Source organism: Dufourea novaeangliae, unplaced genomic scaffold, assembly GCF_001272555.1.
Source record: "Dufourea novaeangliae isolate 0120121106 unplaced genomic scaffold, ASM127255v1 scaffold146, whole genome shotgun sequence".
NCBI classification, from domain to species: Eukaryota; Metazoa; Arthropoda; class Insecta; order Hymenoptera; family Halictidae; genus Dufourea; species Dufourea novaeangliae.
The window spans coordinates 1,458,990-1,526,452 of NW_015374023.1; the positions used below are offsets into that span (position 1 = coordinate 1,458,990).

Consider the following 67,463-nt stretch of genomic DNA (forward strand, 5'->3'; position numbering starts at 1 on the left):
ACCGCTCTCGCTCTCTCCCGTTCGCCCGCTCCGACCATCTTCGGCATCGTTCGGTACGCGTCGACACCGACGGAGAACACCGATACCGCAGCTCTCTCTCCCGCTCTCGCTCTCTCCCGTTCGCCCGCTCCGACCATCTTCGGCATCGTTCGGTACGCGTCGACACCGACGGAGAACACCGATACCGCAGCTCTCTCTCCCGCTCTCGCTTGCTCCCATTCGACCGCTCCGGCCATCTCCGGCACCGTTCGGCACGCGTCGGCACCGACGATAGAGCACCGATACCGCGGCTCGCTCTACCATTCTCGTTTATTTATGATGTTCATATTCCCCAAATAAATATCATTTTTAACTAATTTGTTTAAACGACATGTTTCTTTTAAAGATTTAACTCTCCAGTACAAATTCCTAAGACCGTTATTTATTATTCATTTCATATCGTTAAATACGATTTTTCTCACAGGATACCGATTTCTATTACAGTATCACAAAATAATTGCAAACATGAAACTTCTTTACCTCTTCTTGAACATTCTAATTTCATAGCCCTAAACTGGGCACCTGAAAGTATTTCATTGAATTTGTGTAAAAGATTTTACTACTTCCTAAAAGACTCCGTGTGATATTTGATAGTCTAAAGAACAATGTGCCGATACAGGGTTTCGATTTATTTATGAAACTAATCTGACCAGTTGCTGCATTCTTTGACACTAATTTTCAAGAAAATAAAACTTCTGTATTTCACTTAATTTGAGAGACACGTAGTTGAATATTAACATACGTTCATTATTTAATTACTCGCAATAAATAAAATTTTTGTGAGTAAATAACGTGTAAGTAAATTCATATGTAAAAAATTACCAATTAATTATTAATATATCCAGTTAGTAATCAGCCCAATAAACAGTGTGGGACAGAAAAAGCATTGGATGATAGGTCTATTCTATACCTAATCGGTGGTTATACATTTGTTGAGTGCGCTCGAACTAGTGTGATTTTTGTGGGACACCAACCTCATAAAATGTTAGGTCTATTGTTATATCTCGTCTGTGATTTAATATAAATATATACCTGTAATTATGATTATAATATATTTATTACAATAAACGATCCGTTAAGTAAATATCTTTTACATAAACGCGAAAGAAGAATCGAAAAAAATACGAAACAAGAGAAACGCAATAATGTCGATAATGTATTTCACTTTTCCCGGTCTTTTACGAAGAAGAATACGCGTTGGAACCTCTATAAGTTTGGATATGTTTCATGGTATATTCGGCTGCATCCGTGTTCTCATTGCTGTGATAAATTGAGGCAGCAGCATCGTGTTTCGCTGCATTATAGTTGTGTTAGATGTCAAGATAAAAAGTATCGTATTTTACTCGCACGACAAATGTGCGAATCGAAATGTAATTAGTGTACATATATTGTTATCGTTGATTCTCAATGAGAATGACAATGGCATGGACGCAGGTTAAAGAGCATTCAAGAGTGGGTAAGAAATAATTCGCAGAATATTATTAATTTGGCCTTTGTAAGGTCTAACATCCTGGGAGGTGCCCCAGCCAGATAAAATTTTAGCTCTTGTTTAATGCACAAACATTCAATATGCAATTATTTTCTCGTAACTCTGTTGCGTTGTTTGCGCCAAAATAAATGCACTCAATTTATTCTCATCATCGGAAAATATTTAATTGACTTGCGGATATCATTGAAGTCATTTATAACGTCAGTGACACTATCGTTTGCATAATAATTACATGACATGTATGTTGCCTGTGTTACTCTTTTATTTTCTCGGGAAATGTTTCATTCTTGTTCACAAACACATCGAAACTTAATTTCTTTTTTATTTATATACTATGATCCGTGGGTAGTAATTCATACCACTTTACCTATTATCAATGGTTGATAATGGAAACTTTATTCTCTATCACATTTCTCTTGAATGTCTAATACCACTGACATTATCTTTGTCATTCAAGCCAATTAAGAGATTGATAGATAACACATAGTGAAAGTGAGACTTAAGTGTAGCTAATTATTTATTATTACATAGCCATTCATAACTTTGTACATGGAACCCCCTATGCACTACGATTAACAGTTGGGGAAGTAGTATATATATTGGAGGAGTGTGGTGACTGGTACTATGGACGGAGCAAATTTAAAGGAACATGTGGAATCTTTCCAAAATCTTATGTACATATTTTGCAACAGTCAATGAGTATGGATTGTTTGATACATGAGATTACAAATGTTTTGAGAGAATGGGGTCATCACTGGAAGCATTTATATGTCGTATGTATATTATATATACTCTGCCTAATGAAAGACAACTAACTTAATCATTTCCTTTCATACTTGTAATAGACTCATTCAGAGCACTTCAAAACCATGCAACAACAAATTCTGGAATTAATCGGATACAGAAGCAAAATTTTGAGTGGCACATTGACAGTGGATGAACTGAAAGATATGAAAAGATTAGCAACAGCTAGGATTGACACTGGCAATCAATTGCTAGGTATGGATATGGTTGTTCGGGATGATCAGGGGAATGTCCTTAACCCTGAAGAGACAAGTACAATCCAGTTATATTATCATCACGAGACTGCTGCGGAAAGAATAAGAAAGGCAGCTAACGATATGAAAAAGAAACCTTCAAAACCTCAAGCACCTGTTTATTCACATATCTTCTTTGTTAGTGTAAGGAATTTTGTATGTAAAATGACTGAGGATGTAGAGTTACTATTGACATTATACGATGGTCGTGAAATGAAAGCAATCACTGAAAACTATGTGGTCTCGTGGAGCAAGGAAGGACTAGCCAGAGACATAGATCAGCTTCACAATCTTAGAGTTTTATTCACCGACCTTGGCTCTCGTGATTTAGCCAGAGATAAAGTTTACTTAGCTTGTTACGTAATTAGGGTAGGAGGTATGGAAGCTAAAGATATTGATCATCGCCGTTCCAGCGTTGCACAAGCCAATCAAAAAGTCAAAAATACAGAATGTATGAGAAGACCTTTTGGCGTGGCAGCAATGGATATCACTTTGTACATTACAGGCAAGCTTGAAGGTGACTCGGATCACCATCATTTCATACCATTTGTGCAGTAAGCATGAGATTCTATTTTAATACAAACTCTGAATGTATTCATAAAGACTTCCTTACGAATACAGCCTAGATAGATCGGCTTTGTTGGTTTTGCTTGTTTCTTTCAGATGCTGTGAGAAGGAAAGTTTAGATGGTACATTACGGAGAATTCTTTCTCAAAAGGAAGCAAACATTCAGAAAAGTGGTAATGGAAGCAGTAGCAGCTTGACCGGGGGTCAGGGGTTGTGGGCTAGTTTGAAGTTACTTAGAGGAGATCCAAAACAAGTGAGTTTGAGTTTAAAACTCGATGATTCAAATACATATTTTATAAAGGTACTGATAAAAATTTAATATAACGTAGGTACGAGATGAAAATCCTCACTTGGTACTTGGCAATGTTGCTATTGCAAGGAAAATGGGATTTCCAGAAGTTATTTTGCCAGGTGATGTGAGGAACGATCTGTATCTTACATTGATCAGCGGTGAATTCAATAAAGGATCAAAGTCTACAGATAAGAATGTCGAAGTTACGGTTGGTATTGTTTGACGGCAATTACTTTCTCCGATTACTAATTTGTAAACTACAGTTACTAATTCTGATAGGTCAAAGTATGCAATGAGTCGGGTATCGCAATACCAGGTGTTATGACACTGGGTGGTGGAGTTTCACCGATCGACGAATATCGTAGTGTTATTTATTACCATGAGGATAAGCCACGATGGTGTGAAACTTTCAAAATTGCTATACCCATCGAAGAATTTAAACAGACCCATTTGAAATTCACATTTAAGCATCGCAGCTCGAACGAGGCAAAAGATAAAACTGAGAAACCGTTTGCCTTGAGTTACGTAAAATTGATGCAACGTAACGGGACAACGTTGCAAGATATACAGCATGAGCTATTGGTGTATAAATTAGACCAAAAGAAATATGAAGAAACCGATATTTCATATTTGAAATTGCCATCAACAAGGAGTGAACTGGTAAGATAGATTAGAATTTCAGAAAATTCTTTTAAGTATTAATTTACGTAATTACATACAACTTAAGTATTTCTTCTTCAAGGTCGAATTAAATGTTGAGAAAAAGCCAACATTGGGAGCACTTACTTTAAGTAGTAAGGATAGCTTTCTGATAGCAACCAATATTTGCTCAACAAAACTAACGCAAAATGTGGATTTGTTAGGCTTATTAAACTGGGCGTCGCATAATACAGATTTAAAAGAATCTTTGGCTGCCTTAATGAAAGTTGACGGCGAAGAAGTTGTTAAGTTTTTACAAGTATGCAAACTTTATATATTATGTATAACAATTTTAAGAATACAATTAAGTGACATTACACTTTTTTCAGGATGTTTTGGATGCTTTGTTTAATATATTAATGAGTAACTCTGATAGTGATGCTTACGACGATATGGTATTCGAGTGTCTGTTGTACATTATCGGTCTAGTGTCTGATAGAAAGTATCAACACTTTCAACCAGTATTAGACTTGTATATTTCAGAGAGCTTTTCCGCAACACTCGCTTATAAAAAGTTAATAGTAGTATTACGGAAACGTATAGATAACGCCACTAATAATGACGGACAAGAGCGTGACATACTTCTTAAAACAATGAAAAGTCTCCAATATTGTATGAGATTTGTTGTTGAATCGCGTCTTCTATATACTGAGTATGTTTCTTTTTTTTTATTGTTGGTACCATTAAGTTTCTCAATAGTTACCATTTGTTTATTTAAACATTAATGTTATAATAGGCTAAATCAAGACGAAGAAGAATTTTCTCAAACTTTAACGGAGTTATTAAAATCTATAGTTGAACTCATGAGACATGAAACAGACAGCACCTTATTAGTTCAAGGAGCATGCCTTAAATATTTACCAACCACTATACCACATTTATTGCGAGTATATAGTGGCAAACAGTTGAGCACAATCTTGACCGACTTATTAGTTACTGTGCCAGCAGGAAGATTGACCAAACAAAAAATGATGACTGTAAATGATATCGTTCACAGCCCCCTTTTTCTAAACGCAGATTGTAGAGCAATTCTGTTGCCTAGAATTACTATTTTGGTTCGAGATTTACTGGAAGCGAAAGAAGAGGTAAGATATATATGTATAGTTGTTAGATTCTACATTATGTACGTTACTTTTTACGTTTTAATATGAAGGAAACAAAATATTCGTGTTACTCATTAAAGTATACATAAGATCACTAAAAGATGTTATTAATATTGTATGCGTATTTAATCTTTCTTTAAGTATGAAGTACTTTTTCGAGTAACCCGATATGTCATTATTCAAGCTTCGTTCATATTAATACCAGTGTGATGTGAGAACGCTTCAAAATAGATATATATATAATATATATACATACATGTCTTGCGTTTGAGGCGATTGCAATTTCTTCGTGTCACCTGTATGTCGATTGTCATAATTAAAATGTGAGCGGAGCTGTTCATCTGCATTTTTAAAACTCTCCTACTCGACTTTCGAATAGTGCCATTATTCGTGCTTTCCGTGCAGCCTGACATCTTCCCGCCACGCATCTTTCTGCGATTTTTGGTGATTGTTACACTCAAAGACCTCTCATCTAGAAAGTTTGAGTAGAGCATGGACGACAAAGCACACATCTCTAATCCTGACGTAGCATGAACTCATACAGCGATATGACGTGGGATTGACGCTTACTGAAAAGAAAAAACACTTGCAAAATATCATATCTCATATGTGTCTTGTCTTTCCATTTTGTTCTGATCAAATTTCATAGAAACAATATGTTATCGAAATCAGATCTCGACCGAGTCGTCGGAGAAGATTGAATAGAGACAACCATTGTATTATTTCTTACGTTCAGTGTAGTGCATCTTCCGGCTTAAAACTGTTCTATATTGCTTTGGGGGACACTGCATCCATCCTGCATGCAGTTCTACGATACACGATCTCTCTTTAGGTGATGGACAGATATTAAGGATATAATTGTAATGTTTATTTTTTTCTCTCCGCGTAAAACTGACATTATATTCTGACTAACATAGGGCTGTTTCATTTTTTTGTGTTTGGTTTGGTTTTGGTTATTGGCCTAAAAAAAAGGGGCTGACAAGTACGCCTGGAAAAAGCGTGGCGAAGGTAGCCAGGCTGCTCGGCGAGAATCGACATCGACTCAACCAGCACCGCGGCTACTCTGAAGAGGTAATTGCTGAGATATACGTGGCGAGTTAAAGAGTGCATCGTTTATTTTGGATTATTGGCACGATGATTGCTAATGACATGAGAACTGTACTGATATCTACTTAGGATAAGTATTTTATGTTAGACTTCCAGGAATGCTGATTATTGTTATGTTTAATTTTAGTTTTTAATTTTAGTTAACTATGTTTTCCCAAGGTTTTTTTCTCTTTTTTACGTACGATCGACAACAATGTTAAGGGACACCTTTCTGTCTTATGTTTATATAGGTTGAATTGTGTGTCAAGATTTTGTCTGACATCTTGGAATTAACATTTAGGAAAGATATAGGAAGCACGATACAGGACGTGAAAGAAATCATGCTCACAGCCTTGCGGACTATTATACAAACTGTTATATCTATGGACAGAGAAAATCCATTGGTTGGGAATCTCGTTTCAGTTATGCTAGCAATATTCAGGTAAATGTAAATGAATACGATACCTTGTAAACTGGATAATCTATTATATCGTGCGGAATGTTTCAGGCAAATGACGCAACATCATTATGAGATTTATATAAATCACTTTGGAACGAAGTTTGATTTGCTTGATTTTCTCATGGAAATATTGTTGGTGTTCAAAGATTTAGTTTCGAAGAGCGTGTTCGCAGGTGACTGGTGTGATATGATTATGCTTCAGAACAGCATAATTTTGAAGTCGTTACGTTATTTCTCTGGTACTATCAGGGATTATTTCTTCACTGATTTCGAACAGCAGGCTTGGTCAAATTTTTTTCATTGTGCAATTGCATTCCTGACCCAGCCTGCTTTGCAGTTGGAAACATTCACGTCATCGAAACGCAATCGAATTGTCCTACGTTACAATGATATGCGCAGGTACATTTTCACGTTATAATTATTTCAACGAAACTATTAAATTGTTACATTATTATGGAAGACATTCAGAATGTTCTTTCGTTACAGAGAAACAGCTTTCGAGATACGCTCAATGTGGTTCAATCTGGGACAACATAAAATATTGTTCGTCCCTGCTCTGGTAGGGGCTATATTAGAAATGGCGTTAATTCCGGAAAGCGAATTGAGAAAGGCAACCATACCTATATTTTTTGATATGATGCAATGTGAATTTTATAGTTCACGAATTGTTGAAGGATATGGCGACACGAAAAGGGACCCTGCTCATATAAAAGCTAATTTCACAGAATACGAAAATGAAATGATTGCAAAATTGGATATTTTGGTAGGATGCGATAAAAATATTGTGATTTTTTTTCTATGGATTGACTATGTAACATATATGTACATAATATTCTACTTAGGTCGAGGGCGGTAGAGGAGATGAACAGTTTCGTTCTCTCTGGATTCAAGTAATGGGTAATCTTTGCGAAAAACACTCGACTATGCGAGAACAAGGATTACGATTCGTTGATACAATAGCTAAACTCATGGAACGTTTATTACAGTACCGCGATATTATTCACGCAGAGTCACAGGAACATAGGATGTTGTGTATCGTAAACTTATTAGAATTTTATTCCGAGATAAATAGAAAGGAAATGTATATCAGGTATGAGTGTTATCAATATTCTGCAGAATTTTAAGAATATTTTTACTGACATTACATTTTAATCTTATAGATATGTAAATAAGCTTTGCGAGTTGCATCTGGAGTGTGATAATTATACCGAAGCAGCATACTCTCTGAAACTACATAGTCAATTATTAGCATGGAGTGATCAACCATTACCGCCTCTATTAAAATCACACAGGTAATAATATAGAAATAGACAATTTAACAATTTAATTTACAATTCTCTTCTTTTAAAATAGATACCTATTGTGTCAAACGCATCGTGAATTGAAAGAAGCATTGTACAATGACATGATCGACTATTTTGATAAGGGTAAAATGTGGGAATGCGCGCTTGCCGAGTGTAAAGAATTAGTCGCGCAGTATGAAGAGGAGACGTTTGATTATCTACAACTATCTGTGCTGTTACAACGTATGGCCAAGTTTTATGATTCTATAGTGAAACAATTACGACCAGAGCCAGAATATTTTAGAGTGGCGTACTACGGCCGAGGACATCCCGCGTTTTTACAAAACAAGGTATTTTAACGGACTGTTTATCGTTGAAAAACAGTTAACGTAGGGATCTACTTGTCGCAGGTATTCATTTACCGTGGAAAAGAGTATGAGCGGCTTAGCGATTTCTGTTCGCGGACATTAAATCAACTACCAGACGCCGAACAAATGAACAAGTTATCACCTCCCACTCCGGAGATACTAGAGTCTAATCATCAGTATGTACAGATTAACAAAGTAGATCCTTTAATGGATGAGAAAAGGAACCGATTCAGTGGAAAGCCCATAACAGCGGAAGCAGTTCTAAGGTAGAAATAAGATCCTAACCACGGGTGAAATATAGGGACTTAATATGTTATGAGAATTTGTGTTGTACACAACAGGAGAGGGATTTTAGTGTCACAAGTTACCTGCGGTTTAATAATATACCATAATTTCGCAACATTATAAATTTTCTACATCGTAGTTTTTATTCGGTACTTACGTTTAAGGTATCATCGAGTGAATGATGTCCAACGTTTTCGGTTTTCGAGACCAGCACCGAAGAAGGATGTAATTTCAGCTATAGGAATTTCTGGTGACAAAGAAAAGGAGACAGGCACCGTTAGCAATAATGAATTCGCCTCGCTATGGTTAGAAAGGACAGTACTAGTTACAAGTCATCCCTTACCAGGCATTCTCAGATGCTTCCCCGTTACATCCAGTGAAACCTACTTAGTCAGTCCTCTTCGTAATGCAATAGAAACGATGGAGGCTACGAATACCGCGCTAAGAGATTTGATTATAGCTCATAAAGCTGATCACAATCTTCCGTTGAATCCTCTTAGTATGAAACTGAATGGCATACTGGACCCAGCGGTAATGGGTGGCATAGATAATTACGAGAAAGCTTTCCTTAACGCCGAGTACCGCAATTCTCGCCCGGAAGAGAGTTCGGATCTTCTCAAGTTAGAGGGATTAATTGCTGAACAAATACCGTTATTGGGCGTTGGTTTACAATTACATAAAGCACGTGCTCCTTCTGAATTGTCGCCATTCCATCAGCGTTTGGAGCAGTGTTTTGCATCCATGCGAAGCCAAGTCGAAGCAAAATACGGCAAGAGGGTAAGTCACGGAAGTTATTACTGTTCGTTTCAAGAAAAGTATCATATTTTAAACTCAAATTCACTATTGCCGCAGACATGCGATTTGCAAATCGAAAGTTTCACTCACACTGTTACCATGAGAAGACCGCAGACATCGAGAGGGGACAGTCACCGTTTATCTGAATCAAACATAATGAACTCAGAGTGAGTAATATTTATATTCGATACTCGTAACTATTGTCTGCTGTTAAATATTGCAATTATTCACACTAACATTAGTTCCGTTTAATTCGTACCACTGTGATCATTAAATTAAGTTGGCTTTGGTATGGGATTATAATCATACGTGTTTTAAAATAATCTTTATGTTATATTGTGAATACTGAACTGCATGTAAATACAAAGATTATCATAAAGTTAGAGTATGTACATACGTACATCATGCACAATTAAAGGAAAGACATAAGACCGTGCCACGAGATAGAGAACGGATGGATATTTTCGATGGGCTTGAAAGTAAAACAAAATGCATAAGTCTTATATACTTAATGTTAACTGCGTACCATAATATAATCTTAAATTTAGAAATTTACTTCTTATATGTGCATTTTTCTGTTTTCACATCCAACGTTGATATTGTTGTGAAGATCTAACTTCTCGTGATTCTCTCTGTATTAGTTTTTCCTTGTCTGTTGTTATAAAGTTATGTGGTTACTTTGTAATTATCTCGTTCAGCTGTGGAACTCACTCCAGGGTATCCTCTCTCACAAGATCCCAAGTTGCAACGTTTAAGTCGCTCGCATCATTCAATTTTAACAACAATACACCCGCAACCAGTGTTCAAAACGTCAGTTTATCAAGGTAAAGACGTCACAGTGACGCGTAAGAATAGCTTTAGTAATACTTAACCGTTCGATGGCGGAGCTGGGTCAATTTTGACCCGTACTACATGTTATCATTTGCCTGACTGTCAGTCATTCCGCCGTCCGACGGTTAATGTACATTTCTTCACTTTCATCTTTTATTACTCCTTAAACAGTTCTGACTATTCCATTATCTACCGACAACGCATACCGTCTGTTACTTATCTTATTAACATCATTCAAAGTTTGATCTGTTCCAAGAATGGGTATTAGAACAATTTATATATGATTTCAGGAATTTCGCTGTTGGACCTGATAAGCACAGTATCCTATTATCCTTTCTTCGCACCTAGCATTTTTTGTATATGTACACATGTGAATATGCATGTCCGAATAATTTTTTATGGTGTTTTGCTTAATTGTTTTAACATACTGTGGCGAATATATTGGTTATATGTATATATTATTTTTAGTTTACTCGTTGATCGTAATTAATTTTTTTCTTTTTATCAATGTACATTATTACTTTTATGCTATAAACAAGAAGTGAAGTATTAACGCCGCATATGTACATATATGTTGATTTTACTTATATTTTTCTTCTCATATATTCTCTATTTGCATGATACTTTTTTATATCATTTGTTATGTCATCATGTTTGTCCCTGGATTAAACATCTTCCATAACAACTGGTTATTCTACTAAATAGGTAAATAGTACATTATTAGTATAACACTAGCGTTAACGACACTAGACATTTAAACTTTCTATTGATAAACATGTGAAATACGAAATTTACATCTTATATGTAGCTCATATCATTATCACACAGAAACGCATCGATACGTTCACACATCTTATCGACGGCCTCCCTTCAGAAGGCATTAGGAAGTCCAAGTCCAGGGACGAATAAAAAAAAGGATTCAAAGCGAAGGAGTTCACGGAAAAGTGATTCAGTTGCGTCGACAAAGAACGATCAACCAACTAGCCAATGGTATACCACGACGGAAGTGTCGCAAAGTACATCAACTCCTATCACCCCACTGATATCCAGTTTTCCTACTACGCCAATATTCGAACTTCGTCAAGAGGTAATTTACGTGTTCTGTCATTTGTTCTACTACACAGCGACACTGTACAATAAATCAATAAGTGTATTTGGTATTTTTATGTACAGCTAACACCTAAACGCCCGTTGAGGTCAGAGGTAGAAAAGGAGAGAAGAATAAGCAATCGGTTATCTGGACAATCACAACATTATTTAAGGAATCTAAATAACGGAATGGATTCGAATAGTTTAGGAAAAGGAAACAGAGATAGTATTGGTACGACGGACAGCACAGCGTCTGAGGACGATCCCCCGCCGCCATTGCCTGTGAAAACGCGCGAAGCCGATTACTGTAATCTTCCGGAAGAATTACCCGCTTCCCATTGTGGGACAGGTAGTTTAAATAATTCGAATAGACCTCTAGGGCATTGGTCGAAAAACAAGCTACCAACACCAACAGACGATCTTGACGTTCAGACGAGGCCACCTACGCCTCCACCGAAACCAAAAAGACCCCCTTACAGTTTGAACAAGCTGATGCTTCCTACTGGTGATGTAGATAACTTTAGTCAAGATCCGTCCGTAACTTGACACAGAGTTTTTCATGATCGCTTATCTTGCCAGTATACTGAAAGAATTGCGTGTAATAATATTTATAGAAACGTTTTACCCCCAAAACAACGCGTAGAATAGACCTGAAATTCAACGTACTTTTTGGTCACACGGTTACAGGGACTCTATAGCTACCTTCTGTTATGGATACAGAATGGACTAAGATTTACAACGCTATTAACGGTAAGAAATCGAATGAAATTTAGTAAAAGATATATTTTTATTTTATCAGAAAGAACCGATACAACACGTTTATATTTCAATATATAGTATATTTGAAATATTTTTCACCAAATTCAGTGGCTGAGGTTAATGTAGGTTCCAGCGCCACTGTTCTTAATGGAGAGTACGTGGCAGGACTACAATTTTTTTTTAACCATTATCAGTACAGCAGAATACGTAACACAAATCCCCAGTGTTAGGTCTGTCCTATACCTCCTCTGTAGTTTCATAATACGAAGGTAGAAAGTTACCATTTACATTTTTTCTATATCATTGTTTCATGTACAAGCAAAAAAAGTGTCCACTAATACTACTAGTAATCAGTGAATTATGTAGGATTACATGTCCTTCTCTATACACAAATATTAATTTACCAACACTCTACGGTAATATATTGTATACTTTTGCTTTTATTCCATCCAATTGTAGTGCTTCTGAACAAACTATACATATACATCACTAATGGACTGGTGATAAAGATATGATTGTTCTTGGAAGCACATCTTCATATCTTATCTTCATATATTTTATAAATATATTAACAAAACATAGGCTTTCAATTTCCCCCTATACTTAAATATTCAATTACGTTATTGCACGTATTTAAAAAACTAATGCCATTGAAATGAAAGTCTTTCATCTATAAAAGACTTTCTATTTGTCACGAGATACAAATATAATCTATGCATAATATAATAATTAGAAGCGGATATTACCATTTTTACTGCGTATTTCTATAAATTTTGATATTAGGAGTTTACACCATTTTCTCTACAATAACATCTTTTAGAACGATTTTTACTACTATTGTTATTAGTATTTTCTACTGTTTTACTATATTCGTATAGAAAATTGGAAAGAGCTATTTCTAAAGTTTACAATATTGTTAACACTTTTTAATTCTTCTTTATAAAACCAACATTGGCAACATGCAAATATGGCCTAAGCATTACTGATTCATTGTGATTTAGTAGACTAAGATTAAGGATTTATGCTTTTTACATCAATCGACGACAAGATATGCATAATCTTGTATATGTTAATTTATTTAAAACAATGGGTCATAATTCTATAAGTTTTTCCATATAAAAAAACAGTGAAACATCAATTCCATAGATAGAAAGTAATTGGATGCACGATTAAATATAATGTATTACAATGTATTTTATTGCTGTACAATACCATGACATATTATTATGAATGGAGTAAGAAATTCTAATGAAACTAAATGAGTCAGTTATAAGGCACTATATCATGTAATAGGAAAAATATAATGTACTTTTATAAAACATTATACAACACTTTTTAATCGCAATTATCATGTGAGTCTCATACCAAAGAGATTAGTGCTTTATTTATTTAATTTGTTAACAAATTGTATATGTCAATTAAGCACTGTTGTACGACATTATCTGCTTAAAATGTGAATAATAAATGTATTCATTAATTTTATCCATAATTAGTGACGAGCGGAAAGGTAAAACTATACGCATGTAGTTTTAGTTAACTTTTTGAAATTGACCATAAATAATGAAAAAAGGATACATAACATTCATGTAACGTGCCATTTGTTTTTTTTTTTAATGTTCGTAGTGATCGATTTTAATTTAATTTAGGGACCAATGTAACAACGTTGTATGTTGTATATCAAAGTTAAAATTTATTTACTGTTGTCGATATATATAGTTATAGACGTATATTTTGTTTCTTCATTCTATTGTCAAATGTACAACTTAAAATATAAACAACCAAATTAACATTTCATCTTTGCCTTCAATGATACGCGATACCTACTTCTATGCTATTCTGCATGAGTCATTTTTTGGGGTTCGGGCTGTGAAGTGGTTCTTATGGTCTTCAACCTTCACAGTTTCACTGTTTTGTACTTCACGATTGTACTGTTCTACTTGAACTTTCGGAAGCTGTACGTGTGTAGAAATTAATGAATTTTATCATTTTAATCAATATGAAATTGAAATATTTAACAACATTCAAGAGTTATTATGCAATATTGGAAAATAAATTACCTGTGGTGCTTCATTCTTCTGAAACTTTTCTTTTGACACTCGAGTTTCTAATACATTTAAATGCTACAAAAATGTTAAACATATTAATATTACCTTTTTATTTGTTTGTAATAAATAATATCATTTCCCTGTAAAGATAAATAAAAGCATACCGATATGCCTTTTGAATTCTTCATATATTTTAAGTTTGGATATAATTCATTCTCAACTTCATGAAGTGGTGGTGCAGTAGGAGTAGGACACTATAAAAATAGGTGTTTTATTAATTTTCAACTTAGTTTGAAATATTATAAAATACAATACCAAATTTGATGTTGCAAAATACGAAGGCTGAGCAGGTGATCTTACATTGTTATAATATGCAGAGCTAAGCTAATGAAAAAAAAAATAAGAATTCAGAAAAAACACAACAAATATTTATTACAATGATATAAATATTTTTCTTTTACCTTCGGATCTTCTTTCTGTTTCATTTGGATGTTTGCATTTATGTTTGTCTGAAATTAATAGAAAGTACAATATAAGGGTAAAAATAATAAAATGAACAAAAAATATGATTATTTTGAGCATAAACAAATAAAAAAAATTATACTACATACATTCATGTTTTTTTCTTCATTTTTTGGAACGTACATTCTACAACATTGAGTATAATGATTATGATCACCACACTTTCCACATTTGAATCCCCAAGCAGGACAACATCTCAGAGGATGTTTTTGATCGCATTTCCAACAATTTTTCCTAAATTGTGCACTATTTGACTTACAACTTTTATCCACAGTATTTGTAACCTGATTATTATTATTTTTACTGTAAGAGTGTATCTTTTTGTTATGACCTTCAGTCCTGCTTATTTTATTTATCTCCTCTGATTGTTTTTTTGTTTCAGTTGCCTTTGCATTTTCATTATCAATATTCTTAACTTGAGCATTATTAACAGAAGCCATATCTTTCGTAGAAGTCTCACTATTTTTTCTTTTATTATACAAATTATAATGAACCACTAATTTGAACAAATCAAGGTATTCTATTGTCATCAGTACTTTCAGAAGTTCTTCATCCTTTATATTTAAAATTACTTTGTCCCTAATAAGACTGTTTGTCAAGTGTCCAAAATTACATTTTTTTGCTATTTCCTAAAAAATAAAATAAAAATATAAATATTGAATAACTTAAGAAGAATATACAGAAATGTTCAAGTATAAACTACCTGCAATACTTCAATATAAGTTTCAATAGATTCATTTTTTCTTTGGGATCTTTTAAAAAAGTTGTATCGTATTTTAACTTCAGATTCACGAGGTTTAAAGTGATCATCAAGTTTTTCTAATAAAATATTCATATCATTGCCATCTTTTGGGTTTTTTAAAATTATGTTCTGTATAACATTCAGTCCAACTTTTCCTATATTTTCTTTCAGAATATATACTTTTAAATCTTGTGACTTTGTATTACAATCATTTTCTTTCAAATATACTTGAAAACTTTTTTTCCATTCTTGCCAATTCTCAGCCATGTTACCAATATCAGATAAAGGTGCAAGACGTGGACCCTGTACCTCCATTCTTGTAATACTTTGAAGAAACACAGTCTAAAGTGATATAGAAAAGAATTTACCTGTAAACATGATACATTTTACTGAAAACACTAACACAGTACTTACATATGTTACAATTAGATTGCTTATCTTTAACTAAGATTACATTTCTACTACGCTGAACTTTAAACAAAGAAGTAGGCTATAAATAAATAAAACTCGCCATCTATGTAACTGTAATAATAAAAGAAAATTTATAGAAATTATTCTTACTTGACCTCTTCTAAATGTATTTCCTTTTAAGTTATGCAGGTAGAAATTATTACATACAGTATTGAAGATTTTTGAAGAAAAACATTTACAACAATGACGGAATGATGACTCTTTCTGACTCTCCCTTCGTATAATCTGGTATAATCATGTGGAACTTGGAACGGTTATTCCCCGTCTAGTGAATTTTCAAAACAAACAAAGAACGTAACATGGGGATCTTTAGAATGGTAATAATTTTTAATTCTAGTTTAAAACAAATATTCATTGTGTATCAATTCTATAACTCACAGTGTCAAGCAGAATGGATGCATGTATATATTTATGTTCCACTTGTTCCACGTCTAAAACATTCATCCCAGTTAACCAGAGTTATCTGCAGATATCCGTAAAAGACAGTAAAAGACCCGTAAGTGCCCGCAAGTGCCCGTCAGACCCGTGTAAGACATCTGAAGAAAATCACTGTTCAGATATCTAAAAAAGTTACCAGAGAGATATCATTCTGATAACTGATAATGTATTTTGGAGGTAGTTTTTTTCTTTCCCATCTTTACAATAATCTTTTCCTGGAATATGATATCGCTAAGATAACGTCAGATACGTATTGCAGTTAAAATTTTCTGTACCGAATGTTTTTTAGAGACATTATTTTGGAAATTTTTATATTTAGATAGATTTTTTGGGGGGAATCATTTACTTGTATAATTTAAATACTTAGAGGAACAGAGCAAAACACTGAGTATATTGTAAGTAAAAAATTTGTTCTGCTTTAACATAGTAATTTTTGTGTTAAATGATGTCTATCTTGTTGTGGATACAATTTAAATATACCTATGTCTAAATAAATATATTTAAATTATCCATACATTACTTTCTTTGAAAATTTGTTCAAAGAATTTATTTAACGAGTTGACGTTTTTTTTTCATTTTGAGTTGTCAGTTTCCTTGGCTTGCAACTTTGTTAAAAGAATTCTACTCATTCTGAAACCGTTAAATTTTTAAGTACTTATGTATTTTGGTCGCGTCATATGTCTAATGGTTATGTTTGCATAAATACATTTTACGATTTGTATGTTTTATTCTCAACATTCTTAAATAATACTAATTACAGAAGAACACAGAATGTTAAATCAAGCTTTATTTATTAAAGGTATATGCCTACAATAATACGATTATAGAAAACGTTATTCGGACAAAAAGTACGTCTTTGCACGTGATACTTGTAAACAATTTAGTAAATAGACATCAAATTGATTAGTTTGGTTTTCAAGGGCAGTTTACGTATTATCGCCAAGCAAAACATTTATCTAAAGCATTTGTATTTAATATGGACAATAAACAATGCACAAAAAAACCAAAATTAGAGGATATAACATTAAAAGAAGGAGAAGCAGAAATTCTCGTGAGCAATAGGAATGTGTTTTATAATCCTGTACAAGAATTTAATAGAGATCTTAGTGTAGCAGTGTTAATGATCTATGCCAAAACCAGGAATAAAGAAGTATCAAAGAACGGTCTAATGAAACAGGATGGAATAACTATATTAGAAGCTTTATCTGCAACAGGTTTGAGGAGCATACGCTATGCTAAAGAAGTACAAGGTATAAAACAAATTGTAGCCAATGATATCTCTGCAAAAGCAGTAGAAAGCATTAAAAGAAACATAGAACACAATGGAATAGAACACCTTATTAAACCAAGTCATGAAGATGCAACATTATTGATGTATCAGAGTAGAAGAGAACGTTTTGATGTTGTAGACTTGGATCCATATGGTTGTCCGACAATATTCTTGGATGGGGCTGTTCAATGTGTATCTGACGGTGGATTGCTTATAGTTACAGCCACAGATATGGCTGTGCTAGCTGGAAATTGTCCTGAAACTTGTTATCTGAAATACGGAGCCATTTCCTTGAAGTCTAAAGCATGTCATGAAATAGCATTACGTATTTTATTGCAAAATATTGCTTCCCATGCAGCTCGCTATGGAAGATACATAATACCAGTGCTTTCTGTAAGTGCTGATTTTTACATCAGAGTATTTGTGAAAGTATTTTCCAGTCAAATTAAATGCAAAGAAAATACTATCAACATAGGAATGGTATATCAATGTACAGGCTGCGAAAGTCTCAATACTCAACCATTATGCGTTAGAAAGCCCTCTGGAATTTATAAAATTACACCCTCGCCTTGCGTGGATCAGCTCTGTAAAGTCTGTAAACACAAACAACTTGCTGGAGGACCTATATGGCTGGGTGCCTTGCATGACCAAGAATTTGTCTCTACACTTTTATGTCATTTAAATATTATGACATTGAAAACTATGAAAAGGATACAAGGAGTTTTAAATGTTATTCATGAAGAATTAGATATTCCATTATATTATACGTTGGATCGTTTAATGTCTGTTGTTAAATGTCATACACCATCAATGGTAATGTTCAGGTCTGCATTGTTGAATGCAGGATATAATGTGTCATATTCGCATGCAAATAAAACATCCATAAAAACGGATGCACCAAATGAAGTAATATGGGATATTGTACGGACATGGGCAAAGGATCGTCCCATAAAACGAGATAAATTGCCAAATGACAGTTCTGCCTTAAACATATTGAACACACCAATTACTACAAACATTTCGTTTGATATACATCCTCTGGCTAATCCAGCTTCTAGGCAGAAACGTCTCACCCGGTTTCAGCATAATCCTACTGTCAACTGGGGGCCTGGTACACGTGCAAAAACAATAATTGATTTAGAAACTGGCGGGAAGGACTCAAAAAAGATAAGAAATCAGAATAAAAATGCTAAAAAGGAGAGGCAGCATATGGCAGATAATAGTGAAGATGTAAAAACTGTTTTAAACGTAGAATCTGCATGAATCATATGCAGAAAATAAAGTAACATATTTTTACTGATAATACAGGTTCATGTATTTTTTTACATTTAAGTAGTGAAGATACTTGGATTCGGTATGAATGTATTTATCTCTATCACCTGACTCTAATTGTAACACATTCTTTGTAACTCTAATCCTATTGTAAATATGAATATGCATATTATATGTACTTGAAAGTTGTTCGTTATTTTTTTCTTATCTTGAAAGTTTTTTATATGAAGCAGACTCATATTTATTCGGAGTCCCGTATTGTTGTACTTTGAACATGGAATAAAACATTGACTACTATCGCGGTAACTGGATAAGTATTTTGCTGTTTGATATCACCATATTTTTATAACGTTTCACGATAATGACAGGATAAATTGAATCAAAATAATGAGATAACAACTACCTGACAGAATTTATTAAGTGGGGGGATCATCTAGCATACGATATTATATACTTACGTAACGGTAGAATGGTATACATACTTGTTTCAGCACACTCAAGCGAGTGACAGTGACAAATCGCGCATTATTAAAAAATTGTAATGATGGCTGCACCAACGATTACTTTAAGTAATGTACAAAAAATACCCGTGTTAGGGCTCGGCACTTGGCAAGGAGGAGTAAGTATATTGTAATGTAATACGTTACGAAAATATCTGTATTTTTAACAGTAATAATTTTAATTTAAAGGACGATCCAAGTTCTGTCGAGCAGGCCATACGAGATGCAGTGGATGCCGGATACCGTCATTTCGATTGTGCTTTCATTTATGGTAACGAAAAAGAAATCGGTAAAGCTATACGTGAAAAAATTGACGAGGGCGTCGTTAAGAGAGAAGATTTATTCATTACAACAAAGGTAACTTCATGCACAAAGTGTTATCGTTATTAAAAAGTTGCTCGCCTATAAAACTGGCATCCAAATGTTTCCATGTTATATATATTTAAATAGACTGTGGATGTTATGCAAATATAGACTTTTATTAATTAATTTATAAAAACTAGAACCAAACAGAAATTTGTTCATTCTATTAAAAACTTTTTGTCTCCAACAAAAATAAACTTTTTGCTATCCTGAGATTAAGCATAAAATCGGTAAGCTCTTTATATGAATAGTTGTGTGCACTATTAGTTAGAAAATGAAACATACATACATGTTTTTCAAAACAAGATAAATGTTCTAACTAAAAATATGTTTGTGTATATCTAGGCTCAAACTTGATTTAACCATAGTACATTCAAAATGGTTTTGCTTGCAGTTATGGAATGTATTCCACAAGAGGGAAGATGTAGTGCCAGCATGCATAAAGTCAGTTAAAAACTTTGGTTTGGACTATGTGGATCTTTACCTGGTTCACTGGCCTATGGCTTTTACTGTAAGTTCAGAAAATTAAACCAAGAATACATATTAAAAGATTATGTTTGTTAGCTGTTTGTTGTATTAGGGAAATGCAGATTGTCTGTGGCCAGTAGATAAGGATGGAAATCCTTTATGCGGAGATGAGGATTATCTGGACACCTGGCGTGGTATGGAGGAATGCGTGAAGTTAGGACTAACAAAGAGTATCGGTCTCAGCAATTTCAATTCCCAGCAAATTCAACGTGTCTTATCAGTGGCCACAATCAAGCCAGTAATGAATCAAATCGAATGCCACCCGAGGTTGAACCAAAAGAAGCTACAAAAATTTTGCGCCGAGCGTGGCATAGCTATCACAGCTTATAGTCCATTTGGTTCACCTTTGCGACCTTGGGCAAAACCCGATGAACCCCAAGTTTCGGCCCTCGAGTCACCGGAAATACTTAAACTTGGCAAAAAATATGGCAAAACGCCTGCCCAAATCATTTTGCGATATTTGGTAAACTAAACATTAGTATGCCATAAAGGATTCTAAGTAGGTTGGTTATTATACAAGACATATTTAACGTATTTCCCGCTACAGATTGACATCGGTACGATCCCTATACCAAAATCCAGTTCAAAGGAACGTATAGAGCAGAATATTAGTATCTTTGATTTTAAACTGACACCAGAAGAAATTGCATCGATAGACGCACTCGACCGTGGAATGCGAGTAGTCGCTCCTGAACTGTAAGTTTTATTATCCAAGAATATATAAAATTAGTTATCTCAGCACTAAACATTTCCATTATTACCTAAATTATTCTATTTAGGTTCATGAAGCACAAGGACTATCCATTCAATATAGAATTCTAAAAAGGCATTCAAATTATAAGACTCAAATACCATTTAACGCAAATTATTATGTAATTACATTGCAATATACTAAAAATTGTAACTGCTGTTTTTATTAATAAATCATTTTATTACGTTTAGAAAACATTGTTGCAAAAATCTCGTGACTACTGACATTCCACTTTTACTTTAGTTTGTAAATATTAATAAAAGGTGTATCCATTTGTTAACATATTCAGGATTGTTAATGCAAACAACTTTAGGATAACGCGGCGCAGTGTCGAAATTCTATTGTGCAATATCTATCAGTAGATTTCTAATCCTGGCTATCTAACATCGTTCGCATCGTCATGGTTGTTACGTAATGTTTATGATGAATACTATGAAATAGACGTGGCACGATAGACTTCCCGCAGTTAGTCTCTAGAATATCGTGGATTTTTGTGTCTAAATTTCAAGGCACAACAGAAAAGCCTAAACATATTGTTTCTCCGTGTCTTTAAAAATTGCCTTCATTCATTAATAATGGCGCAAATACCAAATCTTACGTTTTCCAATGGACATAAGATACCAGTTATTGGCTTGGGCACATATCAGGTTAGTAAACATCCATGTCACCCTATAAAACATAATTAATTGGACGTCTAAAAGTCTGTTTGATAAAAATAATCTTTCTAATCTATCTCCCGAATAAAAAAAGTCTTTGTTCACGCACATTTCTCTGGCACCGTATCACGTGACGTTCCGTGCGGTTAATTTGAACGTTTCTGGACTGTGTAAAGGCCTAAACATTGTACTGAAACGCAAATATTAATATTTAATTACATGTTTCATTCGTTAGTCCCGTTCTGGAGAGGTGGAGAAAGCCGTGATAGAGGCAATAAATGTTGGTTACCGTCACATTGACACGGCGTATTACTATCAGAATGAAAAAGAAATCGGTGCGGCGGTTCAAATGAAAATTAAGGACGGTACCGTGAAGAGAGAGGATCTCTTCATCACAACCAAGGTGATTTAATTACTTACATTATGAATCTTTGCACGAAGATAAAGTGTCTTGGATCTAAATGTAATTACAAAAATAATGAAATTGTGGTAACAAAAATAATTTTAAAACTTTCCTGTTAATATATGCTCTAATTGACTAGTCAGCGGATGTTTGTGAAAATTCAGATTTCTCAAGTGAATTTTATAGAAGCAAGGATTAAATAGAAATGTATATTTTCTATCGAGGACTGTGACTGATTAAAAATAAAATAATAATTGAATTTAATCGTAATAAATATTATTCAAGTATAAAAGAGGATGTAATTGGAGAACTCAAATAAGACACTTGTTAATATAAACTTTGTTTTTCATTGTTTTTGTGTTTCTCGCCCGTAGTCAAGTGGGCCTCATATGTCATGGTACACCCTTGTACATAAAGAATAAAATTGTGCTTTCTGTCGTTTGTAGCTTTGGAACAATTTCCATAAGGAGGAGAGCGTTGTACCAGCATGTAAAATGTCCTTGGAGAACCTTGGCTTGACTTATGTGGATCTATACTTGATACACTGGCCGTTTGCATTCCAGGTAAGTCTCAGCAATTAATTTGCGTGGGTTTAGATCACTTTTGTGGCGCGTGTATGCTAGTGGTTTACTAGTTATTCCTTAGGAAGGCGGTGACCTGATGCCCAGAGATGCGAATGGTGCTCTTATAATGTCGGATACCGATTATTTGGATACATGGAGAGGAATGGAGGAGTGTGTAAAATTAGGATTGGCAAAGAGTATCGGTATTAGCAATTTCAACGTCGAACAAATCACACGTCTGCTCGGGGCAGCTAAAACTTTACCTGTAAACAATCAGGTAACAACGATCGTGTTCCGTTCGATATCTGTCTATTGATTTCGATACATCGTAATGGGAGATATTTAATTGTAGATCGAAGTCAACGTGAACATGAATCAGACACCGTTAATCGAATTCTGCGCTAAAAACAACATCACGGTGACCGGTTATTCGCCGTTGGGACAGCCTGGAAACCGATCCGCAATACCGAACAACTTGGATCATCCGAAAATCGTGGAACTTTCGAAAAAGTACAACAAGACTAGCCCACAAATTGCTTTGCGTTATCTGGTGAGCAATTCTACGGAGTGTTTTCGTCGTTGACGGCAGCTAAAGTTAGGCGACCTCGGTTTAGGCAATCGGTATATACATCTGATTCCATCGAGCACTTCAGCGAATAGAGTTGATAATCCGCGAAGCATTATGGAATTGTGAAAAGATACGTTGGTGGAAATCGATCGAACGCGTCAAGTGATTACAGCTCGGAATCGAAATCAGGTCATAAGATATATGTCTGGTGGACGAGCAGAAAAGTATAAGTTAAATTTTTATCAAAATGATCAACCATAATTTAAAAAAAAAAAAGGAATAATAATAGAACTAATAATTCTTACTTATATTCTTTTATCCGCTCGCCAGAGATATTATGCAAATTTTTTTTCTTGTTTTTGACATTGCGTCCGAAATGGCTGCTATCGACAGACAAAACACCTCTTTATCAGCTGACCCAGATCTTTTTGGCACAGCGTAATTTTCATTTTCTTTAAAACGTTCCAGTTGCAGAAAGGTATCGCGATCATTCCGAAAACCGTAACACCCAGCCGATTGAAAGAGAATATCGACATAATCGATTTTTCCTTGACGGCCGAGGAAATGGCGGCCATAGCGACCATCGGTAATGGCCAACGCGTGGCGCGATTCGGCGAGTAATTATCCAAATTGTTCGTTGATATAAATTCAAATTTAACTTCAAGTAACTCATATCGTCTTCCTTATGTTTCTAGCGCCAAGGCTCACAAGCACTATCCGTTCGAGCAATAAATGTTTCACGGTAAGGACGCCTACCAGCAGGAAACAGCCCGTCAAATATCCAGTACAAAATTAATAGTAAGGCATATAACCCTCCGTTAAACTTACATAATCTCACGCCGTAATTCGGCACTCGTTTGACCCTCGCATCTAGTCAATTAAGTTTATTGAACGCCATGGAAAATTTCGGACTCTCCGTTTCGAGTGATATCATACATAAAGGCGCAAACGTAACGAGCCGAGTCGCCTTGAATGGTGCTCATTCATGTTTGCATCGATCGCAAGTGTGTACTTCTTCTAATAAGGAACAGTTTTGTTTCCTTTCGTAATACGATCTGAACAGATAACACAGGCCGCCAGGTGTAACCTTTGTTTCGTAATTCACGTCGACTGGTTCATTGTATCGTTATTAGACTGCGGATGTTTATGCAAATTGTCATTCTCAACGTTCATTATCACGATAATGAAAAAAAATGTAATTTCATCGAGTCAGTTTAAGATTTTTTGTGAGCCAGGGCTATCAAATTTTTGGTTGCCCCCTTGGTTAAATAGCGCGGGGGGAATTGTTAATGAGTTTGTTCATTTGAAAGTAAAATAAACGCACCGAATCTTTCGTTGAAAGTTTTCAATTCATCATGCTTTAAACGCGCGTATAATTCTGTAAATGCACGAACCTTCGCAGTCTAATAGTCACGAATGACCGATCGATATTCTAACGATCCATTCCGGAAGCTATATAGGGAAGGTTACTTTCCGGGAACCGTTCGTAACGCCAACAGCAGATAGTTTTCCGTAATTGACTGGCGACAGGGTTGCGGAAATACGATTAAACGAAGTGGAGCAAAACTGGAAGGTCACTATACTCTTATGTACATAATTGTCCTTCTATTATTGATTCTGAAAGAACAGCGAACAAATGAATGTAATTCATATTAGACGAGTACGAAAGGGGAGTGCAAGAGTTTATGGGAATCTAAATAATGTTGAGTGCGCGATAGTAAAAATAAAATATATTTTCGTATCGAATGAAACTAGTCTTTCTTTGATTTGATAGTCCTGACACCCGATTCTATACCTGATTTATTATCGATGTTCAACTGTTCTCTGGAACTGCAGTATAAACAGGTGGTCCGTATCGGAGATACCACTGATAATGAGATGAAAATCATGAATATTATAGTAACGGACCGTCCTGCATACTGACACAAGTCTACACGCACTGGTACCGCGATTTATGCTCGCTGAGAATTCTACACCTAATATCCTTCAAGTTCAATGGATCTAAAAGATGTGGGCGCGGACCCTTTCTCAGAATGATTCACTCAACGAGCGAAATTGTTTCTACTCTGCCTATTCGCCGCCGTCTGGATGGAATTTTTCGCTGTACAGCGACGACAATTGCGTCCCTCGATCGCACTTTCCATCGTTCTCGTCCCCTCATATCGCGGAATTACGATATTTCTTTACGATGTTTGTACCGTGTTGGGCGCAGTGCCGCCTCCCTTTACCATTTTATCGAAGGAATAACCAAAATCGATCGATTTGGCGATCATAAATTGCCTCCTAGACATAATTCGAATGCTATCATCTGTAACGCAAGTTATTCCTCGTGCCTCGTGGATACAAAGGATATATAACATTCCGCGATAAGTCATACACAAAGCAACGCAAACCGGTGCCGCGATGTTTGGTAAATTCAGACACGACCTTTAAAGCAAACGATAATACGGTGAGAGCGGTTAATCGTTTCCGAAGGCGCTTTCGTTATCGACACGTTCACGGTCACACGCGCGATCCAGATATTATTTGCGGTGAATTGCATGGGAGGGATCGATTACATCATGAATCATATTGTTCAGACGTGAGTACCATAAATCGCCATATAGCGTGAGCTCCAATTCCCTGAACATCCCGAACAGCAACCACCGCGAATCGATGAGGATCCTTTAGGGTCGCCGTTGAACGAACCACCTTGACCGTTTTCCAGATCCCATTCGAAACTATCCGACAGAGTTCAGTCGCCTGTAAACGAGAAGATCTTGTCATCGGAGAAGAATTTGCCGTCGGTGACGAGCCTGTGCGGATCATGGAAGTCTCGAATGCTCGACAAAGTGCGAGAGTGTGGTAACGTTATAAAGAACGTGGTCGCGTTCGACAAATCGCCGATTAAATCCGCTTCGTTCGGTGGCACGACCACGGAAGGGGGAACGGCTAATTTATTCGTTGCCTCGAGAACAGTGACTTCCGTGTCCTCCGTGCCGGATGTCATCAGATTCAGTAGTATCGCGAAGAGGACAGAGGAGGCGGAGGCGCTGATATGGAGCCCTAGCGAAACAGAGGCGGCGAACACGTCGATCGAACGAATCAGCGACGACAATCAGAAGAATGGCTCGTTTAATTGCACCGTCGATAGTCGAATAAACGACTCTTTGTTGTCGTTCTTGAGACACGAGAGACAGGTCGCGGAAGAGTTTTCGAAGGAGGACGATCCGTCCAGCTTGATCGAGAAACGAAAGATCTCCGCGGAACCGTTCCTTTCGTACACGGAGGGGGCAGCCGAGTTCGTTTGGTCCGACAACACCGACGAGAGTTTTTCCAGCAGACCCTGGAACTCACTCGAACATTTGGACACCTCGGACATACGGTTCGAAAATCCGCAAACGAATTCCACGTTCTGCGAGACCTCCGACCAATCGAAACAATATCCGTCATCTCCCGTACGAAGTTCCGCTCTACGGGACTCTGGGTACGACAATCATTTCTCAGTCTAAGTTCCTTTTTGTGTCCATAGAGCGATATGTTGTGTCAGCTTGTTCTTATTATTTATCAAACCTTCTGTACGATGCAATCGGAGGAATAAAGGTTTCTTTTAGTTTATCCTTCATTTCACATTAGGCTGGATTCATCATTATTATGAAATTTTGCAATTTCTAGTCGAATTCGATTATATGTATTCTGCTCAACCGAGAATTCCTTCGTAAAAATTTCAACACTTACAGTATATTCCAAGAATGTGCAATTGAACCTGTATTGTAAAAAATATTGTCGTATCGGAGTCGGATTGCTTTAAAAAAAAACACACATTTTATCATGATGAATCGCGATTACACCTAGAAAATCGATATATTTGGTTTAAGATGTTTGAGTAGAATAATCGATTACGCGATGTGTACACACATACTGGCATCATTAAAATAAACAGCGATATAATGGTATCGCGAGGCACCGGTAGAACATTAATTGGTACACTTTTATACACACGTATGTATCGAATGTGATCGTAGATATTGATATTTATTTATTCATGGAACTCTTTTGAAAATTCTGACAGAAACCGCTACAATGTTTTTTTCCATTATTGTCTGACAATTTCATCATGAATATGTACACACATTACTTCCTTTCTTTTTTTTTAGTATACGAGAAGATACTTCCGTCTAAAATTTATGTCAACACTCTAGACATTATTTAACGACTTTTCTTACCGGATCGTTAAGACGCTATCATTATTCCTTCGTCTGCGAGTCGCATGTCCGAGAGTCTAACCACTCCTGTAACGAGTTTATCAGTTTTATTTATTGTCCGATTTACAAGAAAAATTGTAACGTTTGAAAACAAGAAGTTACCGATTGATAACCCCGTCCTAATGGAATATGTATCATTTTCTCATCGACTGTACCACTAACCCAGATAATACATTTGATGCTATGCAATGATATATCACGATGGTTCAAAATCACTCAAGAGCGATAACATTTCTCCCACCTATTTTTATCGTGATTAGGTAGCCTGTGGAAGACACACGAAAAAATAACGGAACTTTGTTAGTGACTAGTGCAACGTTATTACAGTTTTACCCAGATTGCACAAGTTTCTACACGTTTATGCTTTCACAAAGACAAGGATCATATAAGAAAACAGAATTAAGATCTGTATAAATATCAGTATTTTCTCATAGATTCCCACTTCTGTACTTGAAGTGACGTAGTAATACTTACAACATCGGTTATGGAGGTCCTACTTCATTCATTAATATAAGAATTCATAGTAAAAAGAACTTCCTTCTGAATCGTTCCTGGAAGAATATTCTAATAGGGTTTAAAATTATGTGAGACTTCATCTAACGGTAGATGGGGAACTATATAAAAAGCATAACGTGTTTAGGATCGCTTTCACAAGAGGTTTCGTTTCATACGAAGGGGGACTCAATGTTGTTTTCTCGGTGTATAACATCCATTCATTGTTGACTATCAAGAGAATCACAACTGTCCCTTCCTGTAACGGACTTCGTAATTTTCCATAGGGCTTGTTTCTTATTACAACGAATTTACCCGTCGTTCGGGATCACGAACACAAAGAATTTCTTGTTTAGAAGACGTAGAAGTATACACAATCGCACACACGCGAATAATTTTTGACGCACGCGTAGATCGATCACAGGGCAGTACTTGTTTTGGGAGGTTCGTAGACTTAAATTTTTGTTCTGTTAAGTTAAATTTTCTTTATTTCTCACGTTAATTCCTTTTTACGATATGTCATATGTAACATATATATTGTTATACGTAATATGTACATACGGGAGTGCAAAAGTGAATAAAATGAAAGGAACTATTAAATTCTAGTCAACACTTCATTTTATGGTAATAGTATTTGAAAGTAATTTTGCCTGTTTTTGCTTTCCTTTCAATCTTCAGTATTTTTACTATGATAGTATTACTATTCAGTAATATCATCATTACCATTTCTAATATGTATCGTGATCAATATGGAACATTTTTTAACGGAAACAGATTACCCAAATATTTACATCATTTTTAAATACTATTTCTTATATAGGATAACAAGTACTGACAATTTCGGTTTCTGTGTTATAAGTTAGGAGTATACAAGTATTGATAGAAAAACATGAAAAGAACAAATTTATGTAATGATCGACAAATTCTAAAAGAGATCACGTTTCGTTCTTTGATATACGGGTCTGCAAATCTGAGGGGTGGGGATGTTCCCGCGATCATCCGCGATAGGACATTTATAAAAGCAGCTCCTAGGCGAATCTACCGGCATTGTACTCTGAATTGTGGCATTCGATAGTGGTGTGACTCGAAAAGTGTCACGAACGTAATAAAACATTTCTGTAACTAGAGTGAAGAATTCTGTAAAAATTGTCAAAATGACCCTGAACGTACCGATGATGAAATTCTACAATGGCAACGAGGTGCCGGCTTTGGGTTTGGGCACATGGAAGGTGCGTGATATATATACTAATTAACTTCACAAACATATTCCCTGTTTTCCACGAACAAAGTGGAAAAAATCTGTATTACTCTACTATTCCACCGAACTGGAAAACTTTTAATTAAAATGGTTACGTCATTGAACTTTTTTCACTTAGAGTGACGTATTTTTATGCCGGTTTAGAATTTTCGAACGTTAAATTGTCTAATACGCAATATGATTTTTGATATTCTCGAATCTACTAGAACTAATGCCTGATCGTATCTGGAATATAAATGCTTCCGATAATCGTGCCTTCGACTCAGAGTTACAATTTACTTAATTACAACCTGTGACATTCTTTACATTCGTGTTGTATATTATTATACAAAATATATACATAGTAAGCATTAGAAATATTAAATAAAATATTGGCTACATACTCCTTTATATTAGAGTTTAATGTCTCTTACCGAATCATGTTACTTGGGTCAGTGATTTAAAAAAATGTGTAACATGGATTAATGCTTGATAACATTTGTCTTCAAGATATTATATAATTATGAGTGTATTTCCACTGATTATTTTGAGTGAATGATAGTGCAGATATAATAAAGAGATAAGTTACACATCAGAGTTTGTAAAAACATGATAAAAAAAAAACTATGTAACATTTTTCAATAGAACAGGAGCAATATTCTTTATATTTGATTTTAGTCCAAACCTGGAGAAGTCACTCAAGCTGTCAAGGATGCCATTGACATAGGATACCGTCACATCGATTGTGCTCATGTATATGGAAATGAGAAAGAAGTTGGTGCTGCTCTTAAAGCCAAGATATCCGAAGGTGTTGTGAAAAGGCAGGACCTTTTTATAACAAGTAAATTATGGAATACCTATCACAGGCCAGACTTGGTTGAACCAGCCATGAAGAAGACTCTGTCTGATCTGGGTCTTGAATACTTGGATCTGTATTTGATTCATTGGCCAATGGCATACAAAGAGGGTGGTGATTTATTCCCAAAGAATGCTGATGACTCTATTGCTTTGAGCGATGCTGACTATGTGGATACATGGAAAGTTATGGAGAGTTTGGTAACTAAGGGGCTTGCAAAGAACATTGGTGTCAGCAACTTTAATTCTGAACAGATAGAGCGAGTGTTGAAGATCTGTACCATCAAACCAGTTACGAACCAAGTAAGTGCATGGTATTGTTTCAAGGTGCAATTGTATGGTGCAATACTATAATGTTTCTATATTTACAGATTGAATGTCATCCATATTTAACTCAGAAGAAACTTCCTAAATTCTGCATGGAAAAAGGTATTCTTATCACTGCTTACAGTCCTCTTGGATCTCCCGATAGACCGTGGGCTAAGCCAGATGACCCAAAACTGTTAGAAGACAAAAAGTTGGTGGAACTGGCAAAGAAATATAAAAAAACACCTGCTCAAGTTTTGATTAGATATCAGGTATGTTTATACATGTAGCTTTTGAATGAATTAGTGATACGTATTGAACCATTGAAGTATAATATGTATTTATGAAAATCTATTGCAGCTTGACCGTGGACACATTGTAATCCCGAAATCAGTTACAAAATCACGAATCGCTCAGAATAGTGAGGTCTTTGACTTCAAACTTACACCGGAAGATATCACATACATTGATAGCTTCGATTGCAATGGCAGAATCTGTCACATGAATGGGTAAATATATTTTGATCACAATATTCTTGCTTGTTATTTTTTGATAATCCAGCCCTTCTTTCTAATATAAAATTACATTTCTTTTTCAGCTTGGAGGAAAGTCCCCACTTTCCCTTCCACATCCCTTTCTAAGAGAATAATTTAATTAAGCGTTAACGTGTAAAAATTGGTATTGCTTTAAGATTTGTTATGTTTTTCTGTACGTTCATTTTCTACGTGACGGTATAAAATAAATTTCGCTAAAATATAAACATGGTATATTCACTTTTTATAGTATATTTAACCACCCGATTGAATAATCTAATAAGAATAACAGTCTGTAAGGTACTTAAAATAATAAGAAATCACAGTTTTCTTATCGCGAGGTGGCAGAATGATTGAGCAAATATAAACAGATAATTATTGGATATGTAGTATAAAAGCAGGTTTCAATATCAAATTGCAAGTAGTATGTGATTAATACCTGCAGAGTGTGCTTCAACATGTCCCAACAAATTGTGACGTTCTACAATGGTTTCAAGTATCCCATTTTGGGTCTAGGAACTTGGAAGGTATATTACAACTTGCAGTTCCCATTACAACACTACATTATACAACTGTGAAATAATTTGCGGCTGACTCAGATTTCTGGCATGCAAACACCAATTATATAAAGTGTAAAAGAACACAAAGGCAAAAAATCGGCATTTTTCAACATTTTTTGTTGAATGATATAATATGAGGCCCGATAACTAAAATGGCTCTAATTTTTTTCAAAATTTGTTATGCGATAGGATAGTAGAAATTGGGAAAAAACATGCTTTTTGATTTTTGTCCATTACTCCCACCTCAGTCGAGATACAAAGCTGAAACTTTGCACAGATGGGGGTTTTTTTATAAGCTATCAAATGAGCCATTGCAATTTGAATTTGGTTTAGGTACATTTGACCCCCTTATTCGGCTATAGCTTTTCTACATGTATGTAATCACTTTCAATTTGTTATGCAACTGGAGCTGTCATTTTTCGAAATATTTATTACGGCTGGTTAAGCCGATAAGATAAGTAATTTGTTTGCATTGTTAATCAATGCGATAGACTCAGCCTGGCCAAGCGACGCAAGCCGTAAAGGACGCTATCGACGTTGGATACCGACACGTCGACTGTGCCGCAGCTTACGAAAATGAAAAAGAAGTGGGGGCAGCTATCGCAGCAAAAATCAGAGAAGGTGTTATCAAACGAGAGGATATTTTCGTCACTAGTAAACTATGGAACACCAAACACCGGCCCGAACAAGTGGAAGCTGCCCTGAAAAATACCTTGAACGATCTTGGTCTTGAAACACTTGACCTTTACTTAATGCATTCACCAATGGCTTTCAAAGGTATTTTCTCTCTATAAACAGAAGTATCAGTTAATATATGTATACAATAAAGTAATGATCCTAATTTATGTTATAGATATCGGTGAACGTTTCCCAAAAGATGCTGATGGTAATGTGCTCATCGAGGACACGGATTATGTGGAAACATGGCGTGCCATGGAGCGTCTATTAGAGAAGGGACTCGTGAAGAATATCGGCGTTAGCAACTTCAATTCCGAGCAGATAGAACGATTAATAAAATCTTGCAAAGTTAAACCGGTGACGAATCAAGTGGAGTGTCATATTTACTTAAATCAGAAGAAACTTTCAGAGTTTTGTAAAGCCAGAGGGATTACAATCACCGCTTACACTACCTTCGGAGCGCCGGATAGACTATTCGCAGACCCGAATGATCCACTATTACTGGAAGATCGTAAAATTAAAGAAATCGCCGCTAAATACAAAAAAACTTCCGCGCAGATTGTACTACGACATCAAGTAAGTAGTCCGATGATTTAACTCGAATAAAATCCCGCTAGACTGTAACTTGAAAATTTCTTAACAGATACAACATGAGCACTTGGTTATCCCCAAATCGGTAACAAAATCGAGGATGCAGGAAAACTTGAATGTCTTCGACTTTGAGTTAAGTCCAGAGGATATGAGCACGATTGATAGTTTGGACTGCAATTTTAGATACTACAATATAACCATGTAAGTACATGTTAGCATGCAACAAATAGTTTACACAAAGTCAGAAATGTTTCTTCCATGATTCCGTATTTGACTTTGTTTCAGGCTTAAACATCACAAGTATTACCCACATAATATAGAGTTCTAAAATCATTATGTACATACTTATGTATAATCAAAGTATATGTATAAACATACACATATATTGTAATATGAGAAATGCTTCCATTGTTCTCGACTGTGGTACATTCACGATTAATAGCACTGGCACGAATAGGATGCATCGCTGTCCTCGCAACCACATGAACAACATTCGCAGTATTCGTCATCAGTGTTCCCATCGTCGGCATTTGGGCTCTTGTGCAGCTGCGAAGCTGTTGGTTGGTACTCCTCCAATGCGTCGCTGCAATTGCACTCTGCCGTCGACAGTCCACTGGCACACTGACCCTTGCAGTTGCATCTGCAATTGTTCGTGGGTTGCAAGTAATCCTTGCAGGTCATCAACGGACAAATTTCACATGGACCACCAAGATCGCAAAGCGGGCCGAACGATTTACACGTGCTTCGAATGCCTGAAATTAGTTTCCACTGTTCCTTATTCAACCGATCCTCTTAATTGCTAAACGATAGATGTTAAAAACATAGAGGGATACGTTTACTGTAAGCCCAGTATGTACTAATCGGCGATATTTGAACCGTTTCGATCGTGGAAATAATTCCCTGAATTGCACCACGTACCATGGTCGATTAGGCAACGTGGTATGTCGCAGAAGGGTTTCCTCGGCGGTCTAGAGTTGGAACAACCCTTAAACGGCTTCATACATGGAACATTACAGGGCCCAATCAATTTTCCCGCGCAGAGCTTGTTCTTTCCTTTTTTGCTTCCAGTTCTCGTTGAATGTGGCGGGGGACAGATTTCGCGTTTACAAGGTTTACAAGAAGATGTCTGATCCGTTTTCTTGGACGGTTGCTCGCTGGTTACCTTCTTTTCCTTCGGTTCTTTCCCGACACTGCTTGATTGCGTTGATGCTTCCGCCGCGGTTGCTTTTTTAATCTCCTACGACGAAATTGAATGTATACTATGCACAATAAAAACAATCGTACTTATCGACAAACGAAGCCCTAAAGTTTTAGATTCTCGACTAATTTGTTCTCGAAAGAATCAACCCAGCCGAGTCTTACATTATCTTCGCCGCTAGGTGTTGTTTCTACATTTTTCTGAGCCACTTGGTCACTCTTCCGGTTACCCGACCACCAATTAGAAATCCACGAAGACCTCTCCGCCGTTCCTTCCGTTTTGTCTTGTTTGCTAACGTTCTGATCCGAAGTGGAGACTCCTGCGTCGCATTGCGTCTGTGTCTGCGTAAAAACGGGTATTTCTTTTTCTTTTTGCCTGTTACACGTGTATCGTTCTTTAACACGTTGAATGTCGCAGGAATTTAGAAGAATAAAATGTTATATAAAATTATCAACCCTTTGCACTCCGAGCAATTTTTAATATGATCTACCAGCAACTCCGAGTCATTTTTACTATGAGCAACCAGCTACTCCAGGACTATTTAATTTTAACACACAATTATACATCCAATGTAACATTAGAGGCTCCCATGGAAAAGTGAAGAATATTTTAATTTTTAAATGTATAAAAATACAAAGTTGCTTCTACATAAATTTCGCCGTGTTAGACATCGGAATGCAAAGGTTTAAAGTAATGTTATCATACTTTTGGCATTTAGGTTGTAGAAGTTTACCGATTTATGGTCCAATATTAATAATATCGAAAAGTATACTCCCTAGAGTGGGGAAACCGGTGACACCCATGGCATTCAACGTGTTAATGAACGTAGAACACGTGGAATATACAGGCTCACTTTTTCGCTCTCGCTGAATATCTCAGTGTCCTCTGGCTTCTTCTTGAAACGTTCACCGGCCGGTTTGCGCGACAAACACATCTTGGGCAAGCAGCATATCCTCTTGCCACCGCAGTCTGGTACATCTTGAAGACAGCCGACTATTTTTCGTCTATTAGACATGCTCTGATACTCTCTGGACGTTAACAACCGGTCCATGTGCTCCTTGAACAACGTCTCCTTTTGTTCCAGCTGCCTGATACAGTGCTTCAAGCATAACTCCTCCTTAGCCAGCTGACGAATCTTCGACAAACAGATCAGATCCTCCGAATGGATGGAATGAAGGCTCGGCGTCACGTAACTGTTCACTTCGTTCTCGAGACTGGTCAGTTTCACGTTCGTTTCCTTGTTCATCAGTTCCAACGATTCGAGCTCCATGTCGGTCTCCTCCAACTTCACGTCCGCTTGAATGATCTTCTCCTAGGTGGGCGTTTGAAACCACGTGTCAAGCGTGTTGTCGAACGGAACAAATATTGGCGGTGTCGCGTGGCTGTAAAGGAGGATGGTAAAGAAATGGCCAAATTTACAGTTCCTCCGACACTTAAATTATTAACGAGGGATTACATGTCCCAAGGAATTAGGAATGCATAATTATTTACTGCCAATATGATGGGAAAGTTCTAAAAAAAAACAGGCGAAGAGGACGGTGCATGGAGCGATACTAAGGTTGTTAGTCAAGGTTTTCTACAATGCTGTTTTACATACAATTAAAATATAGACTTTCATCTAAAAAATAGCGTGTAAATCATTATATTACATGCATTCGTTTAGAAGTTACAATTATTTAAAGTCAACAACTCCCGATTTGTCGTTCCATGCACCGTCCTCTTCATCTGCTTTTTTTTTTTTTTTACAATTTTCCCATCGCATTGGCGGTAAATAATGATATATTCCTTGGAACGTATAATTGTCTCGTTAATAATTTCGATATCGGGAGAATCATAAATCTTGACCCACTTTTCATCATCCTCCTTTATTAATAATACTTTCGGAAACCGGGCGCGAAGATTTTACCGAGAATTTAACCGTTGAATGTCAATTTCGTTCCGTACATGCAACTCGGACGTCTCTTGGTTCAGTTCCTTCACGGTCTTCTTCAGGCTCGCGAGAAGCTGCTCGGTCGGGTCCGGCTGCCCGGAGAATTGCCTCATCATGTCACGTATCTTGCAGTACGGCGAGTCCAAGCATTTGTCCTTGGCCATCCACATGTTGTACGCGATCAATGCCGGTATCGAACGTTCCATCGTCGTGATCTTGTCCCTTAAATTCTTCTCCCTGCCTATCAGATCGCAACGACGCTCCTCCATCTTGGACGTGATGTTCTCGAAGTAAGGAGAACATTCGATCGGTTTCACATCCGATTTAGGACCTAGGATATACAATATAATATACCGTAGAACAAAACCGGCTTGCATGTATAATTATTTGCAGTTTGGTTCGATGTTTTAAAATGATACGTGCATTTACAGCGAGACATCTTGCTTGGATTTTTTTTTTCGTTCCGTTTTTTTTTTCGTGCAAAGATTTATCACTTTGGACCGTGCCGTTAAGAAACGACGATGATTGCGACTGTGAACAAGCTACCGTGTATATTTTCTGTCGATTAGATTTTTAAGGTAATCATGTTTGTGATCAAGGTGTTCCATGAGTTTCTTGGAATTTTGAACGGTAGATGGTTCAGAGAGAAAGAGAGTAGCCTCGCCACTGACAGTTTCAAGTGGAAAATATCTGTCAGTGGGCGGAGCATGTATGTCCGTGCAAGCTGAATTTGGTGGAGTATCGAACGATACTATGAAAAAAAAAGAAGAATATAGAACAGCTATTGGAGATGCTGTTTCGCAGTTTCTGATGGAAACACGACGGATATCGGCATGCGTTAACGTTGCTCTGCGCGAGTCAGGATGTATTAATTCCATCGAATAAAAAGGCCTAAGAAATCTGGAGCAGACAGAAGTGGATAATAATGTTACCCATCGACTCAGTCAGGTGTTAGTAATATAAGCCTAGATACCAACCGAACCTATATTTTCCCGAATTTGTTAAAAGGTTAGATACCTTCGAGTTGTTAAATAAGAGGGAACATTAGAAAATTTTCTTGTATATGTTGAATTTTTAATAAACAATAATTCTGCATATACAAAAAAAATTTTTATTTTCCCTGTTAGCTAACAGCTCAAAGGTATGTAACCCTTTAATAGACGGAAACTCGATACAACGAGAAACTGACTAAAGTTTGACAAATTGATATTTTTAGAAGGGCCGAGGACCTAACCAGTCGCGACACGGACGACGACAAATGTTCCTTAATAACTGGGACCAGCGTCTCCCTTCAGGACAGCACCGGGAGCACGATCACAAGCTTGGCTAGATCCAGCTACGAGCATAACTTCGAAGATCGTATATTATACGGGCAAAGCGGTGGCCGTCGATTTAGCTACAAGAAACGGAAAACTTCGACCGGAAATGGAATATTTAGCGCTCCGCCAGGCGTCAGTCCTCATCACGTTAAATCGTCGATTATTCGTCGGAACACAAGTATTTACTAAGTATTAGTACGATTATTCGTACCAAATAAAAATGTGTCATTTTAATCTGTTGCAATGGGCGTATAATCAGGTTATCAGTCTCAATTAGGATTTTTTTTAAAGAATGCAAAGAAGATATGATGAAAAAAAGAAATGCAAAAACTTTTGTCTTTCTTTAAAAAAATTCTTAAATATCACCCTTTTCGAAATTTTAAAGGGAAAAGGGGCTTGAAGGTCAATTTTATAATATTATTTTTCTCATCTGGGAAGGGAGGGGCATATATAATTTTTCTCCCCTCTAGGGTAGGGCAACGGTTACTTTTGGGCTAAAGTTTTGGCAAACCTTAACTACGCTTATGTCTGTCGCGCAGTTGTATTCGTAACTAACAATATTTCTCGGTTTTTCAATAGACGGATCGCGATTGATTTTTGTTTGGCCTCAAAAACCGCCGAAAAGCAGACTCCTGAGGATCGTGGCGCCCCTTATGCACGGCATACTAATCGGATTCTTGTTCATGGATGCTGTTCACCTATGGCCGGGAGAGTTCTTACCGACATCTTTACCGTCCATAATGCCCATACCATTACCGCCTGTCAAATGTAACGTAATTGAGCCACGTTGGTTCGATAACAGTTGAATATCACTTTTTTTTAACGAATTTCTTTCCATGTAAAAGCTGCACTCAAGGCGTACCGTAGTAATTGGGAAATGCATATTGTAAATGGACATCGTGGAAAATAAGCATAAATGGAAATTACTTTTAAATATAGAACAATATTGATTGTCGATGTAATCCTGAAATAATAAATAGACTTTTGGAAAATGCGTGTTTTTAGAGAGTGATTGAAGATTGAGTTGAAATGAGAAAAGATTTATGTATATTCTTTAAAGAAATATGTTCAAAGTACCATTTGATATCGCGAATATTTCGAATTTAAATGTTTGAAAGTAATGTTTAAAGTTTCTAACGGCTATGGTAGCCATTTTGAATTCTTGAAACTGCGCATTTAAATTGAAAGTACTTGTCGAAAGAATTCTCGTTCGATCTTTGCAAAATAAATAACAAAATCGCGATCGTGCTTATAGTCAAACACAATAGAGAAACGATAAAATAAAAATATATATTAGATTGTCACCTACTTGTTACAACATATTACCATGTTTCACCAATTTTCCGGCGAATTACTACTGTCATGGAGTCGGTGGCACGTCCTTTCCACTCGGTGCTCTGAAACAGAAAATAAACGCGTTTACTCCAAGCAGTTACATCAAATTATCAATGATTTCGTTACAAATAAACAACTACTGTCTCGAGATGTGCCGTAAAAGATTGTAAATGGAATCAGGAATGCGTAAATACTACGGGGTTGGATAAAGGAAGTCGCGAAGAACGATCACCTTGTCCCGTAATATCGAATTAATTTACGATAATTTACTCGAAATTGAATAAATATTAAACGAAAGTAACGATAAAGAGCTAACGAAGGCACTAATAATTGATATAAAAGATTAAATGTGAAAAGTAAAGAACACATACTCTTCAACGGGAGCGAGTTCACTTCACGTCTTATCACTTCACATCTTATCACTACAATTTCCTCGAGGCGAATGACCCTTAGGTCGTCTTTGACTGATCGCGATCAGTTGATTTCGCTATTTTGGGGGATCGTGAGTGGTGGATCGGTGGGCGAGGGTAGCTCCCCTTCCTACCCCACTCCAATTTCTATTTTAACGAAATAGAATATTCAGCACCATATTATACACTTTCGTACGACCTTTTTTTTTCTACGTATACCTGCGATCCGCTCAACGGGCACTGACAGAAATTTCATTTCGCAGCACTCCGATGATTATAAACAATGACAAAGCCACATATTTTGTACCTCTGGTTGACCAATTTTCGAAAACTTACATTCCAATATACCCTACGACTAACGAATAAATTCAACCGCGTACATATCCCAGGCTATTTCCGAAAATTTGTTATTTTACTTTCTGGAAATTTTGCCCTCGACAGCCCCAAGATGATCAATTATCGAGCGTCTACTGATTTGAATTCATGTTTTACTGGAACGTCGGGTATTGATACTGAAATGGTAAGAGGGCTCTAGAGCCCCCAAAGTATATAACATAAAATTACACTGAATGCTAGGTCTATCCTTGTTCTTATCCGTGGTCAAATACAACGTACAAATGTCAGGCTTATAGTCTCACACAATGCAACGTATACGTTCACGTCACGCAAACGTGTGTTAAGCGTCAAGAGAAGACGGAGAAGACGAAGAAGACGATTTCGTAGTACCGTATCGTTCGGTATCGCGTCACTACTTTCAGAAGGATGGAAGGTGAAGTGAAGATTATCGTAAAATGGAGCGGAAAGGAGTACGAGATTCTGGATATACAGCACGATGATACTGTCTTCGCTCTAAAAGAGCGTATACACAAGGAAACGGGTGTTCTTCCGGAACGTCAGAAGCTGCTGAACCTCAAGTTCAAAGGTTATGTTTTGAAGTGGCTTTGTGCTTGTCCTCACCATTGCTTTCCTTCAGAATAATGCTAGTTCTTCAAATTTTTTCACTTATTTAGGAAAAAGAGATGTTTCTGTTCATTTTTTTTTCAGTTCTTGAATTCTTGCTTCGGGAGTCTAAAACTTATTCCCATTAATTCTCTGATCAAGTCTCTATAGAATGTTTCTCCCCACCAGGCAAAGCAGCTCAGGATGAGGATATCATAGGAAAACTGGGCCTGAGGCCTGGCTTTAAGCTTATGTTAATGGGCTCCAGAGAAGAGGATATCGCTGAAGTAAGTCATGCTCCGAAAGACATGCCTGATGTAGTTAATGATTTGGATATTGAGGAGGAGGAAGTGGAGATTGAAAATGCTGAGATCTACCTCTCTAAAATCCAAAAGAAAATCGATCACTATGTTATCACAGAATTAAATCCTCTCAGGGAAGGAAAAAAGCTCTTGGTACTAGACATTGATCATACTCTTTTTGACCATAGATCGACTGCAGAAAGTGGTGTGGAATTGATGCGTCCTTACCTTCATGAATTTTTAATGCAAGCTTATCGTGACTATGATATAGTAATTTGGTCTGCAACTAGTATGAGATGGATCAATACAAAGATGAAGTTACTCGGCATCTCAAATCATCCATTTTACAAAATAGCATTTCATCTTGACTCTCTAGCTATGATTTCTGTTCACACACCAAAGTATGGTTTAGTCTGGGTGAAACCTCTTAGTATCATCTGGGGAAAGTACAAACAGTTCTCTGCAAAGAACACCATAATGCTTGATGATATTGGAAGGAACTTTATCATGAATCCACAGTCTGGGCTGAGAATAAAACCTTTCAGACATGCACACATTACCAGGACTAAGGACAGGGAGCTGTTGAAGCTTTCAGAGTATTTAAAATTAATAGCTGAACTTGATGACTTTCAGATCCTTAATCATAGGAAATGGGAAGAATACAAAGCTAAGAAAGCCAGACAAGAAAGAAGAAATGAATCCGCTAATACTAAGTAAAATCATTGAGAGTGTTAAGTACTTGTTAAGTTTTAAGAACCTTTCCACCATTCAGAAGACATTTAGAATCCAGCATTAACTGCCGTGAAGGTAACGAAAGGAAAAGAATATTAAATTCTGTATAAACGAAAGGAGTATCTATGAAAAGAGGACCTTTTAAGTATACTTCCAAGAATAATGATCTTAACAAATGAACCTTTACTATTCGTTATTTACAGTGCTTTGTTTTCATGCTACACTCCATAAATTCGCATATTTTCACACGCTTCTTTGTATTTATGACGTACTTATGAGTTATATGAAATATGTACAAAATATGTAATCGAAAATTATCTGAATAAAGCCTTTATATTATAAACAAAAACCAAACTTATTTTTTCCGAAAATTGTTTTTAAATTAAGCGTTAAATAGAATAAGCTCGAAACATTCAAAATTGCAATTATCATTAAATTGTGAAATGCATTTTAAAGTTTACATGTTAATTTCGATTGACAAAAAATAATAATAAAACCGTTGACTGTGTGCATCATTTCCTATCGCCATCTACTTTCTGATTGAAGGATGTGTGTGTGTTTGGTATGTGTGTAGTCGATGAAACGGACTTATTGTTAAAATCTCATGTACCAGCAAGATGGCGAAATGTCCGTCAGAGGCGGACTTTCGTTAAAAGGGGTGACGTTACACATGTAGTCAGAAAATCATTATTCTGCGGACAAGTCAGAATAATGGAACTTTTTCGTACTGACACGCATTTTATTTTCGTGAAAGAGAGGTACAGCCTTTGGTGTGACAAATTCACGGGCGAATTCTCTGCGAAATCGGGTGGGTATGCACCTCTGACAGAGGTTCGTGTACATTCACACGTCAAACAGAATACACGTTGCGATTCCCAGTTCATTATTTTTACACATAATCATTATAATTTTTTGCGAAATACAAACAAAATAATATTACATTAAGTTGTTCTATTAGGTTGAACTGTGCGGCATCACTTGTCACAGTAGAAATATTAATTTTATATTAGGTATAATACATAAAATAATACAGGCAGGGAAATACCTTAAAAGGCAGGCTGCATGTTCTTTTGCAATAGCTATAGTCTATGAATTATATAAATGCATAGGATGTATACCACTTAACATAATTACAGGAGAAATTATATGGTTTATGATTTCATTTATATTATTAATATGTTTGGTTGTTAGTGATTATAAGTTATATTGCAGATTGGGAATGGGCCTCTCCGAAGGATTTAGAATGTCTTGGTATGTTTTATGGAATCGTTGGGAAAATAGAACAGGTCTCAGTATTAGAGCCTCGTTTGATGCTAATTAAAGAAGTTTCACCAGCTGGAGAATTATATGGTGGCCATGTTATATATAAGATTAAATCTATTGCATTTTTGCATCTTGGCACTGAAAACAGTGATATTGGACTTCTGCCATGCAAAAAGCATCAGAATCTGCCAAAGAAAAAAAGTCAAGGTAGTTTGTTCGATGTGCCACAAAAAGCTGCTTTTGCCAAAACATGGGGAACCATTAAAAGTGCGACAAACACAATAAAAAACACTACACAGCAAGCAGCTGCACTTGCAACATCTCAGGTACTTTTAAAAACATACATATCGTAAGATTTAATTGGTCAAAAGAATGTGAAAATAATGGAATGTTGTGTTCAGGTGAAATCTACAGTAACTAAACGAAGCATTGTCAAAGACAAAGAAAGATTCGAAAAAAGAATCTTAGAAGAGCTGAATAAAATTTTTACAGAAACAGATTCCTTCTATTATTGTCAAACTGGGGACATTACTAATAGCCTACAAAGACTTTGCATTACAGAGTCACAGAAAAATGAAGAGGAATCACACAAACCACTTTGGCAAAGAGTAGACGACAGATTTTTTTGGAATAAGCATATGCTGCAGGATATAATTAATCTAAAAGTCAGTATCTATGAAGTTAGCTGCTTGTTTTTATAGGATTTATTTTTTTTTTATGAAATATTTGTTCTTTTAGACAGATAAAGCCAACTGCTGGATACTGCCAGTTATTCAGGGATATGTACAAATAGAACAGTGCAAAGTAGAAGTAGGTTTTGATGATCAACAACAGCATGAAACCTTTAATTTAGCTATTATATCAAGGAGAAGCAGGTTTCGTGCAGGAACAAGGTGATTACCTTTTACATCTATAATTATCTCATTAACGATTTTATGTATAAAAGTATGTTTTCTATTACGACAAAGATATAAGCGACGTGGTGTGGATGATGACGGAAAATGTGCAAACTATGTGGAAACAGAGCAATTAGTTTGGTATCATGACCACCAGGTATCTTTTGTACAAGTTCGAGGTAGTGTACCTGTATACTGGTCTCAGCCTGGCTATAAATACAAGCCTCCACCACATATTGACAAAGGTAATTAATATATATTACTATAATTCTGATATTTATATATTTATCATCATGAATAACGGCCGTACAGCATCGTCGTACTAAAGGAACATCCAGTCGTAGCGAACAGAGTTATATGAATTAAAGTAATCATATCTGTAACATTCTAGACGAACCAGAAACACAAATTACATTTGAGAAACATTTTACCGAAGAACTCGGGGTGTATGGTCCAATTTGTATTGTCAATCTTGTAGAACAAACGGGTAAAGAGAAAATCATTTGGGACGCTTACAGTAACCACGTGATCAATTACAACCATCCGGACATAACGTACACAATATTTGATTTCCATGAATACTGGTAAGAACTCGCGAAGCTTCAGACTCCGAATGGCATTTCGATTTGTTGCTAAATGTACCTTTGTATCTAACACAGTCGCGGAATGCATTTTGAAAATGTGACTATCCTGGTCAATGCATTAGCTACGGTACTGACAGACATGGGCTACTGTTGGCGCGATAAGCAAGGCACAATTTGCATGCAGAAGGGAGTGTTTCGGGTGAATTGCATAGATTGTCTAGATAGAACGAACGTGGTGCAGACTGCTCTGGGTAAAGCTGTGATGGAAATGCAGTTTTCCAAGCTGGGACTAATACCGCCGGATGGCACGCTACCAGCAAATATTAGACAGACGTTTCAGTTGCTTTGGGCGAATAATGGGGATATTATTAGTAAACAATACGCTGGCACAAATGCTCTGAAGGTTTGTACTCTGGTAGCCATGTGTCATTCATTGGTCTGCCATGAGTTGACTATAAGCTAAACTGTACTGGAACCCCGTGAATGTTTATGATGTGTGGTTTCTTATTGCTTATAGGGGGATTACACAAGAACAGGGGAACGAAAATTTACCGGTTTAATGAAAGATGGCATGAATTCTGCGAACAGGTACAATTGGACAGCAATTACCATACATGCTCTGCATTGCATTAGATTCATCACTCTCATTCACATATCCTACACAACATATTGCCGTACATGGTTCGGAAAAATCCGTTCAAGTGATGTAACGTTCTCATTACAAATAAATTATGACAATCTGTTTGCATCATCATTAGCGCCAACACAATCATCACTCACGATATACCGATTTCTTTCTACATACATAGGACCCTGACACTATCCTTTCATTTTCCCATAGATATTTTCAACAACACTTTCTGGACGACATTCGTCAAGCGGCGATAGATACCTTGCTAGGGAATCCCATCAACTTTAATGAACTGAAACTCGATTGGTCGCACTATTTAGACATCTTTGATCATTGCTGCAATGAGCTAATACCCGTGAAACCGACAAGCATAGAGCTTCAAATTGCTACTTATCCTGACTTTATTTATGCCAGTGCTATGTATTATTTAGTAAGGTTCGTTCTACGCTTTGGGTTCAATGTTTTGTCAAAGTCAGAACACCTATGAAACTTTAACTCGACATCCTAAACGTTCTGTCAGTGTAATGAATAAGATGCTGAATAACAGTGTAAACCGTACTTTCATATGGTACTTGCACGCTAAAGTGTCTATTGCATGTCAGATGCTTGAGTTTTAAGTTTGATCTCAAGCCTGAGGAAAATCTTTCTATCTGTATAAAGCAACCTTTCTCCACTTTCCTCTGAACGCAGCCTTTGGTGTACGTCTATTGACAAGGCATGTTTTTTCAGATACTATTTAAATCGCTTCAAAGATGTCTATAGGCAAGCTACCATTGATATGATGCTAGGAAATTCAGTGAGCGAGGAAGTGTTTCAAGAACGTACAGAAGAAGAGGATAATGCTGCAACAGCGATTCATGTGAAACTGTTGATAGAGGACTGCAAGAAACTACTTATACCCGATCCAGAAATAATTCTAGGCAGTTGGGGTCTTATAGATGCGGATCCAGTGTATGTTTATACGTTTATATCGTAATTTTGATCTTTCATGATATATTGAAATATTTGTTTCATCGCAATGTTGTTCCATCGACAGAACCGGAGATCCAACCGAAACAGAAATGGATACTATTCTTATATTAACGCGAGACAGTTATTACGTAGCTGATTATGACGACCAGATCGACAAAGTTACAAATTACCAAAGAGTTCCACTGGAGGATATTGTGTTGATCGAATTTGGACAACCTGAGAGTCTAGTTTCTCTGTTTAAAAATAAGCATTTTTACTGTATTAGAATAAATTACAAGGTAGCCAACGAATATGGCTACTTTCACATGTTTCGCAGTACAAACTTACGGTTTTTTAACAACATGGCTGTTGTTGTAAAAACCGAGGAGGAAGGTATAGGTGAGGCGACACGTTTATATTACCATATACAAATTATTGGCTCGAATTATATACTGATCTTTACATTGTAGAATCTTTAAAAGCAATCTGCGAGGCTATTGCCGTAGCAATGGAAATAGCAGGTCTTCCAAAGGCTCCCATAGCGATGAATGTAACATTAGATAGACGAAAGAGTAAAGTAGTTAATGTGAAAGGAACTACAGGTCTCCTAGACATATCATCATTTCCTGAGTTGACTAGAAATGTCTCCGAGACACAGTTACTAGCTCTTAAAAGTGCAGGTACATATTTCTATGGTTAACGTTCTCTATTCGTGTTTTTAAGTAAATAACACCTTACAGAATTTCTTTACGTTTACAGGAACGAAAGCGTTAAACAACATGTCAGAGCAGTTCAGTAAATTAAACAAACTCAGTCATAGTTTTAGCGCTAGGAAACCAATTGACTTGGCTAAAAGTATAGGCAAGAAGTCCGAAGCATCCTCTAAACCTACGTTCACGCTCGGTGGCAGAGATATATCTGTACATGGAAAACGTCACAGCGGAAGTAGCAGTAGCGACGACGAGAATTTAAACATTTCGTCCGGTCCCTTACAGAAACCAGAGAACTTCAGTCACGATAAAAATCTAATGGAAGCTTATACTCCATCCATTGGGATTATAATGGGTGTTAAAAATGCTGAAGTAATGGATTCCGATAAAAACAATGAGGAGCACAACTTATTGATGCGACCCAACAATTTGCCAGATCAGAAGTCCAATGCAGAAGGCTTGGTGATACCAGAACCTGTGTCCGGATCAAGCACTCTGAGCACGTCTCCTCAGAGGACTACGGCGACTACTCCAGAAATAACAATTCAGAATGTGACAGACGGTTCGACAGAAGACAAGGACAGAGTAGCCCCACCCTCAACATTAAATCTGACCAAAAATATTAGTCATTCATCCGGAGAAGTTGACAGCAGGTTCATACACAGCAATGCAAATACCAACAATTTGCAAACAGAGAATAGATTACAAGAGAAGAAACGATCGACATCGGAACAAGATTTGACCTTGAACATTACGTCTTCTCAGAGTGAATCGGCTTTGAAGTCTATTAAAACTAATATCACCAATGTTACCAGCCCAGTAGCAACCACAGCCAAAGATATTCTGTCACCGTTTTCGAAATTCGCGAAAGGCGTGCAAACGCTAGGAGCAAATTTAGATCCTAGAAAGTTGAAACCAGGGCAAGGAGGATTACAGAGAAATCTATCGGACCATCACGTGGAACAACGTCAAAAGTTACAAGAGAGGTGGGGTTCCTGTCAATCCAAGCTCATTGCTTTATAAGTTTTTTTTTTTTTTTTTGAGAATCTAGTAACTGAAATCTGAATGTTTAGCAACAAGATTATAATTCAGAATTTAGAATATATGCAATAACAAACAGCTGGGAAATCATTACACACAAATATTTACATTGCATAATAGGCGTGGAAGTTTTTCTGCATTGGAATTGATAAGTGTATAACTCTTTACCGTTGGTATTATCTAGAGGTAGTGTCAAATGAAACCCGTCTCGAAAATTCAAATCACAGTGCACATGTTTCATACATTTGATTATTTTGGATTACTGCCATCTTGCTAAAAACTTCTTACAAAGAGAAATCGCTATGGATAAGACATATTTTTTGAAATTCTTCATAACTATTACCCACTTCAAAGTACAATGTGGTCAATATTTAATCTACGGCAAGTTTCTTGATGTGTCTACTTACAAATTTTCTATTACTCTATATTCATGAGAGCAACAAAGCTCTTACATCAGATAACTATTTGCAAAATGCTTCGGCATATTTATACAAGATTTTCATCTTGGCAGTATTTGTAACGATTTTATGAAAGAGATTCTAGTGTTGCATTTTGATGTTAGAACATGAATCGTGAATTTACCGAAACAGTGTGCTTACCATGAAATTTAATTCCAGCATTCTCTAAAGCTCTGTTCTTTGCTGCACAGTTAACTTTTCTTGAATACCAAACTTTTATTTATTTATTGTAGCAGTTCTACCTTTATTTTATGTTTGTAAGTTTATCGATTCAGGTATGTACGTGATACATTTAGCAGTTTATCAGTATTGACAGATCGAAAATTTATATGTGCAGCAAGGTCGGCAATGAAGCTTTGTAGTCAATTATGTAAATATGAAGAATTATTTAAGTGTAGCTTAGCGAATAATGTTACTATTGCTAATTAAACGAAAGTATAGTGCAAGATGAGATGTGCAAAGTAAATACCCTCTGCAGAGGTCTGTACAATGTGCAAACTAGCGTCAATAATCATGCTGAAGTATATCTACGACTATCCACAAGTGAAGAAGTAGCAATGGAATCTTTGCAAGTATGTAGGTACTTCATAATGATGAGAACATAACCAGTTGAATGTTTATTTTGAATATACAAAAACAAAGCTTTTTACACTAAAAGCTTGATTGATAGTTCCAAAAATCAATGATACAATTACAACATTCGTATACTTGCATAGTTGCAATATTATGTACATTATACTTAATCGATTCTAGTGGACGTTTGCATATACAATGTAGGATCTGAATTATGAAGAAGTAAATGTTGTTATTTAATACTCTGTTAAGACAATGTAGACTAAACACAGCGAGTTATGACTTTAGACGATTAACATCATGTATATAAATAATTTAATTTCATCGTAATATACTGTAAACATTTCATAGTTGCACTAACATGTGGTAGAAGTGTCACGAGTAAGAGTTCTTCTAGTGAATGTTTGTTTTCAACCGCGAATGATAGTCTGTGATATAATCTAGCAGAATAAACACAGCCTAAAGTGAGAGGATGTAAGCAACTGAGAAGTTGTGTCGATTCTGTAGATCATTTAGGAATGCTTTAAAATGGAAACACAAGAAAAGGACTGTTTCCGAGTCGACTCGCTCAATTCAGCTGAATTTATTACCCAGATTTTGTGGTCGTTTATCCATTCCATGTAGACCAGCTTGTTTGTACCATAATTTTAACTGTTTGTGAAATATTTATTTATTGATACAGTATTATAAATCGTCGAAAAGAACCGTGACCATATATTTTTTTGTTCCTTTTTTCGTATCAAGGTAATTTATGGTCCAACTGAAAGTTTTGAGTATACAAAACGTTATAAAGTATAACATTATGTGTATTTTTACAATAGAACAACTACAAACGATTCTGATGAACAACGCACGAAAATGTTTATAGCCTCTAGAGGCTTAACTTGCCTTATATACATATTAGCAGTTTCATTTTCGGAAACGTACATATATATATATATACACACACACATAATAAGTATGTACATGTGATATAGCAAGCAAAATAGCACTTGTAGAAAAAAATTACAATAAAATGCAATGAACTCCGATTAATGTATCTTTATTTCTTCCGAAAGAAATGTGTAAATAAAAATTTTATATATGAAAATAAAATTTTCAAAAATATATTTGCTTTCCGAAGGTAACAAATAAGCCTCATATCTAGTTTAAGTTTATAAATTTAAAATGATGTAATCCGTAATATTTTATTCAACAGTCTTCTTAGAAATTTTAATAAAATTAAACGCTTAACTTTACTGAGACTGATGTTTAAATTCTTGGTTTGTGGAGAATATGAAGTTGTAACAGTTAACGATGATACGTTATTTTAACTAATAAGTTATGGAAAAATAGTTCATTTGAAAATAAAATACGTACTTTGAAGCAGCATTGTGTTCTGCAGCAATCCAGTTACAGTAGCACATAATTTTTCCAATTATTATAAGTGATTCACTAATAAAAAAAAAGTTATAACACTTCATCGATCTTCACCACTCAAATTCGCGCAACTACTGAACTACAAAGTTTAAATTTAATCGTTCGTTTATCGCGGTCGAGAATCGTAACTTTATTCGATTATCGTAGATCGAAAGTCGCAATAGAGCATGCGTCAGAGACCCCGTGTGTGAGAAAGTGGGGTCATAGAACCCCCGGAGCATGCGTAAAAGACCCCATGTGTGTGAGATGTACTGTTTATGTTTATATATTTTATATTTTATATTAAATATTTAAATAAATATATAAAGTATAGCATTGTATTTTATTCTCTCTCAACGCAGAAACAACTTTTGTGTTACGTATCAAGATTAGAAAAATATAATTCAATACAAGTAGGTACCGATACTTTTGTTTCGATACCAAGTAAGTATCGATACCCTGGTAGTATCAATTCAAACCTAGTCGCAACTACATTCGATTATCTAAAGATCGACTACCGTCATGTGTTTTGACTAACCATGTGGGTAAGTTTTGTTTTGTTGCGGAAAAATATTGTTTGTACCTACTGTTTGTAACAAGAAAAATAAATGAATAAGACAAACACTAATAAAAAGATTCGTATTCTTTGTTCATGATAAATGGTGACGTAATCCTTTTTAAATCATTCCATAACTGTTTTTAATTTAATCAAAAATCATGGAATGCTTTTGGTCTGATCTAAGTAAACATCCACAATGTCCACATGGTAATCAATAATTGGATTCTCTTTCATTATTGTACATTAAGCATTCGTGTTAATAGTATTTTTATATAGGACCAACTTTATTATTTGGCACATATGAAAATGGCAAATTGGAGAAAATGTATGTATGTGCAGCCTGTCGTGAAAGAAAGCTATGTAAATTTCACTTAAAAGAAGGAGAACAGCTAACAAAACAACAGGTGGCTAAATGGGAACAAGAAAGAAAACAATATGCCTCTCGTTATAATCATAGACTACTATATTTATTTTATCATGAGATAATGAAGCTAGCTCCAGAAAAAAGATATTACTGTCATACTTGTGACAGACTATGGCATGATGGCAATAAAGGTGCAAATGAAAAGCACAAAAACCATGACACGAAAAGAGGTATTACAGATTATGAGATGAAACATCCAACAGAATTTTTAAAGCCTTTGGAAAATTCTAAACAAGAAGCTCAATATTTCTTTGCACAGAAATCAACTGAAGATATAACAAATATGCTTCTGAAGGTTGGTGCAAAGCAAGTTCTTTGTATTGGTACCCCGAAAATTCATGAATATATTTTGGATAAATACGAAAACAAAATATCGTCCCTTTTATTAGATTTTGATGGAAGATTTGTAAGTTCTTTAAGTTTCAGAAAATAATATTTGAGAAAGGGGTAAGTAAAGTTGATTTTATTTTTGTTATTGTTGTATTACAGCACAACTTTTTTGGACCATTAAATTTTTGTTGGTATAATCTGTTGAACAATCATTTCTTCAATGAAAATGCCATGCATGTGTTTAAAGACTTTATGACACAAAATCAAGGACATGACACATATTTAATATGTGATCCACCATTTGGTAGTCGGATAGAGCCAATGTCATGTACCATTAAGAAACTTTCTGATCTTCATAAAAAATGGAATAATATAGAAGATGAAAATCTTTGTTTGAAAGTTATGTTTATATTTCCATACTATATGGAAGCTTTAATGAACCAGAAAAGTAATCCACCTGGTATATCTGGAGGTTTGAAGGATTTGAAGCTAACAGATTATAAAGTATGTTACGAGAATCATCCATTATTTGTGGGAAACCCAAAGTCTAATAAGCTACCTTCACCTATTAGAATGTTTACAAATATACCATTGCATTTGTTGGAACTATCTCAGTCAGATGGTTATAAATATTGCAAAAAATGCAAGAAATGGGTTTCCAAAGAAAATAAACACTGTAACAAATGCAAAGACTGTACCTCAAAGAATGGCTCTACTTACAAACACTGTAATGTGTGTGAGAAATGTGTGAAACCTTATTGGAAACATTGTGAAACTTGTAAAAAATGCATTGTTGCCAAACATGTATGTGGTCAGAAATTTCAAATCAATGGAAGATGCTTCAAATGCAATGAATTTGGTATGTATCACTTTTGTAGTATATGAAATACAATACGATAATTAGCATAATTAATTTTATTATTTGTAGGACATACTGAGAAAGAATGCACTACCAATGAGGAGGATGATACAATGGTATCTGTAACTAAAAGACTTAAGAAACATGAGACTAATAATGACCAAGAAACTGAAGACAATATGAAAAAGATAAAAGTAGACGATTCACATAAACCTAAAAGAAAAGAAGGGAAAAAACAGTTGCAAAATAAAAATGCTAAGAAGTCCGTGGAAAAGTTAGAAAAGAAAGGAAAAAATCAGAAGTCAGACTTGAAAGTAAAAATCTTGAGAAAGTCAAAACAATTAAAACAACCATATGGAGGCATAACTAAAACGAGAAAGATAAAAAAATCGAAAAACATTGTAAATGATAATTAAATTTTGTAAATAAAGATTGTTGTTAATAAAAAATCTGTATATTCTAATAAAAAGTTTGAAACTTCTAATCTGAATATGTTGTGACAATTCGAACTTTTCTAACTATGATGTATTGAATGTAATTCTGAAAACGTCTAACTTATTAAATTAAATTTAAAGATCTAGGATCTATTTTAGACAACTTCATTTCATTACAGTAGAAGAAAAGAACAATATATATATTATTAATACAATTTTGACTCCAAATACTTTTACTTATACATTTTTTTGTTATCCAATTAATGAAAAGAAATGTATCGGTAACGCGCGAGAATACAAAATCTGATGTCAAACTGAAAAGTAGTTGGTTAAAAAATGGCCGCCCCTTTGTTACGTTTACCACGGACCGTTTTTAAGAAAAATCAATTTCAGTACAAACAAGTTTCAGTTTTTCTGTTTGTGAATCATTTTTCAGGCATCAAGTCTTTTCATACAAGGCCGCAAAAGCAACGAACTTTCAATAAGAACACTAAAGAAATTCTAGCCTATACGTTTCTTTTTTCTGGACTCAGTTACATTTGGTACAATTTGAGAAATGATTCCGATAATGGGAATAGAAAACAATTTAGTCTTACACCCAAAGTGGCAGCAAAATCGATTAATGTACTGGATATTAATCATAACAGAGATAAATACAATTTCATAGCTGATGTAGTAGAGATATCGGCCCCTTCTGTGGTGTACATTGAAATCAAGGATAATAAAAGGTAAGCGTAAATGATATCTATACAAAATACTTTAACAGTATAATTATTGCTGGATCAATTATTAATGATGAAATAGATTCGATTATTTTACAGGCAAACCAATTACTGCTAGTAATGGGTCTGGTTTCGTTGTCCAATCTGATGGTTTAATCTTAACAAATGCACATGTTGTTGTCAATAAGCCAAACACTACTGTCAAGGTATCTACTATAAAGATAGTGTATATATAGTTACATTAACTTAAAAAGATGTAAAGTAACTGTTAAAAAATTCTTTCAGTTCTCATAGAATATCTTTCACAGGTACGCCTTTATGATGGAAATACTTATACTGGCATTGTGGAAGATGTTGATATGCACAGCGATCTTGCCACTGTGCGAATTAACAAGGTTCATGTACAATATACGCTATGATAGACATGTTAATTATCAGATTATTACAATAATTATTTTTTTTATAGACTAATCTACCAGTAATGAAACTTGGTAATTCATCTAATATCAGACCAGGTGAATTTGTAGTTGCTATTGGATCTCCATTAGCTTTAAGCAACACAATAACAAGTGGTGTTGTAAGCAGTGTAAACAGGCAAAGCGAAGAACTTGGTTTATATAATAAACAAATGGGATACATCCAAACAGATGCTGCAATTACTGTTAGTGTGTTTTTCTATTGCATGTAACTATTCAAATGGTATTAATCTTTTATTAAATATCGTTATTCCTCAGTTTGGAAATTCAGGTGGACCCTTAGTTAATTTAAATGGGGAAGCAATCGGTATAAATGCAATGAAAGTAACACCTGGAATTTCGTTCGCAATACCTATAGATCATGCTAAAGAATTTCTGAAGAAGGCAGATATGCGTCGAAAGAGTAAAGGTACAGTATCGCGAAGACAATATTTAATATACGAACGGCATGTTAAATCCACAATGTTTTAGGTACACATAGTTCACTCACCATTCCTAAGAATCGATACTTAGGAGTGACCATGCTCTCTCTCACGCCTAATCTACTTTTCGAACTGCAACAGAGACTCGAAGGAATTCCACAGAACATCAGGCATGGGGTTCTAATTTGCAAAGTGATTGTCGGATCGCCGGCTCACTTGTAAGGTTCCCAGTATCAAATTATACTACTGCCAACTACAAAACCAGATACAAATCATTCTTTCTATATTCAGAGGTGGCCTGCAATCCGGTGACATCATAACGCACGTGAACGACGAACCAGTATTGAACGCTCTAAACATTTACAAAGCAATCGAGACGTCGAAAGATCTGAAGCTGACCGTCGTGCGAGGTGTACAAGTGTTACAGTTAAGAATCGAACCGGAGGACACGTGAAACAATAATATCGGTGTTTCGTCATTATAAAAAAAGAGAAGAAAAAAAAATTAAACGGTTCTTATTACCTTAAAAATAGGCACCGTCTCATTTATATCGTCGAATAAACTACCATGAATCCTTTCGTAGGAGGCCGACGCAAACACACCAGCGTGACTCATCTCGATTCTCGAATTTATCCAAAGATCGATTATTCCTTTATCTTTTTTGTATGCCACGAAGATCGATGCTACATCGCTGGGGACACCAGGGGGACCCTTATCGCGATAGGGGACCGGGTCACGTGTGAGCGCTCAGTATGTACGGCCCTCGAATGATTCTATCGTGTGTCCGTCGCCTATGAGCGGAAAAAATCATTCCGGTCGGGTACACCGTCGGGTGTGGTCCCAACGACCGGATTGCATTATGTTTATGTTGTTTACGACGTAACACGACCTCCGCAAATATGCAAGGGCCGGATCTCAGGAGCGAGCGTGGGTGTGGTCCCGGAGATTTAAAAAAAATCATTTTACTGCCCTCTCGGACGCGTGCATCTTGTTGGAATTCTAACAGGCTGGCCCCCGCTGGGATGTAATCCCGCCACATCGTTCCGTCCCAAGACCCATGAAACGACGTTGTGGCTTGACGATCCTCTTTCGCAATCGCGCCTTAAAACCTGGCTCTGATAACTTTTCGCGAGTCTGTACACGCGCAGCGAAATTATAAATCGCAATTAACACCGTGGCCAAGGTGATAAGCACAGAGTTGGCCGCTTCATTAGAGGAATAACGGGGCACCTGATGATCCTCTCGCGATATATGCTCACTTCGGAAACGAGGAAAGAATCCTAATTCACGGTATTTCTGAACATACATTTTTCTAGTTCATTCTCGATCTTTTTCCATGATGTTTCCGAAGGGAAAATAAAAAATTGCGATAGGTAACGGTACCCGCATTCGCTATTAATTCTCTGGAAGAATATACCTTGGTTCGAGTCTATTTTCCACGGTATACTCGATTCTCGGATTATCACGGTTTTCCTTCCATCGAACATTTTTGTTTTTCTCCCTTGTATACCATGGTTGGGATCGACTTCAGACCATTAATTCCCTGATTATCCACGCTTTTGTTCGCTATCCTCGCCTACGAGCGTGAGTTGCCACTTCCTACGAGCGTCTCTAGCGATTCTAGGTAGCTGGAGAACAAATGGGCATCAAGGTGATCGAGGAGGGGGGGGGGGGGGGGGGGGGGGGGGGGGAGTCCCGGGGTATCTACGAACGAACGAGATAGTCCAGGATTGCTCGGTCGCCTACACGTACTTACATACATGTTGACTTTCCACCGGCCGATGACCAGGAGCAAGGAATCTCCTTAAAGGACCAGATCGGCCGGTGGAAGAGGACGTGGTCTGTCTTTTAATAGATCCACTAGTACTCCGCAACGAGCTATGGATGTAGCTCCGGTACTATCCGATTGAAACACCTCCGAGTACAACGAACTTTAATAAAATATTACTGCAACGACACAGAGAACAGATTCTAGTTATTAGTTTTAATGTATTTAATGTCCATCGTGGGAGAAGCTTAGAAACTGTTGAACTATTTAACACTTTGCACTCCATTAGCGCTGCTACAGCGACATACAGTAAATCCTTGATGAGTGTTCGAAGGCACCCCGGCACTGAACATGAAATATTTCATAAACTAATGGCCTTTATTATAAACCAACGAATAAGATTTTAATTATCGCCACATGAAAATATATGTTGGTAAAGTATAGTTTACTAATTTCTTGCTCAATCTTACAGTTACTGGTAATTCAGAGTAAAAGAATCACGGAGTGCAAAGGGTTAAGTGTCGTAAGTTGGGATAACTTTGACGTCCAGTGGGTGATTTTTTATAGTCCTGCAACTAATGGTACATCGACCTGCAAACTCGGCTTCCGCTAAGTAAAAAAAACTGTCATAGTGAGAGGGCCTATTACTACATGCTTCCCGAGGTTACTAAAATTTATGCCAATTTCAACATTTATTTCAATATCCACTCGAATTCAATTTACCAAGTGTTATACGGCCACCCTTGCGCCACTTTTTCCCCAAGCGGAAACTGCGTTTGCACGTCAGTGGTACAAGTGTGTATCTATCCACAGGGTGTCACACACGGTTCTCCGTTTCGAAGACCACAACCAAGTTCATCTCAACGAAAGATCGGACCTCCATGAAACACGGAGGGGTGGGGGGGACACGCACGATGTGCCCACAATTAATTTCGTCTCCGAGAGAAAATCACCCGTTCCCGTGCGACGTCGCATCAGGAAAGTGGGATTTCGAATCTAAAAGGATCCTGATCACGATGAGTATTCAGGTTCTCCGCGCGGCACCAAGAACACCACGATGGTTCCCGTCGTCTTCTCCACTCCGTGTCCCAGTCGACAATGACAAATAATTCCCCCGGTTTGAAACGCGACGCGATTAAAGCCCGCCAACTCCCTCTCGCACGCGACACACGCTACGGGCCCGGACAATCACTTTTGTTTCACCATTTTTCTCCCTTCCCCCTTCCCCTCGATGTTCCCCTTATCCGGATACTGATTCGCGCCTGGTTCTCTGGGTCCGGGTCACCGCGACCCTGACGCGCGCGGTGTTCAGCTGATTTTATTGCGGCAAAAGGGAGGATTCCACACGGTGTCTGGCGGTTCGTATCCAGTCGGAGGGGAAACGAAAAAAAAAAACAAAGAAAAATCTGTCAGACTGGAGGGAAAAAAAGGCCACGGCAGGCGAACAATTTCGCCTGTACAAGTTGTAAGGCCGGCAATGTCCCCGATCAAGGACGGTCCGAATCGTTGGGCGGCGCACAATGATACATAATGACTTATTTCTTCCAAATTGGTCCACTGGTCGTAATTTTCATAATGAAATTCTTCATCGACCTGTCCAGCCGGAAATATTGCAATTTCTTTGTTCGTTTGTTCATATTTATCGGATCGGTATTTGTGGGATTTTGTTCATCGATGGTTACGAATTTAAGGTCAGACAGTTTCGAAATTCAAAATGGCGAATCTAATACGGGAAAGCGAAGTTTCGGGAAATGAGCTTATTTGCAAGAAACTTAGCGTGTATAAAATTTAAAATTTTAATTCATCTTTTTTTAGGTTATTTTATAAAATTTCCCTTCGCGGTATTGAATTTCGAATCAAGACCGAAAAAGCCACAGATACTGATCTTCTTAAAAATCTCTATGTTTCCTTAAATGTAAATAAACGAGCAACGAAATTTGAAGTTTAGGCTGGACAGATCGGTGGAGAATTTCATTATGATAAATTTACGAAAAAAAGGGGCTTCAAATTTATTAAAAAATAACGACCTGTGGATTGATTTCGAAAATAATCGGTCATTATGTACCACTGTGCGGTGCGAGGGAACGCAATCATGACTCCCCATTGTGTGTCCCCCTGGTTGGATCGATCACGATCCTCGAAAGAAAGTGGCCGGTCGGCTTTTGTCGCCTTGGCATTGACTACTACACAACACGGATTTAACGGTAACGAAAACAGAGGCCGAGAACACGATTTCACGTCAGTCGACGACATGGAGAATTTCGAGGTCTCATGAAAGAGTTCGACTACCGGACACAGGCTTAGAATTCTCTGGTTCACCCGCTACGGTTCTTAGCCTAGCGGGTACATTTGAAATAATTACGAGGAAGTAGTAATACGCAAGAGATTTCGGAAAGCCTGTGAATATCTTTGAAGAGATCAGATTATGATTATCAGTGCTGCACAATGATAGGGAACAAATGCACCAATGATTGAACACCTAAGAGATTTCATACGACTATTTTCGGTCGATATTAAAAAAGGTTAAAGGAACGAAAATGCGAGTCGATCGAAGTAGACTTGAAGACCGGTAACAAGGTTAATAAAATGGAGAATTACAGATCAACGATCCTTGAGATTCACTACTTCTAGAGTTTCATCCAACCTCCATGGACAATTATAACTGGGTCAATTTATAACTTAGGCAGTGCAAGACTTGCTATCAATCTGCTGCTAATCTGCTGTCAATCTGCACGCATATCGGTTATCTGGGTAGTGTAATTTCTCTAGCTTTTCCCAGCTAGGTAAAATTTCTTTGAGATTCGTGGATGGAAAAAAGTATTCTCTATTTTCGAATCCGTTCGATGCTTCACGGGGGAATATTCGAATGTTCGACCAACGTTGTCCGTTTCGTTGAACTTGACTTGCGATCCCCCCTCCCCCTTCTTGTATAGTGTAGAAAACGCGGATCCTGAACAGAGGAAAAAGACGAAAGCGTCGAGAGGATGACCGGTCGGAGGGCGTGGCGAAACGACGATTCTCACGTGGATCCGGATCGAAGGGGATCCGTGTCTCCCCGTGTACGTACATTCGGTGAACGGATCTCCGTCGTCTGTCCTTCGACGGTTCCTCTGGTTCCTGGTTCGAGGACACCCGTCCACCCGGCGCGCTTGCGTCCCCTCCGCCATGTGTATGTATATAAGTCAAAACCAGATCGGTAGCAAGGTGCACAGGCCGAACAGTCCTTCGTTGAGCAAGGAGGTTCACTGGGAATACCACATAGTCGCAAGATGCAGACACTGGTGAGTACGACTCGGCACGATACATCTTTATTCGAGAGAAAAAGTCCATTGACATTTTTCTTGGAAATTTGATAGAGCCCTGAAATTCGTTTCTGTTAGCTCGAATAGTTCGATAATTGAAGTGTGTACGTGCAGCAAAGCACTGTAGGTGCGAAAATTGAAGAATTTCGCTTGTCTTTTGGTGTCGACAAATGGCCTACGGACCACCAATGAGAATATTGTAGTCTAGAATTTTTTTCACACTGATGAGAACGACTCGGCACGGTACATCTTTATTCGAGAGAAAAAGTCCATTGACATTTTTCTTGGAAATTTGATAGAGCCCTGAAATAGATTTGTAACATGTAAAACACTGTAGGTGTGAGGATTGAAAAATTTCGTTTTCTTGTTGTCGAAAAATGGTCTATGTATCAATGGAAATACTGTAGTATAAAATTTTTTGTTGACACAGTGTTTTTTTACATGTATTCTTCAATTATTGGAAAATCTGTAATTTGATTTGAACAATACAATGTCGTTCTTAAGTATTATGTTTAGGTTAGGGTTATTTTTTTTTTATAGTTTTATGTTTTAGGCCACATTTATTACTTTCTAGTAGCATAATCAGTGTCGATTGAGCTTTAATGTCCTCTAGGAAGTATTTGTTTCGGACTTTTAGCAATTTAGTAGTGCTTTGATTCGATGAGTGTCAAAGATTAAATTTTCGCTTGTACTCAAAATCTATATTAGGTTGGTGAAGAATTTTAGGATTAGAAAAATTTGTAGATTATAACAATATGCAAACCTTTGATCGTTCCATGGAGTAACGCTTGGTGATGTTTCCTTATCCGCGCGTCGAAGTCACCGGATGCGACTTGTATGTATCGAATACGTTCACGTTTCCATTAGATCGCAATCCTCTAGTAATCTACTTCATTTTGTACCTCGTGAGCAAACTATATCTGTAAAATAGAAATCGAAACTTCCAGTATCTATATAATATCATAAACTTGATGTAATAAAACAACTTCTTTTAAAATTTGACCAAGCGATTTTAGTTTTTTTATTTGTGAAGTTTGAAAGATTAGTTTACTAAATGATGTGTCGAAGAAAGTTTCGAGAAAGTTGCGAATTTCTCTGGAAGTGGACAATCAAATCGTTCTTCTCGAACAACTGAATCCTGTCTATCGAATAGAGGGGAAAAAAGGGTATCTGAGATATTTCGAAAAATCATCGTTCCTAGTGGTAATAGGATTCGAATAGAGCGCATTCGATTCGTGGCTCGGTTAAAATTCAAATGAACACCGCCGAAATCAATGGCGGTAGAAACAAAGTCTCCGTTTTCACGGTCTCCGCCCCCCCCCACCCATTCCCGTTTCGTGTCTGTTTCCGTTCGCCAGAGAGCTGTACTTACTCGCTCGTCTCTTATTGGATCGTAAAGAGCGTTGGATCTCGGGGCTCATGCAAGTATAAGAGACGGGAATACTCGGGGTGCTATCGACAGCGGGCGTAAAATTCGAGCGATTCGTCGGCTATGGAGTTGAACTCCTGAGGTGATTTTAAAGTCACGAGCGTGCCTTTCACGTCGTTCCGTCGATGATCGTTCTGGGAACGGAATCTTCCCCGTCGATTTGCTTCGTAACCGACGTTAGCGATCCCCTCTGGACTCAGTCGAGGAATCTAAAGGACCATCTATTAGGTTCGGTAAAAAGTAACCTTGGATTTCTGCAGTAGCTTTTCCTTCGTCTTCCAATACAAAACACTGCTGGTAGCTAATAAAATTTATAGATATCCTGACAGCTGACACGTCGTTTCGACCCGTTAACTACATTTGTCCACTATAGGAGACGCTTACTTTTATCACTTTAGCGACAATATCATCAATATCAAATTTCTTTGAATGAAACGGCGTTACTGTGACTACTAGTTTGCCATTGTATCGCGAGTGCACATATTGTTTATGGAAAAAATTTTGTTTAATGTTTTATATACTCGTAAAATGACTATTGACGTTTGATTTTACGAAAAACAATTTTCGTTCAATATACCAAAAAGATGCATCGAACGATTCAATGTTTATTTAAATTTTCTACTTCCTCATATTCTACCCAATCACGTTCCATGGAAATCACCTAAAAACCCCTGAAAGTAGACTACCCAGAGGGCGCCAAAAATGCAGGAAACGCAAATGGTTAAATCACCGGTTACATTAAACATTCCCCATGTAATCCTCTGCGGATAATTTTACAATTCTATAGCGAAAGGAAGGGCAAGATGTAGACAAGAATTGTTGAATGCGTGACTAACGACGAATTCAATCCTTCCTTTTCACAGATTCCGTTATTCGTCGCTTTGAGCCTGGTCTCGGGCGCGCAGCTGAGGCTGCTGCCGTACGCGTATCTGGCGAGTCCGTTTCCGGTGTACAATCAGTACCAGAACACGAGGACAGGGGAGCACGCGTACAGTTACGCCGGCGGTCCGTCGGCCAAGGAGGAGATCAAAGACGCCGACGGCGTGACACGGGGCTCGTACAGCTACATAGACGCGAACGGTATCCTCCAATCGGTCTTCTACGTCGCGGACGAGAATGGTTTCCGGGTCGCGGCGACCGATTTGCCGACCGAGACGAACCTCGACACAACTCACGTGCTTCTTGCTAGAAGCGTGAAGCCCGAGGAACAGGAGAAATCGAGTCGCAGGAAACGTAGCTTGGACGTTCAGGACGTGAAACAATCGGAGATCAAAGTCGAGGGAGCAAACGTGAGGACACTTCTGACGCCGGAAGCGACACTGATCCAGGAGCTACCGTTGTCCACGTCCCATCAGAGCCAAGTTCAGATCCATCGTAATCTCCAGGTGGAACCAGGCCAGATTCTCCAGAAACAGTTGCTTCAGATCGAACCGGCGCAATTCTACGAGATCCCGCCCAGCCCGATCTCTCTGTCATCGAGTAATCAGTATCAGATTTACGGATACGAGAAACCGTCAGGTGGCGAGGTGGCGACCAAGGACAAACCAATCGATGTTCTACCGTTGTCTTCGATCATCCAGGCCCCGACATTATTGCAGAGCATCCCGTTGCTGACACCTTTGCCATCCTATCACGAGAACCGTATCGAGCTTCACAAGCAACTGGGCATCGAGGGTGCTGAGCTGAAGGACGCGGTGAAAATCGATAACGAACCGTTGACTCTTGTTCAACCGTCTGTCGCGGTCCCAGTCGCGTCTGTTCTGTCCAAGGAGGCTATTGTTCCGGCCACTGCTTCTGTGACCACTTCCATCTCCAGCCATGGTATCAGCCAGGTCCATCCTTCGTCGCAGGTTATACAACAACCCCTGGCCATACCCAGTTTGATCGCCAAACAGGCAGTGCCTGTCATCCAAAAGGAAACGCCTGTGATCGCCAAGGAGGCTGTTCCAGTGGTACCAATCGTCAAAGAGGCGATTCCTAAACTCGCCACTGCCACTGTCACCACGTCGATCAGCAGCCATGGGGTCAGCCAAATCCATGGGGATTCGAAGGTGAAGGTGGAACCAACGCTGCTGCTCAGAGGATCCACTGTCGCCCAGCTTCATCCTGTGGTCAATCTGCCGGTTTATTATCATTAAGAACGGAGTTTCATTGGTTCATTGGGTATTCGATGACACGACACGGATATGTTCTTTGGGGAAACGAGACGATAGACGAGATACGGTGTAAAGTTAGAGTCTGCGACCATTCGTTGAACAGATCCGAATGAAATACAGCGTTTTTCTTTCGATCGTCGGGAGTGAAACGATGCGTTTCCAGGATTGGTCTCTTCAGGATTGGTCGCCTGCATTTTGCGAATGGTCGGTGAGAGTTTCGACGGACGTTTCGATCGAACGATCGATTTGTACGATCGATAGCTCGCCCCCTCTTCGGGAACGTTCATTTTCCTTCTTCATCGCCCCCTTTCATTTTCAGCATCCGGAAGCGCTTCTGATCGATATTGTGTGTTAAATTATTCTTCATGTTCCACTTGATAATAAAATGATTTTGTGTGTGCGAAACACGTTGTTTTTCGATCCTTTGCCCTGTTATGACTATCACGAATTCCACTGTCGAGTCACAGAAGTATTCTTGAAGTTTATTTAATGACGATTCCGATTAAAGAATTTTTTCCTTGACTCACTGTGGATCGTTTAAGTTAAGTCGAAGATAAATATTGTTATTCTTTCTGAATCAATTACGTATGTAATCTTCAGTCAATTATAAATTAATTTTATGAATTTACTGTAAATTTATTTTCCCTCAGAATTTTCTTTTACAATCCATATCTGGCTGATGCATCAGTAAATGAACACGTACTAGTGGAATGAACATTATATATAAAAACTAGCGATTTAAGTTATTGAAATAAATATATGATTAAATCTTAATTTATTCCATTCCTTGTTTTGTATTCATACTAATTACATTATTAATTAACGCTTTCGACTTTAATAAAAAATCTGTGTTCATTCATCGGTTTACTCTCAATTCAATTTTACGGCAGGATAGGTACTATTAATATTCAATCACCGAACCGGTTGTTCATTCATACTTTCTGTCGAGAGCACACAGATTAGTGATACTTAGTTTTAAGTTTGTAAAATCAATTAAATCTCACGATACGCTTGATTCCATCGCTGGCGAACATATCGACGCGGGCAGGATACGACGTGGCCAACCTTCTCAATGTCGTGCTCCGTTTTAATGAGAATTTCAATCACCAGCCACTTCGGCGACTAGCTATTATCCAGTTAATCGACTGTCGATACTGCGATACAAGAAATTATTACGAATCCTCGCGGCCGTATATCGCCGTGCTCGATGATTTAATATTGGATCTGCGTTCCTAATTGCAGCAGATAACTAACAGAGACCGGTGTTAATCGTTTTTACATCTCCGTGAAATTGGTGGGTGGGACTGGAAAATTGTTTGCCAGAACAATTAAAAATGTGTTTCGTACCACACATTGAAATCGAGAAATTAATAGAAATTATTACAGTAGCAGTATTTGCAACGTTAGCACGTTTTCATGTCGGCTGATTACTTTTTCGTTGGTTTTACTACTACAATAATGGGAATAGAATTTATAATAGACGATTTTGTTCAGTTTTAAGAGCAGTATCTTTCAGAGTGATCTTAAACACGATAATACATCAATTCCTCTATAAGAGAATAATTTCTGTCATTTTTAGAAGTAATCCAAATTACTGGTCTTTTAGTGTTTTTTGAGATTAGAATAATTTACAATCAGAAGTAATGGAAATGAAGATTTTCAAGGTTCTACAAGTGAAGCATTTTTCAAGGTGATCTCATAGATCACCGTTATATAAAATTAAAATCGTTTTCCAATCTTATGATCGTGATGATGTAAATGGTCCATTCCCTTTTAACATCGTACAAGGTCACTCGAGGGTCTACAATCAGTATCTTTTTGTACCTTCGTATCCGTTGCGACACTGTAGCCACGAAAATAGCGTACGTGTAAATTATTTTTTGAAAGCATTGCCTAGACTTTCAAATCGCTGTGGATAAATCAATAATCTATGGCTGAAGGAAGAATGATATGTCTTCGACATCTCTCATAACTGAAATTAACGATATCATTTCGTCTTTTAAAAGGTCATTAACCAACGTAATAATTTCTGAAACCCTAACTCTATCTATTCTACGAATGAAATAATTTTTTCTATTTTTCAATTAATAATTATATCAGTACAATAATCTTCAAAAAATATGAAAATTAATATGCATTGAATTATACGTTATAACTAGACAGCCAATAAAAACTACCGAGTTACCCCCAGGTATGACAACTGAACAAAAACATACATTGTAAAAACTCAAGGTCACCTTGGTATCCAAAAAAAAAAGTAAAAATACCGATACACCGATATATCATTGCCTAAAATGTCCATGCACAATATTGATATTTACATGTATCGAATATATAAAATATTTCTTTGGTAATTTTTTCAATAATGTATGACTGAAAGGATTAATAATATGTAGCCAACAAAATAAATAACCCAAGCTCGCATTCACGTCCAAATAAAGATTCCTATTCCGTCCCGAAACGAAGTCATTGTCCACTGAACCGCATCCGAACTCGTTCCCAAAGAACAATCCCAGCGTGGCACGGCGGTGTGTGTTCGTTGAAAGTTAATTTTCTCAAAGGGGCATCGGGAGGGAGAAGGGGGAAGGGAGGCTCGGCCCAAGGCGACGACGCAGCGCGGGGAACCTCGTTTGAAAAAACGTCCAAGAATCCGGATCACCTTCCACCGTCAAGTGCACGGCGTCCCGGGGCAGGGTCAAGGAACTCGGAACCGAATGACTCGGATAGGATTAGAAGAGCGTGGGGATAGAGGTTGTTGTACGTGTATGTATACATATATCGGTGCGCAATCTCTTAATACGCGTCGAAGCTCGTGGGTAAAGCACGCTTCCTTTTTCGCGCGTTGGCTCGTTCCACGCTCAGTTCCGTTCACGAGGTGGGGAGGGGGGACGTGGGCGCCCCTGTGTGTAGGGATAAACCGATACCGTCGAGGTATCGATTCTTTAACTTATAAATTGTAAGTATTGAGAAAAATGTGTCGATATCTACTTAGTACTGTATTAAAAAGTATCGATATCTACTTAGTATCGTACCAAAAAGTATTGATATCTAGTTAATACCGTATCAATAAGTATCGATATCTACTTAGTATCGTACCAAAAAGTATCGATATCTACTTAGTACCGTATCAATAAGTACAGATACCTACTTAGTACTGTATTAAAAAGTATCGATATCTACTTAGTATCGTACCAAAAAGTATCGATATCTACTTAGTACCGTATCGATAAGTATCGATACCTGCTTAGTACCGTATTAGAAAGTATCGATATCTACTTAATACGTCGTTAGCTTTCATAATCGATTACTCGGTCCATTCGATATGAATCCTTTTTTTCGATACCGAGTAGATCTGTATCGATACTAAAAATACTCTGTATCGAAACGATAGTATCGATTATTTACTTGCATTTAGGTTGGATCGGTTCATCCCGATGCGCGGGCGTCCCCGTGTGTGACAAACGATCGTTGGAAAGAACAGCTAGCACCGCGCATGCACTGCGAATCACGCGTGCGATTCCCTCATTATCCGGTGGTCGTTTTGATTCTCGACCATGAAACCGGAATCGATGCGACCGATAAAATTGTACACTGCAGTAATTGGACGAACGTATTGTCGGAGAGGAATGCTTTCTTTTATTAAGGCCCGTTCACAAATCGAGTACAACGATTCGAATCATTTGCGTAAATGTGAATGCATAAGTGTGTTTGCGCGAATTATTTGAACGTGTAAACGGGCCTTTACTTTTTCTTTTTTTATATGTTATTATTGAAGGAATTATAAGCTACGTGCGATTATGTCGGTATTCTTGCAGATACTGACACATAAGTCGCGATGTTCGTGTAAGTGCACTAATGAGTATATTAAGTTTTGTCGTTAAATGGGATTACCTCGTCCAGAGAGTTTTTTTTATGACCGTTCGGCGTTCTTTGAATGAATGGCACTATTAATTGTCGCGAAACAGTTCGCAGGGCGATTCTGTTCGTTTTTCGATCGAACGTATGATATTTAGGAGCTGGTCTCGGGACGTTTATGGAAATCATTATGGGTAACTGGAGCTCGGTTGTTAATCGATACCGTTGACCGTTTTTGTTAAGAATCCTTTGTGACCAGAGTCCTTTGATGCTGGAATCCTTGAGTATCTTTGTTGTTCCTACCGATAGAACACTAATTAGTCTGAATATATTACTCGTGGACTGGATATAAACAATTTTATATGCAAAACGATACTCAGAAGAAACAAAGCGCTACTTCTTACAACCATCCTCACCGAAATAGATTATAGACGGTCGAGAAAAACCAAAATGGCGGCGCCTACAAGTAAAACAGCAATATAACGAGCTTCTTTACTATTTTTCACCATTCCACGGGAACATAAAATTTACTCTACAAGTATACTCTGCTAGCTATAAATCATAACTGGTAAATTATATACTTTTGAGTGAACCTTCTGTTAAAATAACTTTTTAATAAACGACAACCACCGACTAAAACCTTCACAACGCTACTCAGAGGGATGGCCATCGCAAACATGTTTTTATAATCGTCTTGCATACTTACAATTACACTTAAAATTACAGTATAATTACACCGTAATTGTAATTATATGTAATTGCAATTACTATTCTATTATATTATTATATTACTGTACTACTATAATGTTAATATACTTTGTAATTGTACATTTTCATTTGGAATGACTTGTTCATTAAAACTACAATGTAATTGCAATAAAAATAATTCATTACGCCCTCAACTCTGCTACGAGGCCGACCTATCGGAATTATTATCGGACTGTCCCGTTCGTTGAGGACCGTACAAACGGTGATTTCCGTGGAGTCGGTAAAGAGGGGGGTGGAGAGGGGTCGTTGACCCCGCTAGAAAACCGCCGGAAGTCTGGGAAAAATCGGCGAATTATTGCCGCCTCCGTGAAACAGCTTACACACCACCACTATCGTCGTTCGTCGACCAATATCGCAACACACGTCCACGCTCGTACGCTTTCGGGCAGTATCGAATCAGGAAGGATTACTTATATCCATCTGCTCGCAGGGGAGGATCGAAATTCCAACGGTTTGTACCGCTTGTTCGTGGGAAATGCCGTGGGAACCCTTGACCTTGAACACCATATCCGATCGCTA

The 67,463-nt window shown here is 37.0% G+C and overlaps 14 protein-coding genes across 16 annotated transcripts; 12 read left to right on the plus strand and 2 right to left on the minus strand.

Moving 5' to 3' along the window:
• Positions 1-1,290: 1,290 nt before the first annotated feature.
• On the plus strand, positions 1,291-12,154 carry LOC107189247 (dedicator of cytokinesis protein 1). Its single transcript, XM_015577734.1, has 22 exons — positions 1,291-1,495; positions 2,060-2,301; positions 2,374-3,119; positions 3,229-3,385; positions 3,462-3,632; positions 3,704-4,084; positions 4,167-4,382; positions 4,453-4,775; positions 4,860-5,208; positions 6,199-6,297; positions 6,564-6,754; positions 6,821-7,171; positions 7,259-7,535; positions 7,615-7,862; positions 7,933-8,064; positions 8,126-8,405; positions 8,466-8,689; positions 8,873-9,485; positions 9,561-9,670; positions 10,202-10,327; positions 11,163-11,421; positions 11,508-12,154. Exons 1-22 carry the CDS (start codon positions 1,447-1,449, stop codon positions 11,967-11,969), a joined length of 6,006 nt encoding a protein of 2,001 aa, XP_015433220.1. The 5' UTR covers positions 1,291-1,446; the 3' UTR covers positions 11,970-12,154.
• A 1,469-nt stretch (positions 12,155-13,623) lies between these two features.
• On the minus strand, positions 13,624-16,175 carry LOC107189175 (protein PFF0380w-like). Its single transcript, XM_015577651.1, has 8 exons — positions 16,053-16,175; positions 15,453-15,859; positions 14,839-15,378; positions 14,689-14,736; positions 14,543-14,611; positions 14,392-14,481; positions 14,240-14,302; positions 13,624-14,134 (listed from the first exon to the last, which is right to left on the minus strand). Exons 2-8 carry the CDS (start codon positions 15,804-15,806, stop codon positions 14,009-14,011), a joined length of 1,290 nt encoding a protein of 429 aa, XP_015433137.1. The 5' UTR covers positions 15,807-15,859; positions 16,053-16,175; the 3' UTR covers positions 13,624-14,008.
• Positions 16,176-16,414: 239 nt separating this feature from the next.
• LOC107189245 (1,5-anhydro-D-fructose reductase-like) lies at positions 16,415-21,206 on the plus strand. Of its 3 annotated transcripts, none has more exons than XM_015577733.1 (7): positions 16,415-16,577; positions 19,434-19,561; positions 19,632-19,799; positions 20,200-20,316; positions 20,386-20,796; positions 20,881-21,029; positions 21,113-21,206. In XM_015577733.1, exons 2-7 carry the CDS (start codon positions 19,484-19,486, stop codon positions 21,153-21,155), a joined length of 966 nt encoding a protein of 321 aa, XP_015433219.1. In that variant the 5' UTR covers positions 16,415-16,577; positions 19,434-19,483; the 3' UTR covers positions 21,156-21,206. The 3 variants fall into 3 exon arrangements, with proteins under 3 accessions (XP_015433219.1, XP_015433218.1, XP_015433217.1); XM_015577732.1 differs by lacking the exon at positions 16,415-16,577 and adding an exon at positions 16,735-16,795; XM_015577731.1 differs by lacking the exon at positions 16,415-16,577 and adding an exon at positions 17,078-17,199.
• On the plus strand, positions 17,313-18,955 carry LOC107189244 (probable tRNA (guanine(26)-N(2))-dimethyltransferase). The gene has a single exon (XM_015577730.1). The coding sequence runs from the start codon at positions 17,377-17,379 to the stop codon at positions 18,931-18,933; it is 1,557 nt and encodes a 518-aa protein (XP_015433216.1). The 5' UTR covers positions 17,313-17,376; the 3' UTR covers positions 18,934-18,955.
• A 330-nt stretch (positions 21,207-21,536) lies between the features above and the next one.
• LOC107189195 (aldose reductase-like) lies at positions 21,537-25,014 on the plus strand. Its single transcript, XM_015577673.1, has 7 exons — positions 21,537-21,731; positions 21,976-22,143; positions 22,590-22,706; positions 22,789-22,983; positions 23,059-23,256; positions 23,743-23,891; positions 23,970-25,014. The coding sequence occupies exons 1-7, from the start codon at positions 21,660-21,662 to the stop codon at positions 24,004-24,006; spliced, it is 936 nt and encodes a 311-aa protein (XP_015433159.1). The 5' UTR covers positions 21,537-21,659; the 3' UTR covers positions 24,007-25,014.
• A 722-nt stretch (positions 25,015-25,736) lies between these two features.
• LOC107189214 lies at positions 25,737-26,871 on the plus strand. Its single transcript, XM_015577699.1, has 2 exons — positions 25,737-25,855; positions 25,982-26,871. Exons 1-2 carry the CDS (start codon positions 25,815-25,817, stop codon positions 26,763-26,765), a joined length of 825 nt encoding a protein of 274 aa, XP_015433185.1. The 5' UTR covers positions 25,737-25,814; the 3' UTR covers positions 26,766-26,871.
• Positions 26,872-29,004: 2,133 nt separating this feature from the next.
• On the plus strand, positions 29,005-31,168 carry LOC107189197 (aldose reductase-like). The gene is made up of 5 exons (XM_015577675.1): positions 29,005-29,239; positions 29,926-30,405; positions 30,474-30,680; positions 30,769-30,917; positions 31,007-31,168. Exons 1-5 carry the CDS (start codon positions 29,165-29,167, stop codon positions 31,047-31,049), a joined length of 954 nt encoding a protein of 317 aa, XP_015433161.1. The 5' UTR covers positions 29,005-29,164; the 3' UTR covers positions 31,050-31,168.
• A 231-nt stretch (positions 31,169-31,399) lies between these two features.
• On the plus strand, positions 31,400-33,098 carry LOC107189176 (aldose reductase-like). The gene is made up of 5 exons (XM_015577652.1): positions 31,400-31,468; positions 31,993-32,278; positions 32,355-32,755; positions 32,823-32,971; positions 33,056-33,098. The coding sequence occupies exons 1-5, from the start codon at positions 31,400-31,402 to the stop codon at positions 33,096-33,098; spliced, it is 948 nt and encodes a 315-aa protein (XP_015433138.1).
• Positions 33,099-33,163: 65 nt separating this feature from the next.
• On the minus strand, positions 33,164-36,337 carry LOC107189177. The gene is made up of 6 exons (XM_015577653.1): positions 36,322-36,337; positions 35,913-36,229; positions 34,822-35,280; positions 34,133-34,309; positions 33,689-34,007; positions 33,164-33,522 (listed from the first exon to the last, which is right to left on the minus strand). The coding sequence occupies exons 1-6, from the start codon at positions 36,335-36,337 to the stop codon at positions 33,206-33,208; spliced, it is 1,605 nt and encodes a 534-aa protein (XP_015433139.1). The 3' UTR covers positions 33,164-33,205.
• Positions 36,338-39,643: 3,306 nt separating this feature from the next.
• Positions 39,644-40,920, plus strand: LOC107189179 (ubiquitin-like domain-containing CTD phosphatase 1). Its single transcript, XM_015577654.1, has 2 exons — positions 39,644-39,884; positions 40,091-40,920. Exons 1-2 carry the CDS (start codon positions 39,725-39,727, stop codon positions 40,918-40,920), a joined length of 990 nt encoding a protein of 329 aa, XP_015433140.1. The 5' UTR covers positions 39,644-39,724.
• Positions 40,921-41,553: 633 nt separating this feature from the next.
• LOC107189203 (phosphatidylinositide phosphatase SAC2) lies at positions 41,554-47,013 on the plus strand. The gene is made up of 13 exons (XM_015577685.1): positions 41,554-41,743; positions 42,148-42,524; positions 42,600-42,863; positions 42,937-43,091; positions 43,167-43,339; positions 43,486-43,678; positions 43,754-44,081; positions 44,196-44,266; positions 44,520-44,744; positions 45,039-45,260; positions 45,346-45,659; positions 45,731-45,940; positions 46,020-47,013. The coding sequence occupies exons 1-13, from the start codon at positions 41,647-41,649 to the stop codon at positions 46,991-46,993; spliced, it is 3,603 nt and encodes a 1,200-aa protein (XP_015433171.1). The 5' UTR covers positions 41,554-41,646; the 3' UTR covers positions 46,994-47,013.
• Positions 47,014-50,008: 2,995 nt separating this feature from the next.
• Positions 50,009-52,228, plus strand: LOC107189180 (zinc finger CCHC domain-containing protein 4). Its single transcript, XM_015577655.1, has 5 exons — positions 50,009-50,206; positions 50,276-50,829; positions 50,913-51,612; positions 51,682-51,972; positions 52,188-52,228. The coding sequence occupies exons 1-5, from the start codon at positions 50,158-50,160 to the stop codon at positions 52,226-52,228; spliced, it is 1,635 nt and encodes a 544-aa protein (XP_015433141.1). The 5' UTR covers positions 50,009-50,157.
• A 154-nt stretch (positions 52,229-52,382) lies between these two features.
• Positions 52,383-54,155, plus strand: LOC107189181 (serine protease HTRA2, mitochondrial). Its single transcript, XM_015577656.1, has 7 exons — positions 52,383-52,774; positions 52,851-52,974; positions 53,077-53,163; positions 53,235-53,429; positions 53,503-53,653; positions 53,716-53,884; positions 53,958-54,155. Exons 1-7 carry the CDS (start codon positions 52,383-52,385, stop codon positions 54,118-54,120), a joined length of 1,281 nt encoding a protein of 426 aa, XP_015433142.1. The 3' UTR covers positions 54,121-54,155.
• A 4,548-nt stretch (positions 54,156-58,703) lies between these two features.
• On the plus strand, positions 58,704-62,303 carry LOC107189182. The gene is made up of 3 exons (XM_015577658.1): positions 58,704-58,715; positions 61,029-61,550; positions 61,692-62,303. The coding sequence occupies exons 1-3, from the start codon at positions 58,704-58,706 to the stop codon at positions 62,301-62,303; spliced, it is 1,146 nt and encodes a 381-aa protein (XP_015433144.1).
• The last annotated feature ends 5,160 nt before the right edge of the window (positions 62,304-67,463 follow it).

What these genes read in the sequence shown, in the direction of transcription:
- LOC107189247 (XM_015577734.1), top strand. Translation starts at nt 1,447, where the DNA reads ATGAGAATGACAATGGCATGGACGCAGGTTAAAGAGCATTCAAGAGTG. An exon ending in ATAAGAATGTCGAAGTTACG is followed by an intron (nt 3,633 to 3,703) that starts GTTGGTATTGTT and finishes TAATTCTGATAG; the next exon opens with GTCAAAGTATGCAATGAGTC. An exon ending in ACCGCGGCTACTCTGAAGAG is followed by an intron (nt 6,298 to 6,563) that starts GTAATTGCTGAG and finishes ATGTTTATATAG; the next exon opens with GTTGAATTGTGTGTCAAGAT.
- LOC107189175 (XM_015577651.1), bottom strand. Translation starts at nt 15,806, where the DNA reads ATGGAGGTACAGGGTCCACGTCTTGCACCTTTATCTGATATTGGTAAC. An exon ending in AACAGAAAGAAGATCCGAAG is followed by an intron (nt 14,612 to 14,688) that starts GTAAAAGAAAAA and finishes TTTTTTCATTAG; the next exon opens with CTTAGCTCTGCATATTATAA. An exon ending in AGAATTCAAAAGGCATATCG is followed by an intron (nt 14,303 to 14,391) that starts GTATGCTTTTAT and finishes ACATTTTTGTAG; the next exon opens with CATTTAAATGTATTAGAAAC.
- LOC107189244 (XM_015577730.1), top strand. Translation starts at nt 17,377, where the DNA reads ATGGACAATAAACAATGCACAAAAAAACCAAAATTAGAGGATATAACA.
- LOC107189245 (XM_015577733.1), top strand. Translation starts at nt 19,484, where the DNA reads ATGATGGCTGCACCAACGATTACTTTAAGTAATGTACAAAAAATACCC. An exon ending in TCGGCACTTGGCAAGGAGGA is followed by an intron (nt 19,562 to 19,631) that starts GTAAGTATATTG and finishes TTTAATTTAAAG; the next exon opens with GACGATCCAAGTTCTGTCGA. An exon ending in AAATCATTTTGCGATATTTG is followed by an intron (nt 20,797 to 20,880) that starts GTAAACTAAACA and finishes TTCCCGCTACAG; the next exon opens with ATTGACATCGGTACGATCCC.
- LOC107189195 (XM_015577673.1), top strand. Translation starts at nt 21,660, where the DNA reads ATGGCGCAAATACCAAATCTTACGTTTTCCAATGGACATAAGATACCA. An exon ending in ATCTCTTCATCACAACCAAG is followed by an intron (nt 22,144 to 22,589) that starts GTGATTTAATTA and finishes TGTCGTTTGTAG; the next exon opens with CTTTGGAACAATTTCCATAA. An exon ending in CTTTACCTGTAAACAATCAG is followed by an intron (nt 22,984 to 23,058) that starts GTAACAACGATC and finishes ATTTAATTGTAG; the next exon opens with ATCGAAGTCAACGTGAACAT.
- LOC107189214 (XM_015577699.1), top strand. Translation starts at nt 25,815, where the DNA reads ATGGGAGGGATCGATTACATCATGAATCATATTGTTCAGAC. An exon ending in ATGAATCATATTGTTCAGAC is followed by an intron (nt 25,856 to 25,981) that starts GTGAGTACCATA and finishes ACCGTTTTCCAG; the next exon opens with ATCCCATTCGAAACTATCCG.
- LOC107189197 (XM_015577675.1), top strand. Translation starts at nt 29,165, where the DNA reads ATGACCCTGAACGTACCGATGATGAAATTCTACAATGGCAACGAGGTG. An exon ending in TGGGTTTGGGCACATGGAAG is followed by an intron (nt 29,240 to 29,925) that starts GTGCGTGATATA and finishes ATTTGATTTTAG; the next exon opens with TCCAAACCTGGAGAAGTCAC. An exon ending in TCAAACCAGTTACGAACCAA is followed by an intron (nt 30,406 to 30,473) that starts GTAAGTGCATGG and finishes CTATATTTACAG; the next exon opens with ATTGAATGTCATCCATATTT.
- LOC107189176 (XM_015577652.1), top strand. Translation starts at nt 31,400, where the DNA reads ATGTCCCAACAAATTGTGACGTTCTACAATGGTTTCAAGTATCCCATT. An exon ending in TTCACCAATGGCTTTCAAAG is followed by an intron (nt 32,279 to 32,354) that starts GTATTTTCTCTC and finishes TTTATGTTATAG; the next exon opens with ATATCGGTGAACGTTTCCCA. An exon ending in AGATTGTACTACGACATCAA is followed by an intron (nt 32,756 to 32,822) that starts GTAAGTAGTCCG and finishes ATTTCTTAACAG; the next exon opens with ATACAACATGAGCACTTGGT.
- LOC107189177 (XM_015577653.1), bottom strand. An exon ending in TATTCAGCGAGAGCGAAAAA is followed by an intron (nt 34,310 to 34,821) that starts GTGAGCCTGTAT and finishes GTTTTTACGCAG; the next exon opens with ACACAGACGCAATGCGACGC. An exon ending in CACCTAGCGGCGAAGATAAT is followed by an intron (nt 34,008 to 34,132) that starts GTAAGACTCGGC and finishes ATTTCGTCGTAG; the next exon opens with GAGATTAAAAAAGCAACCGC.
- LOC107189179 (XM_015577654.1), top strand. Translation starts at nt 39,725, where the DNA reads ATGGAAGGTGAAGTGAAGATTATCGTAAAATGGAGCGGAAAGGAGTAC. An exon ending in GCTGAACCTCAAGTTCAAAG is followed by an intron (nt 39,885 to 40,090) that starts GTTATGTTTTGA and finishes TCTCCCCACCAG; the next exon opens with GCAAAGCAGCTCAGGATGAG.
- LOC107189203 (XM_015577685.1), top strand. Translation starts at nt 41,647, where the DNA reads ATGGAACTTTTTCGTACTGACACGCATTTTATTTTCGTGAAAGAGAGG. An exon ending in GGCATGAATTCTGCGAACAG is followed by an intron (nt 44,267 to 44,519) that starts GTACAATTGGAC and finishes ATTTTCCCATAG; the next exon opens with ATATTTTCAACAACACTTTC. An exon ending in AACCGAGGAGGAAGGTATAG is followed by an intron (nt 45,660 to 45,730) that starts GTGAGGCGACAC and finishes TTTACATTGTAG; the next exon opens with AATCTTTAAAAGCAATCTGC.
- LOC107189180 (XM_015577655.1), top strand. Translation starts at nt 50,158, where the DNA reads ATGGAATGCTTTTGGTCTGATCTAAGTAAACATCCACAATGTCCACAT. An exon ending in ACATCCACAATGTCCACATG is followed by an intron (nt 50,207 to 50,275) that starts GTAATCAATAAT and finishes ATTTTTATATAG; the next exon opens with GACCAACTTTATTATTTGGC. An exon ending in TAGATTTTGATGGAAGATTT is followed by an intron (nt 50,830 to 50,912) that starts GTAAGTTCTTTA and finishes GTTGTATTACAG; the next exon opens with CACAACTTTTTTGGACCATT.
- LOC107189181 (XM_015577656.1), top strand. Translation starts at nt 52,383, where the DNA reads ATGGCCGCCCCTTTGTTACGTTTACCACGGACCGTTTTTAAGAAAAAT. An exon ending in GAAATCAAGGATAATAAAAG is followed by an intron (nt 52,775 to 52,850) that starts GTAAGCGTAAAT and finishes ATGATGAAATAG; the next exon opens with ATTCGATTATTTTACAGGCA. An exon ending in AGCCAAACACTACTGTCAAG is followed by an intron (nt 52,975 to 53,076) that starts GTATCTACTATA and finishes TATCTTTCACAG; the next exon opens with GTACGCCTTTATGATGGAAA.
- LOC107189182 (XM_015577658.1), top strand. An exon ending in AGATCCATCGTAATCTCCAG is followed by an intron (nt 61,551 to 61,691) that starts GTGGAACCAGGC and finishes TCAGGTGGCGAG; the next exon opens with GTGGCGACCAAGGACAAACC.